Source organism: Poecilia latipinna, unplaced genomic scaffold, assembly GCF_001443285.1.
Source record: "Poecilia latipinna isolate Pla-1442-1.1 unplaced genomic scaffold, P_latipinna-1.0 Scaffold930, whole genome shotgun sequence".
Lineage (NCBI taxonomy): Eukaryota > Metazoa > Chordata > Actinopteri > Cyprinodontiformes > Poeciliidae > Poecilia > Poecilia latipinna.
In genome coordinates this window covers 164,221-236,309 of record NW_015113546.1, presented here as the reverse complement: position 1 = coordinate 236,309, position 72,089 = coordinate 164,221, and the positions used below count along the sequence as shown (strand labels likewise).

General features: G+C 40.3%; 2 protein-coding genes and 1 long non-coding RNA gene across 5 annotated transcripts; 1 reads left to right on the top strand and 2 right to left on the bottom strand.

Annotated features, from left to right (window-relative positions):
* Positions 1–15,780: 15,780 nt before the first annotated feature.
* On the bottom strand, positions 15,781–32,156 carry LOC106957732 (uncharacterized). 3 transcript variants are annotated; one of them, XR_001427012.1, is made up of 4 exons: positions 31,690–32,156; positions 31,367–31,456; positions 26,286–26,492; positions 15,781–16,192 (listed from the first exon to the last, which is right to left on the bottom strand). It is a non-coding gene; the product is annotated as an uncharacterized LOC106957732 (long non-coding RNA). The 3 variants fall into 3 exon arrangements; XR_001427011.1 differs by lacking the exon at positions 26,286–26,492 and having other exon boundaries at positions 31,690–31,817; positions 31,925–32,156; XR_001427010.1 differs by lacking the exon at positions 26,286–26,492.
* maml2 (mastermind like transcriptional coactivator 2) lies at positions 18,424–31,246 on the top strand. The gene is made up of 4 exons (XM_015049179.1): positions 18,424–19,907; positions 28,738–28,899; positions 29,471–29,579; positions 29,658–31,246. Exons 1-4 carry the CDS (start codon positions 18,735–18,737, stop codon positions 30,482–30,484), a joined length of 2,271 nt encoding a protein of 756 aa, XP_014904665.1. The 5' UTR covers positions 18,424–18,734; the 3' UTR covers positions 30,485–31,246.
* Positions 32,157–34,896: 2,740 nt separating the features above from the next.
* Positions 34,897–71,292, bottom strand: yap1 (Yes1 associated transcriptional regulator). Its single transcript, XM_015049177.1, has 8 exons — positions 70,485–71,292; positions 68,560–68,795; positions 56,426–56,544; positions 55,789–55,902; positions 41,166–41,320; positions 38,168–38,295; positions 36,681–36,793; positions 34,897–35,674 (listed from the first exon to the last, which is right to left on the bottom strand). Exons 1-8 carry the CDS (start codon positions 70,683–70,685, stop codon positions 35,439–35,441), a joined length of 1,302 nt encoding a protein of 433 aa, XP_014904663.1. The 5' UTR covers positions 70,686–71,292; the 3' UTR covers positions 34,897–35,438.
* Between the last annotated feature and the right edge of the window lie 797 nt (positions 71,293–72,089).

The window sequence follows — 72,089 nt, the reverse complement described above, 5'->3', positions numbered from 1 at the left end:
CATTGCTACTCGCTGCCACCCCACCCCCAGTTTCCTTCCTGTGCTTTTTTTAGAGTCTATTGGATGTTTTTCCCACATCCGGCAACAAAGCCAGCCTTTTCATGCAATAATCTAACAGTGTGGTGTTCTGTGGTTCAGCTGTACACAGCCATGGTCAACTGTGATAAATATGTTGACAGTAAATTAACCAGTATTTTTACTGTGTAATTTTACCAGTATTTTTTCTTGTGTGCTCACCCTATTTGAATCTAGGGCTGTTTGAAAAAGGAAAAAAAAAAAAAGATTCAACTTATCTGAAAGATACTTGGAAAAATTGTGTTTTGTCATTTTCATGCTCACGTTTATCAATCACTTTTTGATTTTTTTAAAATAAGTATTTGGAAATAAGAATTATTAAGTATGCGTTGTAGGATTTTTATTGTTAAAATTGCAAAATTGCTTTTATATCTTGAATGTGCCCGCTTTAATTAGGCCAAATTGTAACGGAGTTATGAATAATTCAGGCTGCATATGAGATATTCTCATACTTTAGTAAAATTATATCAATCACAGGGAAATTCAGTGTTTTATATTAATTGGTCTTATTTTTCCAACTAGAAACATTTACTGACTGATTGTAATTTCAAGGGTAGTTAATTTAGTTTAGGTCGGGGTCATGTGCAGTAGTTATGAGAAGTCAGTAGCTGGTTGCTAAGTTGCAGATAGAGCAACTTAATTGAGGAGAATCAGGGATAAACAATCATGCTAGACAAGATCAAGCTATTCCAAGTCCAAATGATGCCATCAATTGTTACACCTATTCCCTACCTCTGGCTTTCCACCTACCTTACTTGGCACCCAATCTCAACTTCTTTCCCTCTGAAGCGGTGGGCACACAGTGAACTTCCCACTGATTGGACATGCAATAAAAAACATGTTTGGGACAGAACTAACAGGTGTAAAAAGATTTTTCTTTATTTGTGTGCTAATGTCGCCCCTTTACATTTTGCGCCCAAGGTTGGAAGCCATGTCATCCATAATGAAAACTACCAATTATTGCACATCAGTTAAATCCGCCAACATAAACCTGCTTATTTAACAGTTTACATTTTAAGTGTCTGTACTATTAAACATATGACCCAAAAATCATTGAATCAGTGTATTTTGAAATAAATAATTGCTTTCAGGATTTTTCTTACAGTTTGATGCTGTCTGTGAAAGAAAAAACATTTCTTTGATAACATGCAGGTCATTAATGTCTGAGATGCTATTTGTAACTGTGGAGGATTAGAGTGTTTACTTGCAGTGGCGCCCCTAAAAGGGGGCCAGAGGAGTTTTGTACGAGGGGAGGGGCCTCATGGCCGCCCCTGGAAAAAATGATAAAGAGTCATGTCCAGTTCATGCAAAACCACATGCAGTCATGTTCTCCGTGTAAAACATCTTAAATGTTTCATCTTAAAACTTTTACTGGCCCTATGAAAATTTCTGGTGGCACCACTGTTTACTTTCCTGAATAAATTCTGTTGCTTTTAAAAAAAAATGCTTAACTTGCATAAAATAGATTTTTGTGCTTAGTTACTAAAAAGTAATTCAATTGTTTCACAAAAACATTTGACCTTCATTATGCAGAAATTTTAAATTCTACTCTGCTTTTGGATTGGTGGTGGAATATACTTTTCAAAGCACCGATTAAAGTACTGACATTGTTTCAGTGCTTGTACCCGCTGTCATTCCCAGTGAATTAATTCTCTGAGTAAAGAGGGGAATTTTCCTCTCCATTATGCTGCCTTGGCTGGGTTTGAATCACCAGGCTCATCTGTTTTGCCTGAAGTAGTCAAAGCGAGAGGGGGAGAAAAACAGCTGTCTAGTCAGTGAAGGGACGCCTTGCCAGTTGAGCTGTGAAATTCACACAAGTAAGCAGGATAATCTCTTCCACCCAGGCCGAATATTAGATCCTGCAGTGGAAATGGCAGTTTCACGTGTACGGCCTTGATATATCTTAACTGCAGCAAAAGTAGAGATCACCAGTCTCATCCCATTTTCATTCTTGCCTTTATTTGATCAGATTATTTGGCGTTAAAAGGCAACATTGTCGAAGGTTTTTGATGACCTTTACAGCTGGTGAAGCTGTTTTCTCTTTAAGAGGTATTTAGGTTTATCAGGGAAACTGGGACACCTGCTGCACTAAATCTGCTTTATTAGTAACAAAAACAGTGCCATACCCTTTGTGCTTTTTCATATTTTGCTTTTTAAACACATGGACATGATCTTATTTAAACCATAAGATTGTGGCTCTGGCTGTATGTTTAGCATTTGTTGTTATCTCCTAGTCTTTGCTCTTTTGTTTATAATAACAGCCTTTTTTCCAGTATCCCCACAGCATGATGCTGTCACCATCAATATTTACACTGGAGATGATGCGTTCAGGGTCCTGTACAGTGTTAGTTTTCCTCCATACAAAGCATTTTGCATGTTATGCCAAAAAGTTAAATTTGGGTCTCATCTCTTTTTCACGGAAACAAACAAAAATCTGTAATTAAGGAAAGGGTTTAATTACAGATACAAGTTACAGTTACATCTACAAATTAGATGCTAGTTACTTACAGCTAGTAATTGAGTTAATGTTTTATACAGAACCAATATTTTATTTAATGTAGCTGCTTCCATCTTAGTTGTTTGAACAAATTAAACATTCAGTAAATTTGTTTCTCATGTCAAAACATCCAAACTGTATCTAAATAAGATTAAATGACTATTAAAGTTGGATTTGTACATTTGTTCTACTCTTTTTCAAAGTGGCCATAGTATTCCTAGAGTGTGTTTCGGCGACTCCACAGACCATCACATGATTTTCATTTATTGCTCTCTGCTTTCCTATGAATGGGAGCTTTGTAGTCGTGCGCCAATCAGCCTGCTTCTTTTTGATCAGAGTTGACTGTTGATAAATTTGTAAAAACCCCAAAAATCCAATTTTTTTTCTTGCCTTTTTATCCAGTCTCTGTCTGTCCTTGAGAACATCAACAAACCGCACCTTCTTTGATTCCGTTTCTTATTTTGAGTTTAGTAAACATACCAGAGTTTACACTCTTGTTCTTACGGGGATTTTCCACTGAAGAGTTTCAAGTAATCAGAGCTCCTGTAAGAGCCGCTGCTGTTAATGGGTTCTATAAATATATTAAATCTCTTTCACGGCTATTTCAATTTGGCAACTCTTTATAACAGACCAGAAAAATATGCAGAAACTTTTTCTCTTTTCAAGCTGAAAATTAATCCCATTGAAAAACGTTTTCAAGTCGGGCTCGATTATCTCATTTTAATCGAGTTTTTCTTTTTTTTTTTACATCAATAGACATTTTTATGTGGACATGTCTTCACCTTTCACTCTTACACCACAATTTCCTGTTTAGTCTTTTTGTCTGTGTCAATCCCATGAAAATTCGCTGAGTGGTTAAAATATTTCTTGCAGTAAATGTTTCATACTGTTCTACATTTCTGTAGGGACACTGCACAGGAAACAGTTTAACCACACAAGCTACGCGCTCACCTCAGTCTCTCTGCAAATAGACATGTCCTGGAATCTTTAACCTAATTTGGTTAACATTATTTTATCAAGCCTATAATCCTTATATAATAAGTGCTATACATTTCAGTCAGTGTTTGCAAACGTTCCTTTAAAGCCCAACTGTCTGCTTTTTGACTGGATTTTACCAGCAAATAAAGCAAAACCAACTCAGGACCCCTGTTCAGTTCGCCTTAATCGAACTCTAGTTCATTTGCGTAGAAAATCCGGTTTGTTTGGGGAGGCGTGAACGAACTTTGATCCGGACCAAAACAGTAAACTCTGATCCGCCTAAAAACCCACATCTCTGTTTGTTTGAGGTGAACTCTGAAGGGGGTTGAATGCATATGTGAATGCCTAGAGGATTGGAGATCACTGCAAAAACAGGAAGCGGACTACAGCACAGGGCATTCTGGGTAAATGCAACCAAAACAAACACGTGAGTTTTGTGCTAGCAGGAGAAGCGGCTCATGGAAGATAAATTCCACAGCAGCTCCATTTTTATTGGCATCATGTGAAGGTGGAAGTTGCGCTCTGTGTCTTCTTCAGAGGTTTTCATGGCATTTCCTTCAGTGGTTTTTGGTGCAGCGCCAGCACAGGAGAAGGGGTTGGGTTTGTTTAACGCAGTACGGTGTGAAAGTGAACCGCACCAGCTGAAAATGTAACCGTAACGTTGCAGTCTGCCAGGCTATCAGGTGTGAAATCATCCTAAAGAAAATAGGAAATCAGTATCGGCCCATAAAGGCCTGTTTGGGCTTTCCTTTGGGATCCTTGGAAGAGATCACATCAGTCAGGGTCAAAATGACGTGGCTTGAACAAACTTTTGTTTTTCTGATTATATTGATTCCCTTTTCACCTATGAATGAGTGAAGATTAGTGATTTCATGCAGCAAAATTGCTCAAACACTAGCAAGCAAAGATAAAATCACTATAACAAGTATTTCCTGTCATAAACTCTCCGTTTGTGTTTAGATTTAGTTTAGTTTTCCAACGTTATCTGAACAAAGAACTCAGCTTTAAAATTCAGACTATCTAATGTCTAGTTTCACTTTTTACTTCTTAGACATTATGTTGTGTATAAAATGATGGCTTTGTGGGAATGATTTTCCCACATAACTGACTTTATCAGTGTAAATCTGCTTAATCATCCTAACTCTAACAGCTGCTGCTTTGACCCTCCCTGACTTTGGATGAAACTCAGTCATCACATCATGGGAAAATTGTTTTTTTCCACTTGAACAACTTACCTGAGAGCATACTCTGTGTGTCTCTCTCTCACCAGCTGCAACATGTAAAAAAGACCTCAAGCATGGTTTTACAAGGCCCCGTAGACACACAAGAGCGGCTTGCATGCAGAAACTTGCAAAGAGATATTAGCTGCGCTGCAGCTTTAAACCCTGAAACTTTGATCGTTCCATCACCAGGACGTGCCAGACATGGCACCTGAACGGTTACCTGGGAAGGAAAGTTTTGCAGCGCCCACAAAAAATTTGTAGGTACCCTCAAATAGTGCCTGGTTGTGTGTATTTTTCTCTATGAGGGCAGTGAATTTAATATTTGTATGTGTTGTTAGAGGCTTTTCTGAGTTTCCTTGTGTCTGTCTGCCAACTCATTAATTTTGGAATTTGTAATGCACTTCACTATCAGAAATGGTCAGATTTTTGTGGCGTAAAAGGTCGACTTCCCACTTTAAATCTGTGTGAAGCTCATAAATTTCAAAATAAGTGATTTTAAAAAAAAAAAGAAAAATACCTTACATGATTTATAACTGAGGCATAATGTTACGTAATGAGAGGCTTTTGATGAACTCATGAATAGCAGTGCTGCTTACAGAATGCAATATTTAAATAAATTATACTGCCAAAAAAAATAAATAAAAATCTTGCAAAGTATTTTTGGTCTAATTTCTAGTGCAAATATCTTAGTACGCTTCAACTCAGACAAAACTAACTTATAAGTAACTTTTCAGCAAGATAGTTTTATCTTACTAGAAACTAGACTAAAATGACTTTGTAAAATGTTTTGATTTTGCAGTGTATGTATTAATCATGTGGCGTCCAGTTTCATTACAATAAACTCCATATTGTTCTTGGGAGCACAGTGACTGAGGCGCATATATATGGTGGTGATTCCAATACTAAAGTGCCAGTCCTATTTATCACATACGTTTGATCAGGAATCAGTTTGAATGTATGAAAACACTTGAAGAGGTCAAGTTGCCTTATGCTGATCAAGAAGTGCCCTTGAAACGTGTTTTTGCTCCTCAGTAATCCCAAACACACCAGTAAGAGAGCAGCATCTTTGTTCCAGACCAACAGGATTATTATTATTATGAAGAGCCAATCCTCAGGCCTGATGGAACAGAAAACCGGTAGAAGAGAATCAAACTGTTTGTTTCTGGGGAATGCAGTCCAGTTGTCCTGGGCTGGAAGACCTGATTACAAACGCCAGAAGTTGTTTGAATCCATGCAGTGCAGATGTGGAGCAGAAACTGATTTACAACTATTAGTTCACAGATTCACAATATATTAAAATCTTTCAGCATTTTGCAGTTTCTACAGTAAATGTTTGAGTTTGTAACAAGAAATCTTAATGTTGATGAATAACAAATTAACTTTAGAAGGATGTGTGATTAACAATATGTGGATGAAGCTTCTTTTGTTTTCTTTTTGTTTTTTTTTTTGCTGATGCTCTAAATCAAATCAACCAGCTTTTTTTTATTATTATGTCTAACTACCGTCTGAGCTGTGCCAGTTTCCTATGATATTTTGTTGTTGTCTTTCTGGGAAATGTCAGACTGATGATAAATTTGTATTAGAGGTCACATATTTTCTGCACGATGATCCCCCTGCCGTTCCAGCCTCCTACTCCTCCTTGCTTGGAGTCTGTAGCTCTGCAGTGCTTCGTGGGTCCGTTTCGACCAGCACCAAACACTCAGACCTTATTTGGAATGTCAGAACTGATAGGAGCGAGAGTTTAAAGCCTCCCACTCATTTATTTATTTTTTCTCTTTACCGTCTAACCGCAGCAGTCCCTTTTCAAACCCAACCAGGAGGAGAATGGTTTCAGAGTGCAGATTAGTTCAACTGCTCACTTTTGCATTTTGTGTGAAGTGAAAGCTGAGAGGGATGGCAAAACTCAACAAGTGTACTCTTTTTTTTTTTTACAACTGGTACAGTTTTCAAAGCTGTCTCCACTGAAGCGGTTTAAAACACTAAATGTGTTTTCTGCTCTCTAAAAGCGCAGGGCTCACGAAGACCTGGCTGAGTGAAGCAGCATTAGCACAGCATTAACCACTCAGCCCAGGTTTCCCACGGGATATAAAATGGATCCTTGTTTTGTGAGGAAATTGCCACAGCAATGCCGCTGAAGAGCACTTTGCTGGGGCCACATCAGATATTGACAAATATTGTTTCCTGTTTAGGAGCTGCAGTCGCTGCACTTCAAATCGAGCATCAAGGAATTTATAATCCAAATAGTGGGCTAAAAAGGACGTAAACAACACAGAGTACGACCAAATGTGGGACAAATTATCTAATCAGAATATTTTTATTTTTTTCCCCTGGAATCGGAATAATTCCAGCATGCCTTGCATTAGCTATTGTAGCGCCATGATAGGTTTTCTTTGTTGTGGCCAAAGTAATGACTGGAATGGCGCAGAACTGTGTTGCTCAACTCAGTAGTGGAGCTGTTGGCGTTCGCTGGGCTGCAGCTGCATGCTGAAGAGCAGCCAGATGTTGGAGATGGTGAAGCGAGGCTAGTGAGCAGGAAACTGTTCTGCATGCCATAGGATTCTTCTTTGAAAACAGGAAGGCAACTTGTTCCCTACTTATGTGCCTTTTCCTGTGGCATGACCGGAGGCAGGCCTTGTGCTTGACAGTTGCTGGGAAAGCGCTACTTGTGGCTGTAACAATAGGCTTCGGAGGGTGCAAACGTCCCAAAAGTTTTTCTTTTAATCAAAAATTACAACATTCTAAAAACTATATAGACATGTAGTTTCAACTAGAAGTAAAAACTCTTGAGAAACTTTTATTTTTACTATTTATGTAATTTGCTTTTGTAGATATTGGCTTGCAAAAGTGTTCATTCCCCTTCAATTTGTACAGTTTTTGTTTGTTACAGCCTGAAACTGTACTTGTCTTTAGAAGTATTGAGACACTGTATTGGATTATTGTGATGTAAAAGGAAAAAATACATTATTTCACAAATATTTTACTTTCTTCCAGGTGCAAATATAATTTGAATTGAAGTTGGTTCTCTAACATTAGCCTCTGCTAAATATTGTGTTGGTTTAGCTTTAGCAGATCTAATGTTTATGATTTGTGCTTTTGAGTTAGCATAGCTAACTTTTTAGCTATGCTAACTCATAGCTAACCGACGAGATGGTTACTCTAAATTGCATTTTTGTTTTTATAGGTGCCTTATGAAAAGCAATTGGTCGTACTACATTTTATTAAGAAGTAGCAGAGTAAAGCCAGTTGATTACATAAGCATATGTTACATTTTTAAGATGCATTTATTAAAGAAAAATGGATCATGTTCCTTCTATTTTACAAGACTGCACTTGTAAAATAGAAGGAACATCACATAAAATCCAAATAAAAAAAGACCAATGAAGTTTGTGGCGGTCGGATGATGAAACACTCAAAAGTTCAAAGTGTTTTCTTGGAGTTTTCTGCGCCATACTGTTACTCATTATACAAATGCAGCAAAGGGGTTGATGTTGCTCTGGATTGTGGGAGTTCCTTTTGAACCCAAGTGGAAAATAAATGAGTTGATGGTGACTTAAACCTGGGCAGTTAGGAATCCTCTAATATTTAGATTTATGGTTGCCATCTAACACCTTCCAGCAGTTTCCCAGAATGAAAACTGTTCCCTAACCCCTAAGTCAGACAGACTGCTATATACCAGCTAAAAGAAACATGACACTGTGATAGATACTTTATGCTCTTTCATTTTTGGTGCACAGCATGGAGCCTTTAAAATGTGGCTTAAGGGTGTCTCTGGCACTCACAGAGCATTGAACCATATAACAGTTTAAGCTGCTAGCACCATCACATTAAACGCTTTGATCTTAAATAGCTCTTTTGCCAATAAAAAAAAAAACAACAAGTTGACAGACGGTTGGTTTTCAGGGGACAAAAACGAGATTATAAGCAATTTTAAACTTGCTTTTCCTTTCATGCAAAGAAAAAGAAAACAAGTTAAAACGTGTGATCAAGACGCAACAGCTCAAATTCTTTTTTTAATGCTAAGGTTTAGCTGAACACCCTCCACAGTTTCTGGCTTTGCATAATTTATTGAAGGGAATCCTTTTGCTCTTAACTACAGTGGTTGTTTCTTTCTCTTTTTTTTTCCCCCTGTCCCTGAATCCAGGGAAGCCCTCAGACCTCCTCTGCAAATGTCTTTGTGGTTAAGAATGACATGTGGATGAGAGGCGACAGCGGTGTCAGGAGCTCTGTGAGCCGCATGGCCATGGGTGATGTGATGTGACAGGCTGTCACTGCGATGTTGGTGACCTGTGGTATGTCTGCAGTGCTGAGGCCTGGCTGGTGCTGCCTTAATGCCCCGGCAGAGAAACAACCCGTAGACTCTAATCATTGTATCTGTCAGGAGAAGATGCGTGATGAATATAATCTGCAGCTGGCCATTAAAACCGCCTTGTTGAAACAAGAATATTCAGATTATTCTCACTTAATTAAAAGGCAAGGCAAGTTTATAGAAACCGCATCGCTCATTCGCGGTTGAATTCAAGGTGCTTTCAAGGTGCTTCATAGGAACGGAGCAGAAGAGCAACAACAAAAACTACAGTAAAAGCAAGAAATACATTAAACTTGTAATAGTTTCTTATGGGAACAACGGGAAAGAGAAGAAATGCTAAAATGCTAATATGAAAAAAAAATAGCTAAGACAAACCAATGAAGTCATCTTTGACCTTTATGGGAAAGTAAACAATGTCTTCATTCCCGATTTAAAGACACAGAAACAGTTTCTGAGCATTTCAGGTTTTCTATTCCAGAGCTGAAGAGCTCGACTGAACACTGCCCCTCCTTGTTCAGTTCAGGTCCTGGCAACGCCCAACAAACAGGCCACTAATGATCTGAGGGGTTCATGTTTAATCCCTGACTAGCAACTTTAGGATCAAAACCATTCACTGTCTTGTAGACCAGCAACAATATTTTGAAATCCATCCTTTTACAATCAGGAAACCGGTTCAGTGATTTAAAGCCTGATAAACTGTGGCAGCTGCAGATCCATCCACTAACTGACATTATGATCACAGGGACTTAGTAACAGAAATGTACTGTGGTCATTTATTGATACAGGAAGATAAAGTTGTCCGTCATCAGCGTACAAATGATAAAAGGGAGAATATGTAGGTATTAAATGAAGGCAGTCTGTAAAGTAAGCCAGGTGGAACCCCTTGTATGATCTTTGTTCACATAAGAATTGGGAAAACCACCAAATATTCATGGTCTGTTAAATGAGATCTGAATCGTTCTAGCACACAATATTATCCACTTTTCCAGTTTATCAACAAGTAATCAAAGGCAGCGCTGCTGCCCAACTCATAGTATTCCCTAAGGGATTCATGTAGTTTCTTATCTGAAGAAATATCACAAGTAACAAAGGTCATGGCACAGAAAGCAGATTGAATTGTTGCTCAGTGTTTATGTTTGGATCCCAGAGTGCTCCTACAGCTAAAAAAATAAAAGCTTAATTTTTTTTTTTTTAAGAGTACAACCTCTAACTATTTTATAAAAATAGTTACGGTTGGAGTAGTGAAATCTTAAACAATGGTGGATTTGTCTTCAAAAGAGCTTTTATGATCTCTTACAAACTCCCAGAGGCAGCCATAAAGCGGCTTTCTTTCTTTCTTTCTTTTTTTTTTGTTGCTGTTCATCTTTTTCTCCTGCCTTCTCTCTGGAGGGAAGCCTCAATCTAATACAACTGTGTCAGGAAGTGTGGGGATGCAAAGTGCTGATGAGCCAAAAGTAGCCCACCTCTGCAGTGTGCTGCGCTGTCCCAGTACGCACAAAGCCTTATTAGCGAAGCATGCCATGAACCGCTATTCACATCCCTATGCAGCCTAATGGCACAGGCCCCACAGAAACTGATGATGATGGCGTGTGTGTGTGTGTGTTGGGGGTGTGATGGGGGAATTAAGTTGTGTGTCAGGAAGTAGAAATTGAATAGATTTGAAGCTCAAGCTAGTTGCTTAATGCAGCTTATCGTAGCCTTTCATGTTGTGTTGGCAACACTCTTCAGTGTGGAGGGTGTTTCTGAGTGAAGTAGACTCGGACGCTGATTATGTTTTAAATGTGAAAAGTTGGAAGAAGCAGAGAGATGTTTTAAAGGAAACTGTATTTTTCAATGAGTGAAAATAGAACTGTGGTTTATTCAGGCTGTGGGAGAGAGCAAAACTTACAGCATAGCATAGGAAGGATGTTTTGGTCATTCTAGCTGCACTAAATAAGGATGTGAAACTCCATAATTATTTTAGTCCATTAATAATAGTTAAACCCCACTTCACTCCAATTGGTCTGTTATTGACCACTCGCAAAAGAAAGGCTAGGAAAAAATAGTTTGACTGCTTTTCTATGTTGTGGTTTTTAAGAGAAATTGGAATCAGTTGTAACCGACACGTCAAAGCTGCACAAACACTGGAAATCGGAGGTCAACTTCAAAATTCTGGTTGGCGCATCATTTCTGTTATAAAATAATCAAACTGAATGGAAAAAAAAACACTTTAAGTGCTGCAGATAATGCAGGAATGACCAGTAACCCTTTTTTATGTGGAGCTTAAGAAAGTATTGTGTGTTTTTATTGGTCTTTTATCCGTAGCTTCATCTGTAAAGCACCTAGAATTATCGTGTGTATGAATGGCGCTTTACAAATAAACATTCTTTGCCTAATGACGATACAGTCAAGGTTAAAGACGTACTCTGTTTTAGTTAGTAGCAAAAATGGTTTCAGGTGATGGAATATGGCAAGCTCAGTGGTCATAGAGTAGCACAAACTATGGCAAGCTGTGTATTTGCTCGATATCAGGCGTAGCTTTTTCCTGCTAATCTGAAGCTGAACACACCCACAAAACTTTATAGAATTTAGCCAATATAATAAAATACTGGTGGTGATGCAAGAGTACATCTGGATCACAGGTGCAACTAGATATGATGGTGAGATTTTAGGAATTTTTTGGGGGAAAACACCTAACACATACGTGAGACATATTCTAGTCCAGATGGGACTTGTGCGTGCATTGTGCCATGCTTGTTTCATTCAAAGTTTTTGCACAAAAATAATGTCACAAAAAGGACAGAGATGTGTTTTAAATAAGTTCTGTTCAGTGTGAAACTTTCCAGCTTGATTTTGACCAGACAAAAATGTGATATTGCACCACTGGAAGCTGTGAGGTTAACTTTCGTGTTGCGAACAGCTTGCAGTTAGCCAGACTTGGTTTTCTGACACTGATTACAAATCACTTTTATCTGGCCGGTCACTCTGACTTTATTTCGTTTCTCTTGCGATGACCCTAAGTGCTGCCAAAGAAGCAATTCAAAAGATATAAAACCCAAAAGAATGAGCCAGCTCTATCAGCAGAACAGGGTAACTCATGAATTACTCCAGTTCTTACTTTAAAACAAGAAGAGTATCAAGCATACATCAGGCTTAAAGCGCTCACCTTCATATCTGGGCCTCGTGTCTCAAACTTCTCCAGATGAAGGCAAATCCTGAAAGCAACAGGACGGTGCTTATAGACAGACTTTACTCAGAAATTTTGTTGCGTTTCCAGATCTCTTGGCATCCCTAATTGAGAGAAGTTATTCAGATTTGTTGGAAATGTTCTTGATCTTAAATGAATTTAAGCTCTGTTTTAGCAGAATGCATTAGAAATACATCAAAAGATGCTAATATTGCAATTCCTTTTTGAAATAAGAAAACAAACATTTTGCTGCTTAAAATGCTGTAAGATAGCATCACTTTAGCGTACGCTTGATCAGTTGTAGCAAAGTATGCATGTGCAGCTCAAAAAATACTTCTAACTGTGAAATCCTCAGCGACTTGACTTAACAGTACAGTGTAGGCCGTCTAGTTTTTGGATTAACCGGTTGATTTGATGGCAAAAGCTGCTTAACAAAAGATTTTATTCCAGAATTTCAACCAGGTGTCAGTAGAACTGTGACACTGGAGGAGTTCTGGGTAAAACATAGAGATTGGTTTAAATGCAAAATGTATTTTTTTGTGCAAATTTGACTTAATATGTTGTTCTTTCAGCAAACTGATTTTTGTTGAGTCTCTATACTCCAGTTAGCAATTAATCAATTACTAAATTAGTTATTTCAATAATCGATCAAATTAATTGTTTCAGTCCTAAAATTTTCTGTAGCTGTTAACTGTCTTTGGTTTTGGGGCTTTTTTTCAGGCAACAAACGAGCCAAAAATGTCTCCACATAAAAAAATAAAAAAAAGAACAACCTGCTTTGCCCGCACACATATCATGTTTCCTTAGGAACCCAACAGTTATATTTATTTTTTTGTTGTTTTGAGACATTCATCCATATTAAAACGCTCAATGGGAGATCTCTAACTCTCCCAGGAGAGCGTTGCAGCATCTTTCAGGGCTTCGGTGAAAAGATTAAAGGCTGGTGTGCTCAGTCTTTTGAGCATGCTTGTCTCTGAAGGCTGTGCCACTGGACTGACAGATGGTACCAAGAGGTCTGGTGTTGCGTTGCCGTGACGGCTCACCCGGAGCTCCATCCACAGCGCTCAGCATCACGACACTGCTTAGCTTGACACTCTCGCGCCCAGCCTCCCAGCTCCCATGAATAGTTTGTCTCCTTTGACACGCTGAAGGTCATGTGCCTCGCTGCCATGGCGTAATGCAAAAATAAGCCCCGCTGAAAAGATTGTTCAAAATGGAACCCCTTATTGTTCCGTGCGAAACCAGAAAGTGTAAAAACGATCCTACTCCTTGTTACATCTTTAAAACATATTTTAACTGCACATTGTTTTCGTGTGCATTAGAATGGACTCGGAGAGGGAAATTAAAGATGATCGGTATATCCTGTGTTTAAGCCTCTCGTGTTGCAGGAGTCGCTTTCAAAGTGATTCAGAGCATCTGAGCTCATTAAATGTTAATCAAAAAATCTATTTTCAGATCACTTTGAGATCAGTCGTGAGGATTTCAGGCCAGTTACAGCAGGAGGCCACTGCTTCTGAGAGCTGAGTGAACTGGACTGGTCTTTTCCAATGGAAATGCTGAAAACCGGATTTCAGTTTGCTTTTTCTCTCCAGCGAAGATGGTTTTGATAAAGCTCAAACTCTAACCTCAAAGTTTGATCTTGAGGTCCATTTTTCTTTAAACACATTTAAATGGCACAAAGCAGGAGGAGAGCAACCCCTTTATCACAACAGCTTTTGCAACACATGCACCCTCCTTTCCATTATTCATGATGTGTTTCCACAGCCTTGAACCATGAGCCACTCTCTTGTCTCTCTTCTTCAAAACAAGAATGAACCTGAACTGCCTGCACCAGAGGGGCTCTTTATGTCTGCTTCTGGAAACATTAAAATGTCCAGTTATGCCTAAGAGTTGAGATCATAAGGAAAAAAAAAAGTTAATTGAGTGCACATTTACAATTTAAATGAAACTGTACACCTCTCTATGACCCTTATAATAATTTAACATCAAACAGGTGTAGTAGCAGAGAAGAACTTTATCCTCTTTTGGGAACTTCAATATCAGAATTTTAAATTTTGAAAATATTTGTACTTAAAAAAATAAAAAAATAGCTGTGACCTAGAATCCATTCATCCATTGTCTGTACCCGCTTGTCCATGCGGGTATAGACCTGGTGCTCTGTCCAGATCAAGAGGTGGAGTTCACCCCGGAGAGGTTGCCAGTTCATCACAGGCCACACACACACACACACACACACACACACACACACACACACACACCTTAGAGCAATTTAAAGTAACCAATTAAACTTGCAATTGTACCTTTGGACTGTGGAGGAAGCCAGAGTACCCAGATTCGAATGCTGCAATTCCATTGACCATAAAGTTCTGAAAATAAATTTACTTTATGGAAAAACACCAATTTCAGAAAAAAGAAAATTAGCTACGTTTTTACAGTAGGATGAGAATATGCCGAAATTGAATTATTTTGCAAAAATGCAATGGAAACACTTTTTCGCATCACGCCAGTTTGCATACAGCAGTAAGACGCTTACTTGTAGGCACTGGCCTCCATGGACCATGCCCAGCTGGTTGCACTTGAGGCCTTACGGTTCATCAAAAGCTGAGTTTGTCCTTCACTTGTGTTTAATCTATAGCTCCTCTGTAAAATCGTTGGCTACTTTTTCCCAAAATTGTTGCATTCGTAGCCGGGCTTGTTGCTCCAACTGAATAAAACTTAATTTAGAAAATGAATTATAATCAGGAAACTACATTTTATTTCTTTTTCTGATATTAAAATTTGCTTGATAATCTGAAACGTCTATGTTGACAAAAAAAAAGGACAAAAAACTTTAAGCTCGCAAGGTGTGTGTCCTGTTGCATGCAGCGTAAAAGTAACACTGCAATACAGAAAAAGAACATCAGACCTAAAGCCAAACATGGTGGAAGTATGACGGTCCAGGGCGCCACCAGTTATTAGGCTTAATGTGTAAAATGTGTAATGTGTAAAATCAGCATTTGAAAACTGAAGTTTGTATTTACTTAGATCATCTTTGATTTTAAAAATTGGAGTTTTGATTCTATCAAGTTTGACAAAAAAAAGAGCAAAAACAGAAGGTCTGTGAGTAGGCGCATACTTTGTTTTGCTCTATAGCAAAAATAAAACGGTGTACTTTTCTGCTTTTAGTATTAAGTTAAAACTATTCTAATTCTGTATTGCATTCAGGCCGTGGGTGTTTTCAAGGGTGTAAACACGCGCTAAGGCTTTACAGTTTCTGAAAGTGCTGGTGGAGCATTACTAATGCATTTTTTTCATGTTGTGGAGAAACAAAAGCATGATTTGATGTTGGAGGCGGCTGAGAACAAACAAGTGGAGGTTTAATAATTTCACTGCGAATCACTTATTTCCAAGTGGCCTAGTAAAATAGACGTTTCAAATTAAGATAAATGGATATATATATATCCATTATTATTATGGAGATTATCCTTCAATAATCTCTGAAGAGAAAAGTCACAGAATCCATGAACTCAAAAAACAGAAGGGAAGACAATCCAAATAATGTAATTATTACCTTTTTTAATGCGACGTAAATGAAATATGGCTTTATTTTTACACATTCACTATTTTTTTCTTATCACATAGCAAGCTTGGACAATTTTTGGTCACAAAGTACAGTGAGTAATCTGGTGTGCTTCTGCATACACTGATCAGTGATTTGATTTTACAGAGGTTAGGCAAGCTAAGCAATTTCAAGGCCTCAGATCAGTACATCAGCTAATCAAGCTGCTCTCTTGGCTGCAAATTACATTGTTCAAGCCTCCTACAGATGCCTACTTGATTCCTCTTAAAGCTGCTTTTAACCAACTTTCAATTTTTCACGTATCATCTGAATTTATCACTGTTAATATTGTCACCAATGCGGTTCTCTTCAGTGGTCACTTGCTCCCTTGGGAATTGTTTGGCTTCACCTGCAAGAGCAAAGATATGGACATATTTAATTTTTACATGTTTTTCCATAAAGATTTTTTGCCAATTTTTCCAATTTATAGTTTGTTCAAACAGGAGTGCAGGGCTGCCCTATGTGTATTAACACCTGACTCTACAGCTAAAGCCCTCAGTAAATTTGAGTTACAGCAATTTGCTGCTTAGCTAACATGCTAAGCTGGCATTAGCATGTTAGCGCTTGAGAGTAACTTGTTTAAATACAGCTTCAGTTAACTATGTGCAGTCAAAACTTAAAGCAAAATTCATTCTTCTGGTTTATAATTAGCAGCCATTACAATCTCTCTTTAACTGTGGATATCATTGTAAAATGGGAACATGCATCGCCGCTTGGGTTGTGGGAGGTAATGCCAAGAAATCCAAGACCAGTCATCAGTCAATACAAAATAAAAACAGATGCTGTTCAGGAATGTAAAAAAGCAACAACAACAAAAAAAAACCTAAGAAAACCTATTAAATCCAGATAGTTAGGAGCGGTTTACTGAAGTAGTTGGCCAACAATAGTTTAGTTTCCGTTTTGAAATGACCTGTTGGTACTTTGGCTCTTCTAAACAGTGCTAGTTAATAGTGTGTGCAATAAACCTGCACCTTGAACAATTAAACATTTAATGAGCTGATGACATCACACAGGCAGTATGTTGTAAATGGTGAAAAGTAGTAGTAATTACTAAGGAAAACTCTGGTTTGTTAAAACAACAAAATAATGTGCTTGACTTAAAATACAGCTTTGTTAGCCTTGCAGAGCCAATACTATGGACACTCCCTGTTAACACAATGTTTACTGATCACATTATGTTAAGCACTCTGATGGACTTGTTTGCATATTTTAGCGTTTTGTAAAAGAATGATAGACCCATAACACACAGCAGAGTCGAGCTTAGTAGCTCTAAACACCAAAATAGTATAAGTTCTCATAAAAAAAGCTTTGTCAGATGCAGACCTTAAACCTGAACAGTAATTATATTATATTCTGTGGATAAGATAAAACTTTATTGTCCACAGAGGTGGACATTTTCCTGCAGCTCAACAAACAAAGTAAAACAGATTCATGCAATCACAATTTCATAAAATTTTTTAAATGCAAACACAGTTGTTGTAGTAGCAGCAGAGGTAATGCAGGCTTGGCGTGTAATGAAGTGCAGAATTTGCTCTAACCCTCTGGCGGTGAATCATCTTAATGCAATGTTTGCCAGCAGGTGGAAATGAATCAAATTTGTTCCTACAGTGAAACCGACAACAAACAGTGATACTGCTCTCCTGTATGCAGGTTGGACAACAATCAGAGCCATTTTGTTTCCATGCAGCTGCCACATTAAAACATGGCAGGACAAGTTTGTGCTTGTGTGCATAAACAACAGTCAGTGATTAACAGTAAGCTGTTTGTTTCTAACGGATTGTTGTCAATAACTCATTATCTTCAGATGAGGATTAAGATTTATTGTTTTGCGAACAAGTTTATAAAAATAATTGGTTCAGTGTGTTGCTCCGCTAATGGAGAATAGTTTTGTGGAGTACAGTAGAGTGACTGGAGCTGTGAGTCATGACTACGTTCATGCGTAAATGAAGACATGAGCATGGCACAAAAGGAAATCAGATATCTGCACCAGCATGTTAAGCAGAATCTCAGCCACAAAGGAAACTCTGCTATCTAACCAGGCACAATGGTGGAAAATATAATGTATGCAAATGAGGGAAACAGACAAAGAAGCTATTCTTCCCTTCCACAGTCTGTATCAGATTCCTAACCATCTTCTCATCCCATCCACTGCCTCGAACTATATAATCAAACGTGTCTTTATTGCCTCATTTCTGTACTCCAAATGTTTAAATATGCTTCTTATTTGAAATGATCTATTCATTTTATGCGATTGGGACATTTACAGTTAGGCAAATAAATTGATTTTTATTGTCTAGTTGCTTTTACTTCAAATGAACAGCAATAAATTCGATGTTAAAAAGAATTATAGCATAAACACCTGTTAAATTTGGTTATCAGAACCTCAGTAAGCAGATGTACCTTTTTACTGTGCGGGGAATTTATAATGTTAAAAAGTCATCCCTTGTAGATTACTACTAATACACCTTAAACCACCACATATCTTATTCTTTTAGCAAATAACTTTAAAAAAAATCTTTATACTCCAGTTAATGATTAAGCTAAAATTATGGATGTTTATTACAATAATTGATTCATCATAATTAATGATTTCAGCCCTACTTAAAATTGTAGGAACTTTCTTGTAGTTTTGAATTTATAACCTTTTTATATCTTGATCTTAGTAACCACTCCGTGCGTAATATTACATGCTACAAAACTGTATTGGTAAAACATGCCTATCTTTATTGTACCGGTAAACAAAGGTCTTCTGTTAAGAAAAGCCTCTTCCTGAATTTCTTCTAAAAGCAATGCCTCAACTGCAAAACTGAATGGAAAATGGATTGGCTGTTTGAATTACTAATACATTACTGTTTTGTGTGTTGTAGCTTCAAGGATCTCTGCGAAGGAAAATGGAAGGAAACACAACAGGACTGAAGCAGAACGGCCTCTCTTGTGGATTCTCAGGATCCGACTTTAAGCGTGTCCGTTTGGACGCAGGTGGCCTGGGTCACGGTTCCTGCAACCACAACTTAACCCACCCTCTGCAAGGGTCCTCAACCGCTGGCTTGCAGAGGAAGAACTACATGATGCCCCATGGAATAGGGTCAGACATGTTCAACATGACTCTGAAAGAAATGAAAAAGGAGCCCCAAGAGATTCAGTCTTGTGGCCACTCAAACTCTGAGATGATTTTCGACTTCAAAGATGAGGGTAGCGGGCAAATTGACCCGGAACTCCAGGAGCTGTTTGATGAACTGACAAAGTCGGTGCCTCCTCTGAATGATCTTGAATTTGAGAAGATCCTAAAGCAGGACGATACCTTTGGTTTGGACCTAGGTCGGCCAAATTCAGCAGGAGCAGCAGCCACTCTGTGTTCCCCGGTGGACAAGGTGATAAAGACGGAGCACTCGCAAGATTTCGGACAGGGCCACAATGGATCACCGCAGCTTCGACCGGCCTCAGCGGGTCCTTCATTCACACTGAACAGCACCGCTTCTACCAACACGTCGCAGAAAGGCAATGCCCAGAGCGGACACAGCAGAGCCATGCCCTGCTGGCCGGAAATATCCCACGCACAGCAGCTCAAGCAGATGGCAGCAAACCAGCAGCAACCAGGTGCTCTTCTGCATCACCAGCACCAGACCCAGCATGTAGGAATGACCGGCTGGCCTGCAACCATGAGCCCTCAACCCACCACCAGCAGCTTCGCCAAAGCAAAAGTCTCTAACCAGGCCACACTCAACCAGCAGAAGATGGGCTCCCATAATAAAGGCATCAGCAACTGCCTGTTTAAGTCAAATGGGCACAATGGCTCCCATCAGTTAGACATGAAAGGTCTCAGTTCCAAGCCCACGTTGCACTTCAGCCCCAAAGTTTCTCATTCCACCAGTCAGTCCATGTCTATCATGACAAACTCGATGACCAAGACGGAGCAGCATCAGCAGTCGCCGTCACCGAGCCAGAACCAGGCACATTCAGCTCTCCATTTCCAGAACCAACAGATCTCGACGTCGGGTGGCGTCTGTTTACAACCCAAGTCGGTTTCTGCTGGGCTGCCATTCAGAATGTCTCAGCAGCAACAGGTAAGACCTCTAGTCGGGTATTATTTCCTTTTCGAGATTATAAAATGTAGATTTAAGCTTGAAAACCTGAATGGAAAACAATAAAATTCATTTAATTCTACACATGAAATACTTTTCACAAATAGAACAGAGCTGATTGTCCTCATCAAGAACAATTGGATTAAGTCAAGTGTGTTTGCATATTAGCACATTTCAGCAGCAAGGCAGTTCAAAGTGCTTTACACCATAAAAACACAATAGTGTTTAATTATGAAACAGCAAAAAACATTAGATTTTGTCAAATGCCACCATGAAAATAATCAAGCAAATATACATCAAATATATTAAGAATCAAAGACAACTCTAAGCAAATGGGGTTTTAGCCTTGATTTAAAGGAACTCAGTGTTTCGGCTGTTTTACAGTTTCCTAAAAGTTTGTTCCATAAAAATGCAAAACAGTTTTTAATTACATGACTGTTTATAGAAGCTTTAATTTGCAAATGTCGTATTATGCAACACCCTGGATGTCTTTGACATTTGGTACAGCACTTTTCTGATCACTCAAAGTGCTAGAGTCACTTTCACCCGGTAGCACTTTTATCCATCGATATGCAGCCTGGGGTTTAGAGCCTCGTCCGGGGGCCACACTTGCATGTGGTAAGAAAACTGGAATTGATCCCAGAAACCTCTGACCACAAAATCTCTACTCTTCCCACTGAGCCACAGTGGCCGCTGTCATCAAATACCCATGGACTGGTATTTTACAAATACCAGTGGAGTGTACACTGCTAATCCCTAATGTGATGCTGAGGACAATTTAAAATGTCGACTCTGTAATGTAATTTTTTTACCATTAGAAAAAAAAATGTAACACTCACTGGAAAATTTTTTAAAAAAGCAAAGAAGATTGACTGCAAATACAGATGTATTGTTCTTTTATCCTTGCTTTGTCATGAAGTTTAAACATTTACACCTGTGTTGCTGTATGTTGAGTGCTTGAAAATTAAGTCAAATTCCTTTTTTTTTTGCACAATCTTGGCCAACAAAGCTATTCGGATTACCTTGTTACCTTTGCTCCTACTAAGAAGAATTAATGGTGGCAGGAAAACTGGGAAGAAAATTACTCATGTTTTTATACGTTCTCATTTCAGTTTTTAAAGAGAAGTTACAGTCAGTCAGTATTGACAGGTCAATATTAATACATTTTATATTTTTGAAAGCACCTTTCCCGGCACTCAAGGACACCGTACGAAATACACAAAATCAATTAAAAATAATAAATTAATAAAATCACTTGAATAGATTCATTTTTGTGCCCTAGCCACAGATTAGTAATTAGATGTTTCCTAAACATTGATCATTGTAAAATGAGAAGGAAAAATTACAAAATGTTTCAGTTACATTTATTTGCACCACCAGCATTGTTGTTGGCAACACTGATTTCTTAATTTTAAAACTAAAAACTTAGAAGTTAGATTTTTTAAAATCTATTTTTCAGTTTTTAATGCATTGAAAAGTAGATGAATTACAGTATTTATCCATTTTTACAAATCTCACAGAGAAGCTAGCAAGTGTGTCGTGCACGGAATGTAACGCCAAATATTGAAAACTTAAGATAATTGTTTACAATTACATCCATAATCTGTAGTGTTGCTATGAAACTCATGTAAATACCATTTGAAAGCAAAATTACTTTTAGGCACAGTAAAAGTAACACACTGCTTAGCCAGACTTCATATTTGGAGTCGTCTTCAGTCAGTTTCCCCCGGTTTGCAGCCGCCCCGCTGCCTCAAACGGCTCTAATGTGGTTCTGTTTGTTTTGGGACCTGCTCTTCCTAACGTCTGCGCCTTGGCTGCTGCGAGTCCCTTCGAAACGTCTGTCCCCTGCAAGTGTTTTGACGTTGACACAGATTGCCAGAGCATGGCGAATTAACATGCAGGACTTCTAATTTCTTTGCTTGTCGCGGTGGCTCCCTGTCAGGGCGCAGATATGCGCAGCGGGATTTGCTAATTGGAGGTTGTTAGCTACAAGGGACAAGTGGTGGAAAATGACAGTAATCTTCTTAGCCTGGTGCCGGAGGTTGAATCGCTGATTTGTTATGATTGGAGGAGATTTAGACTGTCCCTTCTTTCATTTTATGCGCCAACACTATCTGTGACTGCCTTTGTGTGAAATGATAATGTGAGCCACACAGAAAGCTCTTGTAAAAAGTGTGCAGATCAAGGGAAGAGCCTGAGCGACCAGGGGAGGATGGGTGGGATAAGGAGGAGAAAAGGAAGGGAGTTATAGACATCAAAGTAAACAAGAGTAAATGGCAAATCATACTTTTACTCTCTTCATCTACTATCTAGATGTTCTTCAGTCAATCTTGCATCTTTCATGCAACTTTCTGCAACATAAGATGTATTAAAAACAGACCTCCATCCAAGCTATACAAAAAACAATTTAAAAAACTGATCAAATTATTAAAATCACACAAGACGTGAAAGAGGCAAGACGGACAATAACAAGATTGCTTACAATTTGTAAAAAAATATATAAAATTATAAAATAAATACATTTCTTAAAAACCACACACATTTGTAAACCACAAATACAAAAAAAAAAAAAAAGAGGAAACAAATATACATTATTCATCAGGATAGCAGTGCATTTATTCGGTGTCAGAATAATAGAAGTATAAGAATAAGTTGTTAACTTCATATTCAGACATTGACCAACACAATGATTGCTACGCTTTTAAAAGTTTTCTGTAAAAGTCAACATGATGATGTCACAACTTTGGAAGCTTCTGATCTCACAACATTTTAGGTAGTTGAGGTAAATATACATTATATGTAATGTGTGCCTCCAAACATACTGCATCTGGTTTATCTTTATGTATGATTTCCAGATGCCTGGCAGCGCCACAATTATCCGATTAAACCTTTACATTAAATCATAAAGCTTATAGGAATCATACAGAAATAGAGGTGAAAATGCACCAAGAGTCATTTCAGCCTGCCGTGTAGACTAAACATGATTAGGATAAGAAACTAGAAATACAGCTAAAACTAATAAACGAAACTTTGGGAAACATAATACAAAAGTGTAAGTTAACGAAACGCATGCAAGTTTTACTAAAGTTTTATGTGCAAACATAAAAATGTGTATTTTTTCCACTAATTTCAGAAAGTGAAACTCATAAAATAGATCCATTGCATTAAATATTAAATGAAATATTTCAAGTCTCTGTTGTAACTTTGATGATTATGACTTACAGATAACGAAGGCTCAAAAGACTTTGTCTCAAAAATGTACAATATTATTCAAGATCAAATAGAAAATTATGTTTTAAATAGAAATACAAGGTTTCTGAAAAGTATGCTCATTTCGATACACTCAGTATGTGGTCGGGGATCATTTATCGTGAGTTACCGCATTAATGCTCTGTGGCAAGGAGGAGATTGTCTCACCTTTGTGGGCGCCTTTTCCTTCCGCACTTTTTCCTTCCACTCAACTTTTATACAACACCCAAAATTTAGGAGACACTGAATTTTGGATCATTATCTGCAAGTCATAATCATCAAAATTATAAGAAAGAAAGGGTTGAAATATATGTGCAATGATCAATTTATTTTCACAATATTTATATATTTTTATCGGTACTTCTATATTGATAAGCACATATTTAAAAACGTATAGAATCGTTATTACAAAAAATATATATGTTGCAGTGTCTCTGCCCATTCCATTAAATTTAATTTCAGCTCATATGAAATTAAACTTGGTGTTATTTTGGCAAAATGACATTGCAGATGTCTGAATGGGCTTCTGAATTTACAGCAAACTGGAGGCAGAAGCTGGAAACCGTTATCCAAACACGCTGTGGGATTCCAGCGATACAGCCATAGCGAGTCGTTTTACCAGCATGTCAGAGCCGCCAGAGGCAGGATATTCAGTTTGACCTGATTTTTAAATGCAGCAGCCTTGTGTGCGACGAGAGCTAAAAGAGAGAGGTACAGAGAAGCTCTTTCTATTTTATGACATTTCCATCCCACCGACAGCAACAGCCGTTGCTCGTTCCTCGTGCTGACACGGCTCGAATGCTTAGCTGGGACAATAGGAGGAGACCTGTCAACGCGGACGTCATCCGCAACAATCCTGACGATCGTCAAAGTGATGTCTGGGCTATCTGGGATTTTGGTTATGTTCTGTCAGTTTTCATTGAACAATACTGATTTCTACTGATGCCATTAACAAAACTATGAGCAGCCATTTCACTACATACTCTCTTATTAATGTGCCTAATTTTTCAGTGACACAGAAAGGAAGTTTTTAAACAGTATATTTAAACATCTGGTTTTAACTGAAATATTCAGCTTGTTGGAAAGGGAAGATTATATTGAGGCTAATGGGATTTCCAATATATTGGTTGAAATAAATTCACATTTTCTCTCTTGTCAGTGTTTTATATTTTTGGCACCATTCTCTGTGTCACGCAGACCTAGACGACAAAGACATAGAACTGTATTATTTTAATGTTTACAAGCTGAAATGATTTCAGAACACAAAAACTAACGCATCATTAAAAAAAGCCTTAAAAATGTACTATAATAAATTAGAAAAAAAAAAAAAAGAAACAGACTCTTCCAAAGCCCTTTGAATAACCTCAAGACTTAAGATATTGATGTTATGAGACTGCAGTTAAGTTCAAAGGGGGTAAAGTTTCTGGGACATCTTCCCCTATGATCTTGTATTTTCCATGAGCTTTTTTGTTTTGAACAAATTATGCAAACACAGCGCTCATATTGAAGTTGAAAAAGTAACAGGAAAAAAAACAAAAAAACAAGAGCCGCATTGTAATTTTAGAACGTCTGTTCAAAAATGCAGATAATAGTGTTTGTCTGCCGCAGTCAGCTGGGACAGGGTTAAAAATCCAGCTAATGAGGAAAAGGAGAAAAAAAAAAAAGAGCAAAATCTTTTCTGAGCTGAATTAATAATGCCAGAGAAATAAAAGTCCTGAAAGAACAGCTTGATCCGTCTGTGTAACAGCAGTGACCAGCAGTGGGCTTCCTTGCGCTGAACAAATCTGTGAGCCTTCATTTGAACCGACACAGATTGGTGTTTATTTAAGACTTTTAATAGTTTTATTTCTAATATTCACTTTCTGAATTATGTTTTGTGATTGTAGCGTTGCTGTGCCTATTGATATATTTTCGTTTACATGAAGGCGGGAGTGATCAATAACTGTTTGGGGCCCCATGCAGAATTTAAATTGGGGGCTCTCTTCCAGTTGAAACCTTAAATTAATCATTCACAACTGTCTCTTTCCTGTCATACAAAAATGCATGTGCTTGTACGAGGTATTCAAAATAAGAGACAAGAAAACATCTCATTCAAGTGAGGCAGATGGTTGTTAGTCTTTATACTAAGTTAGAAAGTGACTACAGGAAATGAGCTTCTTTAACCAGCAAATCAGGAACTCAAATGTTTTTTTTAGCTTTTTCCAATCCGTGAATGCACCACAATAAGCACTTCCAGGTCATGTCGACACTTAAAACTGTTCGGTGTGAAATCTATTACTGAGCGAAATACAGAAGAAGCTCTGAGATATAAGAATCAATGTAAAGAAAATTGTTTCTGCACTGACATGATCAGAGTTCATTCAGAGCATTTCCACACCCTCACTGGTGAGAGTCCGGCAGACTCGGTTCATTTGTTGTGTCTTCTGATGATGTAGTTCTCTTTCACGCTGCACTGTGTCACACTTTGACCTAAACCCTTTGAAAACCCTGTCTGCCTGCGGTGGACACAAAAACCTCTGAAAAAGTCATGAGCACAAGTTCATTCTTAACAAAATGCAAACAAAAATGGAGTAGGATTTTTCTTTTGTTTTTGGCAAAAGACAATGAGCCATTTCTCCTGCTATCGCTAGACTCTTGTTTGTTTAGGTTGTATTTTACCCAGAATACCCGGTTCACTTCCTGCTTTTGGAGCGGTCTCCAGTCTGATTGGCGTTCAGATTAATACCACACCAAAGTTCACTCCAGCTGATCTGAGATCTAGGTTTTTTGTCCACATCAGTGTTCAACTGCACTTTTACGCCTCTGTTAATAAACCAGACTTTCTAGACAAAAACTAGAATTTGATTAAAACAGACAAAACTGGACTGCTGTAAATGCACCTTGAGACTTTCAGCAGTGAGACATATTACCGAATAGCGACCTGTGTTGTAGTTCTTAAAGAGACACAGGAAGTAACTTCTTGCTTATGTAATAAAAAAAAAATCTGACTAGAAACAGGGTAATTGCTCTTACCCATTGTCAAAATGGGAAGGTCAAAAGAACAGAACGAGGCATTCAAGTAATGTGTGTTGATCTTTACAAGTCAGGAAATGGCTACAAGAAAGAGCTAACCTGCCAAAACTTGTCCATATGTCCGAAACATTTTGCTGATGATCTTGTGGCACCACATCCTTCAGTAAGACTTAGAGCAGGGCCCAGTGGGTTGAGCCTGCAGGTCACTCTGGCAGCGCTGTGAAGGGACTACTTGTTTCCTGGGAAAGGGAGCAGCGGCCAAGTCCAGATGCCGAGGCCCTCCCCAGGGACAGCATCCTGAGAAGACTGGAGGAAGTGCAGTGTGAGAGCAGGCGAGGCCCGCGCAGCCGCAGGATGAGGGGCTAAATCACTCGGCTCCCTCGCTCTCGAGCCTGAGCCACATGTGGTATTCATTTAAAACAAGCTTGGGAAGAATAAAAACGGGAAAGGGGGGCAGAGGGGGGCACGGAAAACAGCTTTATGACACATCAGGATTAAAGGATAACCGAGTCGAGCTAAAAACACCCCTTCTTTGGATATTTACGTACAACAAGGGTGAGGTGGAGTGAGCCCTTTACAGTTTTTCAGTGATGGTCACCAGTTCTTCCACAATCGCTAATTGGAGAGAGTGAATCAGAACCTCAGAGCGGAAAGGAGAGATCCGTTTTGATGTTTCACTCAACGTCATTACCAGCCTTGATTTACTGTGTGGGTAAAAGTAAGTCAGAGAGGCAGAAAATGTTCAATTCTCTGGAAGTCATGATGAGCTTTACCCCCGTCATTCTCTAATCCGAGTTGTTACTTCTCACAATGTCAGACCATTCATTTAGATTCGCTCAAAAGCACTCATGCGGTGAAAATACATAAACACTTTCTTTTTTTTACTCCTTTTGAGGGATCACAAAATCACCGCCCTGTGGTTATTCATTTTCTGCTAAAAATGTCTTCTAATAGCTTTTTCCAAATGCGCTGTTGGATTTCTAATCCATTTCACCCTGGGAAACATTTTAAGTCAACACAATGACTGACACTGTACACACAATGTGTTGACTTGGATTTAGTGCACATTAACCTCCTTCGTGAGCAATGTGAGGGTGTCCTCACATTGCAAGCCCAACGCGTGGTTCTCTTGGTGCGTCCTGAACGGCCCGCGCTGATGCCTAGAAAATATAAGATCTCAAACAGCAGCGAGGCTGAGAGCTTATCTGCAAAAACATACGAGGAGGAGTTTTTGGATGTCTCAATTAAATCCGAGTGTGGCAGGCTACAACATTTTAATCAGCGTCACGAGCCAAATGGATTTGCAGAGGATGGGATGTCTCCCTGCCAAAAGCACGCAGTGATCAGTAAAGGAGAGCTTATTAAATGGAGGTGGTCACGGCGCTGGCGCTTAACTTCCCATCGGCACACATTTCCTGCTGTCTCAGGGATTCTTTCCACTCTCTTTAGACACAATTATCAAGGGAGAGGCAGGCCTTGAGGAGGACGCGCTCCCTCTCTCTTTTGCTCATCCCCTTTCCAAAAAAAGCCTCTCTCTCTCTCTCTCTCTCTGAGTCTCCCTTTCTCATCTGCAGAGGGAGTAGCCTTGACCACATTCTGGAGTCTTAAGCATCTTTCACACAGACATTTAATAGCTTGTAGGATTTCGCCCTCTAGTGGTAGATATGCGTTTTTGCATTGATGCAGATTTTCCTTCTTGTGGCTCATTTCAAGACTCTTGGCAGGAAGTGAATATTTTATACACTCATCTGCACTTTTCACAAATACCATGACAAATTTTTATACATTTATCCATTTAGGCAATTTGATTCAAAAACCAGGAATTTACTCTACAGATTCACAACACAGAATGAGTATTAATTGATGTAAACTCTGATATAGCTAATTAGTCATAAAATATAGTTTATTTGAAAAATTAGAGAACCAATTAGAGACTGTGTATTCAGGCATTTTACTGAAAGGTTTGGTGGAAGGAAAAATGTCATAGAAAAAGGTGCACAAATCTATTCTAAGACTTAAGGCTTGAATTGTTGAATTGTAGCTGGAGTCAGAACTTCAAGAGTCACCACCTATAGGCGCATCTATGATATAGACTAGAACTCTTCCGCATCTTGAGCTGGGTCACTACTGAACCAGAGAAATATATATTAAATATTATCAAATGGAGGATGAGAGACATGCATCCGATGCATTAATCCTCAGCAGATTCACAGGCTTTTCTCCTCCACACTATGCTGCAATTATGCAATAATTTATTGACTGTAAAGTACATGGATAGGTTTTTAGTAGATAGACATTTCTGTATTAAAAATGTTTCTATTCGTCTTTAACATTTTAAATTATGAGCAAGTGAATTTAGGCTTTTTTTTTAGCTATAAGCTGTTGTCATCAAAAATAAACACACATCATCACACACATCACTCAGTGTGATGAATTTATAGAATGATTTTCACTTTTTAAAAATAATTTACTGAAATAAATGAGCTTTCACATGATATTCAACTCCATTAAGATTCTTCACTAAATAATCTTTTATTTTTCCTCTATAAAGGCTGTTCCTGCTGGCCCCAGGATGCCCACCAGTGGAAGCTTAGGAGTCCTGTCAGCCCAATCACAGCCACAGCCGTCAGCGCCTAGCAACCAGCAGAAAGGCCCGGCCAGAGGCCCACCCATGCAGAGACAGGTTAACCTGCAGCATCCCATCAGCAACACAGTAAGCTGCATTTAGAGCTGAGAGAACTGTTCGGCATTGGTCAAGCATCGGCTGCAACTAACAATTATTTTAGTAATCAGTTTTTCTATCAGTTATTTTTCTCGATTAATCTGATTTTTAAAAATGGACACAGTCTTCAGATTTTTTTATAAACCACTTAAACTGTTTTTATTCAGTGTTAGGAATGCATTAGAAGTGACAAAAAGCGAACAAGTCATTGCATAAAATGCAATGCCATGGCATTCCTTCAGTGTACACTGATCACTTGTCGCGAAAAAAACAAAACTTCTGTGGAGATAATCTGGTGAATGTTATCTGGATTAACTGATTAATAATTTGATAGCAAAAGGTGATTAATAGGAGACTTTTGTACAGAATTGGAAGCAGATGAAGCTAAAACTGCCAAGTGAGTAGTTTTGGATAGAACAAATTGATTTATTTATTATCGATTAATAAATTAGTTGACGATTATTTCCGTAATTGATACTTCAAGATTAATCCTATTAATCATTTCAGTCATACATCTGTTAAGCAGCCATTGTACATGTCTAATTTTTTCTCTGCTTTTCAGGATAAAGATAACACACATGACCAGTTCAGTCGACATCTCACAAGACCACCTCCGGATTACAAGCAGTCGAGAAGCTTGGTGGGGATTCAGCAAGCAAATATCTTTCCAGGTACTTCTAAACATTTCATGCAAATTAGCATCAGCGTAAATCCTGGCTGGTAATCCTGAAACTTCTATGTCTCTTTAGGTCAGAACCCTGCACAGTCTCCCAACAATGGTCCTGACAATAACCTGCAGTCCATATCTTGCCAACTCTCAAGCGGGCCTACTTCAAAGATGAGCCCTTTGCCATCGGATCGCAGATTCGGTATCAGGCCAGACTGCCATCCAAGTTCCTGTATCAGCCAGTTCCAGCAGCAAAACAGTCACGGTCGTATAGGACTGAGTCAAAGTAAACCGAGATTCCTGGCACCAGGCACACAGGGGAAATCCTTTGGGATGAACAATGTAACAGGTGTGCAACATCAGAGGGCAACAGCTGACTTGCATTCCTCCAGGGTGCCAGTACAGAATCTAGGAGGCTCGATGACAAATGTCAGTCTGGGCTGGGGGTCAGCCAACAAGCAAGTGGCAGCTGGACTTCGGCGTCTGCCCAACCCACTGCAGTTGCAGGGTGTGCAAGACCTGCCGAACCACCCATACCAGCAGAGGCACGTCGGACCCCCCAACCAGGTAGCACCAGACGCCGGGATGCCGACCCTGGGAGACGCAGGCCAAGCCAGACCGAGTCAGGCCATGATGGGCTGTCCATCCCCTCTGGGAAACCTGAGCCAGGCCTCTCCTGAACAAAGGGTGCCGGCAGCCAGCTTTCCAGATGCCAGTCCCGGTTCAAGCAGCTACCAGAACAACAGATCCAACCGTCTGACCTTCGACTTCCTCCCGGAAGGGGACAACACAGTCCCTGGAATCAATGCGGACTCAGACTTCATTGACTCCCTGCTTAAATCGGGCTCTGGGAATGACGACTGGATGAAAGATATAAACCTGGACGAGATTCTGGGAAGTCACTCATAAGTTTAGATTACAGGCTGCAGAAAAATGCACCTGCAGCTCAAATCTTAGAGTTTATATCTGTAATGTAGAACGGTTACAATTTGTAAGTATTGTTCAAAAAAATTTTATAAATCCAAATTAATTGTTATTCATGTAAACAGATTTTCTTGGTTTTGTATTTACTGTGAAATAAATGTATGTTTGTGTTCGCAGTACATATTTGTCTCCGGTATATTCCCAAGAAACTGCTTCCCTGTTTTTGTTTTTGTGGACTGTATTTCATGCATTAGTGCTGTTATAACATCAAAAAAAAAAAAATAATACACACTGTGAAAAGGAAGTTACTTCTCTAAGTTTCTTACCCCACATTTAGCATGTTCTAGTATTTACCACACTGAATTTTCCAAAACAAACGTTTCCTCTTATTGTTCGGTCATTTTCATCTGTGGTAGTTTAAAATGCTGTTTTAAATAATGTAACCCTTATTTTTCTTATGTGATATTTAATACTCGGAATAGTAATTAGGGAATATAACACATGTAATTAATAAAAATTTATTTGAATAAAATAGAAGTTTATTTCTTTTTCTTTAACAAGACTTAACATTAAGATGGGTCTCACACACTACACCCTCACTGTAGTGTAGGTTGATTTGTAGAATAAAAAAAAAATCACTTGGATGGAACTGGTCTGACAATGTGAAGTAGGCACAGATCTCAGTCTAATGAAATTAAAGAACAAATTAGATAAACACAATGAGTAACATTATCTACAAATGGAGAATAAAAGTACAGTGTTAAAACTTCAGGAATGACCCACCATTCAAATTTTCTCCAACAGCGTGAAAATCATCCAGGAAGTCACAGAAACACACAAAGCAGCATCTAAGGCTGCAGGCCTTACCTTACTATCCCCAGCTGACGAAAACCTCTGGTGACAGAACACAAAGATTCAGCTCACGTTTGCCAGAACATCTCCAATACCCCCCAAGATCTTTGTGTTAAATATTCCAAACAAAAGTAGAACTTGATGGAAAGTGTGACTCCTGTTACATCATATCCAACATCAAACACGGAATTTGAGCTGCATTTTTAACATATGTCCTGTATAGCAGACTTATGGAGAAAAAAAAATAATAGCTCCTCTGCAGAAACAACCAATCAGAGCCGGGGGTCTTAGCGTGTCGTGGAGGACTGGTTTACTGTAGATGTGCTAAAACAACTTACCGTTACAGTGTTTATCCGCCTTCATCGGTGGCCATGGTTACTAGCCTGCGCTCCACAGCAGGCTCCGCCGTGGGGAAGGAGCTGTAGCTTAGCAGGAGGTCAGAGCTTGAAAACACAACAGCTGTCTGCTAAAGGCTCATGAAAACGAACAAACAAAAAAAGAAGGTTCTTCTTAAACCTTATGAGATGCTGTGGCATGGCCGTAAACAGGACGCTAATACTCAACAACCCTTACAGTGTGTCCGAATTAAAGCAAAGCGAAGTGGACCAAAATCCCTCCACAGAGACGTTAAAAGATTTAGACCGAGGCCTGGAGGCCGAGAGCTACCAGCTTTTAGATGCATTTCTTCTCTAACACACCTGGAGCAAATGAACGGCTGGTGATGAGGCTTCTGGAGAGCCGAGTTACTGCTGGTGACTCATTTCTGCAATTCTGTAACCAACCATAAGGGGGAGATGATCAGTATTTTTAAGCAGTAATTTTCACAGTTCATCTAACGGGTCTTATATTTTGTTTTTTGAGAGAAAAGTCCCTTTTTGAATATTAAATTATACTTGGAATGTTTCCATTTGTATAGCTGAAGATTCGTTCACTGAACTTTTGAACCTTATCAGTGTAAAATCACATGAAAAAGTGTCTTTTCAAGCCTTTCAGTATGGTTCAATGTGGGGGGGAAAAAAAAGTTTTTGCAAATTAAAATGAGAAAACCCAAGAAATCACCTTCATCTAATTAATCACATCTTTATCGATCCACATTTGGCAGCAATTCCAGCCTCGAGCCTTTGATGCCACCAGCTTACCTCACCTGACTTTTGGCAGTTTTATCCTTTCTTCTTTGAAGTTCTTTTCCAGCTCCATCAGGTTGGACGCAGGAGTCTGTTCAGCCATTTTCAGATTGCTCTTTTTTCTGTTTTTAATAAACTTGCAAAATACTCTAAAAATACATTGAAATAATAGGGCATTTGTGAATAAAATTAATTTAATACAACTACAAATAAGGCTGTAAGATAGCAAAATGTGAAAAAAGTTAATACTTTCCAGATGTACTGCATTACAACAGAAGTTTCATAAAACTTGATGAAGCTTTGCAGAGGTGAGGAAAGAGCAGAAAGTGTGTATAATTATATATAAATGAATAAAAACACTTTGAACAACACAAATGAAATTTAAAACAACGTATATACTTTATTTAAGGCCAATTTCAAAGTATCATATAAAGAAATGTATAATGTAACAGAATTTATTGTTCCAAAACACATGCACATATCAAAAATGAACATTCATTACCGAATATAAATTCATTTCATGTGCATTTAGAAAACTCTAAATACTAAAACAAATTAACTTGTGATTAGTTCTACCGCTAAGATGAGTCAACAGCTAATTTTCTTACAATTTACACTCTTCTAGGTAAGAATAAAAATCAGTTGTGTGACAAAAAAAAAAACAAAAAAAAAAAAAAGCGTCGTTGCATTAAATGAAAACTAGCCGTGTTATGGAAGCATTGTGGGGTACCACTTATTTTAGTTGCATTGTTCTCTCCAAACACTGTTTTAAAACATAGTCTCATGATCAGTAAAAATCAGTACTACAATGAAGTTCTCACACAAAATAACAAATTAAAAAAATATAATAAAAAAAAAAGTTAATGTCCTCTAATCTAAGATACATGTTTAAGCATGTTTTCCATCAAGTTAATGCTATATCAATTCACTGTTGGGCTGGCAACAGAATCAGCGTGCCATCCAGCAAGGCCTCCATCAAGATTATCCAAAAGGTTACTGCAGTTAATACGCAGATGTTGCCACCATGTAAACGTCGCCGTGATCACGAGAGAAGCTGTCAGTGTGTCGCCTGCACAGCGGCCGGAGCATTTTTGTAAAATTATGTAAACATGCGCTCGCTGTTCGAAAATCACTTTCTCCTTTGTTCAGAAACCTCAGAACCTCTCCGCCAGAACTAGTCAGATGCGTCCGATAACACTTAAAACATACAGAAAACTTCCCATTAGCTTATAAGGTTTTGTTCACACGGAGGCCGATTGACATTTCTCGATCCCGACGATGGAAGTGAAAAATAAGGGTAGTGTTCATTAGAATCAAAACACAAAAATAACAAAAAAAATAATTCAAAATAGACAAAAAAAAACAAACAAAAAAAAAACATCTTTGGAATCGTGACTGAAATATATGATTGTTTGTGAATCATCCCATTAAACATCAAACAAAACACACACACAAACGCTGTGTAACTTACAGCAATAAGCCAAACCCTTTTCCTTCTTGGTTACGTTTAAACATGACTCTAAAACTTGCTTTAACTTGTCCAAGCCCAGCCGATCCAAACCGTTGCTTCTTTTTAGACGCACAACGCAACATCGCGCGGAGCGGGGCTGCGAGGAGGGCGCTCAGTTTCAAACACTGTAAATTCACATATCCGGTCACATGCTTGAACTGATTCGAGCTATAATATCTGTGGAGTCTACAGATCTTCCTGTTTTTTTTTTTTTTTTTGGTTAATATTTAGCAGAGAAAGGATAAAAATTCAGCTTGCGATGAATAAAAACACGATAACACTAATAGGCGAATATATATTGCAAAGCAAAAGAAGAGAGAATCAGAAGATAGATAAAACAAAACGAGTCCAAACAATCTAGCTTGTGTCTTGGCAGAGGGAATCTGGTGCTCTGATAACAGCTGACCCTGTGAAGTTATTAAAGGAAGAAAAACGAGTGAACCCCCCTCAACCCTCCCACCAAAAAAAAAAAAAAACGTCTTTTTTTAATCTAAACTATTATACATGTGTAACAAGCTACAAATAAAACACACTTTTTAGGTTAGGCTTGAATAAGAATGAGAGAAAAAGAAGCTACGGGTAAGAAAAAGATCCCCGACAAATCACCTTGTGTTTATAAAACATAATACAGTTTGATTATTAAAACAATTAAAATGCGGCTTATATATGCATGAATACAGCCCGACGCCTATCATTGCATTATACATACTGGGTAAATTGTTCGAGTTGCTCGCGTCTTTAAAAAATACATCCGAAGGCACTTGATCTATTAAAGGTTTAACTTAGACTTGCTGGCACAGCCAAGCAGCGATGTAGTCGGTCCCCAGTTTCAAACCCCACCCCAACGAAAAGCAAAGCCACCAACTCCAAATCGCGCCTCAAATTACCTTCACTCCAAATCAGTATTGTTCTTTATGCTTCGAATACATCATTTTTGGTTTTTCAGGCTCGTTGAAAGGAGAGAAAAAAAAAAGGTTTGAGGCAAACATAAAGCTATTTAACTAAATTCAATAGTCCCAAACACAGATGCTTGGTGATGTACTGCAAAAACAAGAGAGGCTCCAGAGGCTCCAGGTGGGAGGCAACATGGGCAGTCCTTGCAGAAGAACACGTGCACTTGGTCACTTCAGCTACCATCTGGGTAAATAAGCTGACAGACCTGTGAAAATTTTTGGGGCCCTTGCATAAATGTCTGTTCATAGGCCAGCCTTGAAGACACAGACAAATTCAAAAAGATAAAAACACAAGTGAAAAGATCAGAATACTGCCTGAAAAGAGGTTAGGCCTTACATGCTGAGAGGCACAGAAGTTCAGAGAGGCTCGCTGAAATGTCTGGTAAAAGCATCTATGAATCCTTCAGAGATCAGAGCAGGCGACGGTTCAGAGCGCAGCGGGGGAACAGGTGGTACGGAGCGCCCCGCCCGGCCCCACCCCTCCGCTCCGCTCGGGTCCTCTATAACCATGTCAGGAAGTTCTCCTTGTCGATCTTGGTAGCCGCCAGAACAGACTCCATGTCGCTGAGGATGTCGGAGCTCAGCGGCTCCTGCAGACTAGCCATCAGCTCCTCGCTTTCCACCGCCATGCTCTCGCCCTCCAGGGTGCCCAGGTCCACGTCGGTTCCGGGGATGCCGTCCAGGTAGTCGGGGAATCGGCTGGGCTGCGACGCCATGGAGGCTGGGAGAGAGTCTCCTGATGGACAGAAGATGACATTTTTTTTGACATCTTGTCAAGCTACAAATTTTACTTTGATATTTTGTAAAGTGCTTCAAGACTACATTTGTTGTTAACATATAAATACAGCTGAACTGCACCAGAAACATCAATGCATTTTGTCTTGATTTTATGTGATGAACAAATAGATGGTTGAGCGTTGCATTATTATAATGCGGAACAAAACGCGTCCCTCTGACTCCATGATGCCGTTTGTTCTGTGTTCACAGAACAGCACAACGGAGGACTCCACTCACAAATCAGCGGAAGTCTGACACCCAACAAATGGCTGCAGTTTTCAGGTGAAAAGGGGACAGAATTCAAATCTTTCATATTTTCAATTTAAAAAAACATTTTGAAAACTGCATTTTTCACTTCGTTTTTCTGCACTCCTTTGTATGGACATGCAACATAAAACCAGAATGAGATACACTGATGTGTGTGGTGGTAACGTGACACAATGTGGGAAAGTTACAGAGGTGTTTACCCTGACTTTACCCACAAGTTTGCTGCCAAAACTTTGGCTCGTTATCAGCAGGCAGTGCAAAAGGTGGCGCTGCTGACGGTATGCGGCTGTACCAACGGCTCGGATGACTTCCACATGGCTGAAACTTTGGGTTTTGTCCAAGAATTTGAGGGAAACGTAAACTACGATCAAGGGGAGATATTTTCCATATGAATTTGTTTGTAATTTTTGTGTGAAATTAATGCACTGTATGACTTCGAAAGTCTTGCTTCAGAGAGGTTCTGTGATCGCCTAACTGGTCAGCCTGCAGTCCAGATCTGTCTTCCATTAGAAAAGAATCGGAAATATTCCACAAATGCTGACTGGCTAAGGTGCTGGGTTCAGAAAGCCTCACGGCATCAGAATGGTCTGCAAAGCTAAGAGTAGTTTGTCCTTTGTCAGGTAGGCATGCCAAATATAACATGTCTTGTCCGTTTGGTTGCCATCACGGTGCAGGGGATGCACCGGCGCGTCACTCACCTGTATCCATTTCATCCACGCTGTTCAGGAAGTCATCTGGAGTGCGAGGAACGCTGTAGCTGCTCATGCTCAGCCCGCTGTCAGTGCTCTCATCCCTGGAGTGGTAGGTCCCGCTGGAAACCCACAAACATCAAAACATCAATTAGAAACTGCCTGCGGTTCTAGAGAATCCACAATGGATCCTAGTAAACTGGCTAAAAATAGTGCAGAACCAACTTTTTTTCAATCATACATTTGCTAAATCACAAATGTATGATTTAGCAGTTTTTTTCTCCAATATTCTCCATGAAATTAATCCCACATTTGATTTTGACAATAAAATGAAGCAACTATCATTTGTCATTATTGCCTCTGAAACAAAGTTGTTTTTTTTTACCGTCATAATTTTTCTCACACATCAACATCCTGTAGAAGAAAATGAATCGGTCCTCTTTTTGTAGTCAGCGTTCTATGTTTCTGTTCTTATTTTAAAACAAATAATAATAAAAAAAAAACAGAAATAATATTAGGATTCTTGAAAAATTAACAGATTTAGAATAATAGATATTTATTAACATTTTTAAGTTGTCTTTTCAGGAGAGTTTTATTTAACTGGGCTGAGGGTAAAAACAGCTCTTTGGTTTGTGAAGGCTGGAGAACCCTAAATGGCCTAAAACCAATTAAAATCAAGGTGAAACTTGAAAAGTTTTTCTCGAATTGATCGAACTTTCCTTTGCCATCAAATGGAACTAGAACCTTCTGCATTTGATCTGTTAAATTCTCACACACCTACTTCACTTTTTCACCCAAAAAACAGGAAAAGAAGCAACAATGAAAGGCACAAAAAGGCAAAAGGAGCAAAGATGATATCTGACAAGTCTATACTAATTAGCAGAAAAATATGTAGGCAGAGTATGGCAGAGGCAAGATGAATGAAGCCTTTGTGAGAGCAGGGGGAGCGGAGGGAACGAGGGGGGGTGGGATTAGTTTGGCCTGTCTACTGACTGGACCACATGCTCTCATAGCCTGCTTGCTATTCAGCTCTTTCCACACTTTGTCAGCTTGAACCGCTCGGATTTACACTCCGCTGTGACGCTCTGCTCCGTTTACGTGCGGAGAACTCTGCCGTCTGTCCGAAGCGGCAGCTGTTTCCGATCTAATAAAGGCCCGACAAAGTGCTTTTCATAACACGCACCACCATTTTAGCTCTGATGTGACCTGTAACGCTGCCGCTGTACACCAGGGGCCGTTGCCGTGCGGAAAACTTCCGTCTGGTCTGCGTGAGTCATTAACATGTGAGGAGGGTTAAAGCCCAGAGACAGCTTGCGTAATGCGGCCTCAAGCGGCCCAGAGCACCGATCCCCCTCACACAGGAGCCAGTAAGCATGACAAGCCGAACCAGAACTGGAAGTTTTTTTGGCAGGCGGCCTCTTGCAAGTCAGGGATTCTGCTGTGACAGAGGAAGACTTCCTCCATTTTCTTTACAGAGCTCTCTGTGTGAGACTGACCTGTTAAGGAATGGGTCAGAGCTGTTGACAGTCATGGTCCGAGCATCTTGGGCCAAAGGAGAGGAGATGGGGTTTGTGCTGCCATCTTGATCCATACTGGTGGGCAGCTGGTTTCTCAAAGCAAGCTCCTGTGGGCGATGAAAGAAACTGATCATAAAAATATGTCTGAACTATCCAATACCATGGTACCAGAGTCGGTCGTGGATATTATGGCATTCAGTATTTGCGTGACATCAAACAACTAGGCCTGTCATGATAACAAATTTTGATGATGATAAAATGTCCCAAAAATTACATTTTATGTAATTTGAAGAATTAACGGCATTCTTTGCAGTGATAGTAAAGGTTTGCAAGGTCTCTTTTCAATGTCTGTGAGCACTCTTTTTTTTTTTTTTTTGCTAAATTTGAGTGCATGCAATATGTTCTATGAATGCCTAATTTTCTGATGAGGTTCTGATTGGAAAAACTTAAATTTTCCCAAAAGGAATTCCAACTTGTGGAGTAATTTCTACAAATTATATAAGCTCCAGATGTGGAAATTTCACCTTTTGGTTAAAAATCAAACCACTTCTACATTTTTGTTTTTATGACATAACCCAACACGTCTCTTAAAAACAGTGATACTTGTTATAAAAATTGTGAACCACTGGACTTACTCCTCTGTTGCAGTAACACATTGCTCCATACAACCCCCTCCTGTTCCCCTCATAAAGCATCATGTTACACAAGAGGCCAGCCGCCACAGTCCAAGACAATTGTTTTCTACACATGCTGCTATAGATAAGGTTGAGGATATGATGTCACGTTGTTCTGTTTCAACTCCTTCAACGGGAAGGTGAAATGACTTGACCACTGTCACTATTTTGAGAATCAGCTTTTACAGGAAAAAAAAACCCCAAAAGGAAGGCCGGCTCTGTGTGGGGAGTGACGCTTCTACATAAAAAGTCACTGCCCAACAAGCGTGGGGACATTTTTTTCTTGTCGTTTGGGTTATGACTTATTCTGACAGTTTTGCAAAACAGGTCCTGCTTAAACACAAGTCACAGATTTCCATGTGGCACTTTGTGTCAAACTAGAAGTGACTGGCGTGTCAGCGCAGCAGCTCTTCTGTTCTGGAAGGCATAACCATTACGCCACCCTGGATTTCTTGCTCTAGTGCAGTGGTTCCCAAACTTTTTCTTCTGCGCTCCCCCAGTGGTTTCCAAACATTTTCTGCGCCCCCCCCCCTATGGATTACAAATGGCCGTCTGGTTGAAACGACATGTGTGACGGGGGGGGAACCTCTGCTCTAGTGAGACTGGAAAGGCATACTTTCCATCCAACACCAAAAGTCCCATTTCCTGTTCGATGAGGAAGGCAAGACCAGTATCAGCCTCTGGCTAACTTGATGGACAAGTCGGCTCGTTTCACAGCGTTATCTGTGAAGTCACCCGTTAAGACCAGAAAAAGAAGGGCACTTTCAATAGCAGGCGGCAGAGTAAAGCAGATCCACTCACAAACATCTGATTAGCTGATGTGTGGCTGCACAAAAATAGTACACAACTAGGCAGTGTCACTACAGATGGGCCAAGGTTGCACAACAAAATGTTAAGTTACAGGTACCATCATTTTTGTCCATGTCTGTTTTATTAGGTTTTTTTGGTTGTTGTTGTTATTCTGTTGAACCCCACTTCAAAAGCAACATCTAATTTTCATTGGTTAATTATCAATAAGTTTTTATTCATTGTTACTTTTGTCAGTTTCAAGTAATTTTAGTGACCACTGTTGGCTTTTTGTTCATTACCTCAGAGGTACCAACTAGAGATGCACCATTAAATCGGTCCCGATTTCTTTGATTTTGGGAGATTGGCGCTTGCACGTGAAGCGGATCTCATCCACGATCACATTTTAAATCGATCGTAAAGATCTGAAAAATCAGCCCTTTGGCTCTGCTGTCAGAGAGGTGGCTGACAGTCCTGCCCATCAGGTTATGTCTGCAAGTGTGAGGCTAACAATACTCACCCTGTTGTTGCTAACTTAGCAATATTTCAAAGACAAAAAATGGTATCAGCCAAAATTGATATTGGCAGGGTAGGCTTTTTAAAGACCAGTGATCGGGCAAAAAACTGCAATCGGTGCATCCAACAGATGGATCTCTTGGTACTTTGGCACTTCCTCATTAATCTTTAAAGTACAGGACCAGTAAGACAAAAAAAATATTTTAAAACTAATTTTTAAAATTTCTGTTAAGTTTAACTGCTGAAACAGTAGTATCTTCCTGGAAAATACTAAACTTTTATCATGTTTTGTGCACATCAAATTGCAGGAGCTATTAAAGCCACAAGACAAAAGATTCCAGCAAAAACAATAAAAAAAAAAAAAAAAATCTGCCAAGAATTTTAAATCAGCCAGGAAACAGAGCTACTGCAGCAGAGACCTTTCTGTGAAAACAAAATTAATTTTGCAGAGCCTGATAAGGACTCAACAACAACATGACCGCTGAAACCTGCAGCACATGATCTCCGTGGCCCCTCAGGAAGGTCAGATGGCTGTATTCTCCTCACAGTCTGCTGCGTGTACATACATGGGTCACTTCCTACACCAGGAACTTTAAACAACCCAAGCAAACGGCAGGGTAAACAAAATCTCCAGCACTCTCATTCATAACCATAAAGCTCAGTCTCCAGCTTATGACACAGTCCTGAGTAAATCAGGGGACGCTGCGGCACCACCCTGCGTGGGCGGAACGGTAAGGAAGTGATAAATTTACCACATATGACTCACAGGGCAGGATAGTTGAACAATAAAACCTGATCAAAGAGGCTTAAGATCCACCACTATACTTAATTCATGACTTACCAAGAGGAGGCATTACAACTCCATAACAAAATAAAGCTGTTGCCTGTGAGTCACTGAGGGTCCGTGTAATGTCCATGACTCATAGGACACAGAAAGGAAATGTGCCCCTTCCGTCCCCCCCCTCCGAAATGAAGGCACCGAGACCAAACTGATGGCTGACCTGTGGTCTGTGCTGCTGCAGTCGGAGTCTGTCCTTCTCGATCTGCTGAAGTCTCAGCTGGTTGTTTCCTGCCATCACTCCACCGTGGGTGCTGGGAGGCAGCTGTCCCGACTGTTTCCCCGGAGCGCTCTGTGTCATCCGCTGTTGGTTCAGCGCTGCAAAAATGAAACAAAAAAACTTAAAACATAAGACTGCAGTATATAAAACAGCAAACATAAAAAACATACAGTACAGTTGATTAAATCTCAATACATACCATAAAATAAAAAATAAAAACCACTGCTTTCGTATTTTTCCTGCAAAAGTTTGTACTTGGAAATTTGAGTTTCTGAGTCAGAAGTCAATAACTTATCTTCAGGTTGTGACTGTTGCAGAAGAATACTGCTTATTTCTAGTTATATCACATTAAGCCAATAGCACACACAGAGATGTGCAATTTCTTTTGTGAATATGTTTCCTAAAGTGTGAATGCATAAGAAAAAAGGAGAGAAACAAGTTGTTGTGAGAACAACTAGCAAATCCCACAGGTTTTCCCCCAATGTGCCACTACAACTAGATCTACTCGGGTGCCAACGTCATGTCTTGATCCGAGCTCCGACTTGTGAGACAAAATGAATGCGGGAACAACATCTCCAGGATTCTGGTCTTTGATTGGTATTTACCAGCAGCACTGTAAACAGGAGGTACACAAAAGATTATAAGGCAGATTTGTTCACATCCCGTGTGGAAATTAAAAAGTTCAAAAGAGTTTCAAACTCTCTCAGAAGTCAGTGTGCTTAGTTGCTCCTCAATAATAACCATCCATTAGTCTGCGTTTAGTTGCCATAGTAACGGATACCGGCTAACCTGTATTTCCCTCGTCACTTCAGGTTTGAATGTAGATATTCAGACCGAGTGGTTTGCCATCTGAGTGGCCTGCTAGGACACCTAACTGGTTTCAAACGTGTTGCTACGGAGATGGGCAGAAATAAAAATGCAGTAGTGTTTTATGGGTGTTGCGTGTACATTTCGTGCTGTAAATGATGCACTTGAAACACAGGAACCACAAAATGACAGCAAATGTTTTCCGCCACTCGGTGTGGGATACAACAGAAGCAACAACAGTTGAACAGTTTTCAACTTTCCTGCGTCGCGTCGCTAGCCCGCTCGTCTACGTTTGCAAGCTTGATATCTCATATACTCCCAATTGTGCTGGTTGCTTGGCTAGTGGAAGGCAACATTGCCTCCTGTGTTTAGAGCCCATAATTCATCCTCTATTCGAAGGGATAAATGTATTGAGAAAAAGCTGTGGACAGATCTTTCCTACGGGTTATCTCTAAACCATCCTAGTTATCTTGCCTGCTCTGCGCCTCGTATTCAACGAGTCGCCAACCAATCCATCACTGAAGTGGCCTTCTGTGATGACACACCATTTTTGAAGCAGGCAACAACCCGTTTCTCTGGTAGCAGAAAGAGGTGCCTGTGTGTTCAGTCTCCATGGTAGCCAACTGTCGTAGCGGCCAATGGGGTCCTGGTAGTTTCCACAAATCATTCCATTTGGTTTTCAGTAAGATATTAATTATTTCCTTTTTAAAAATAAAAACAAAACTAAACTGAGTCACCAACTGTTTGTTGGCCACCTCTCCAGCAGATAGAAACAGTTCTTCCTCTTGCCCAGCAAAAAAAAGATGCACCTTAGTCAGAGGATTTTCTGGTTGTGACAAAGAACCAGTTCTAAGCAACCATGAGAACTAGTTTGCCACTTAAACAGGTTAGGTGAAATAAAATAAAATACACACTACATGACAGATACACCGCAATCAGATCGGCAGCCGAGAAACTTCCGTTTTGTTCAACACTTGGCTACATTTAAGACGTGCTGGACATGATTGACAAGTTGCACATTTGTCAACAAGCTAAGCGTGCGGAAGAGGCGATCCAGTGCAGCCGGTTGCGTTGGACAAGAAGTCCCAGCAGAAGGTTTTCTATCGACAATCTGAAACCACCATTCCTGTAAGACCTGATCCTCTCCCACTCACTGACTAACACAGGCTTTGTACATTGCATCAGGCATGACTTATCCTTTCATTATGCCTTTTGTTTCGACTTGAACAAGTCGCAGATCATCCCTGAACACTGACCGCCTCCTCCTCCCGGCCCGACAGGTCCTCGTCAGCTGATCTAATAAATCTGATAGTCCTCGGAGACGAAGCGCTACATCGGCTTGTATAAACACAAAACCACCCTTAACACAAGTTTCTTTCACACAACAATTGTAGTGCCTTGTGCTTCAGCAAGCGAACTACGTGTTTACAATATCAAATGTGTTTGTGATGAAAACACAGCTGTTCCCCTGGTGAAATCTTTGTTATTCTTAGCTGTGGTGGGGGTGGACCTAATAAACATAAGGCAGCAAAGCAATGCCCCAATCTATGCATGCGAAGTAGGTCACGAGCTTTATCATTGTAGTAGGGAGAGGGGAGTTCCAGTAATGGAACCAATGAGGAGCGGCGTTTGCTCATGGGATCCAAGTGACAACCAAAACAAAAGCGTGATAGTGGCACAGTTTTCATGCGGGGCCGCGTCTCTGTGCTCCACTGTCCTGCCCTCCTCGGCACCTTTCTCATCACCATTCAATCACTGTCTGTTTACACTCCTGCAGGAGCTGAATGAACTGTAGCTCAGGGCTCTCCCTGGGAAGCTCCGAAGGCCCCACACCGTCTCACATCTCGCCCCTCCACCCCTCCATGCTCTGTGTCCACACAGTCCCCCGCTCGCCACCCCACCCGCATGCACATAAACAAACACACTAGTCACGGAGCTGCCTCCCCCGCTCCCACACACACACGCGCACACACATTATCTGCATGCACCCTTAGGAGAGTGTGTTACTTCTCTCCTGCTTCTTATCTCGTGCAGATACCGAGGCCTTTGGAGGCTGGATCTTTCCGGCACCACGGCACCCTCAACTGTTCTCATGATGGCGTTCCTGTGCATGAGTCATGTCAACAGCACCGCATCCGTCAAGACTCGAGCTTTGATGAGGAGATATATTTAAGTGGTAGGCAAAAACTCCGACAATCTGGAAAACTTTTCAATTTGGATTCACAGACTCAGAGAAACAGAACGCAGCGCCTCGCAAAACTTTTTGCGCCACTTTGCAGTCGTTTAATTACAAGTTTTGCATGTTTCGAAACCAATTTGTGTCATCTTTACTCACCATCTCAAGCTTCTGAGAACAGCAACTTATGTTTACTGCCACAGATTCTCAATTGGATTGAATTTTTTTTTGTCATTTTGATATTGATCCGATATGTAAAACTAAGCCGATACTGCCAAAAGACGTGCATTTCCATTTTCGTTGCGGTTTGTGTTTCAGGAAAGGGAGTGAAGGGGTTTGACTAAGAGGTGTTTGGGTATGTGATAGTGATGCAGTGCAGGATTGTGGCATTTATAACTGAAGGAGAGAAGCAACGCCAGTGGTGTGGTCATTTTTTCATACTTTTAAAGACGTATGTCAATAGATATAACACATACAATATTGGTAAATATTGGTTATTGCCCATAACAGTGATGAGAATAATATTGGACATTGGTCAAAATTTTCAGATCAGTGCATCCCTAAATATTGCTTTTAAACTTCTCTACAGCTTCCTCCCTGACTTGTTATTCATGTTCTTGTTTGTCCACCATTTTTCTCCAACAAACCTCTGAGGCCTTTTATCCAACAGCTACATTTATTACAAGATTACTAATTAGGTTACCTCTAATTGGGTGAACTGGATATTACTAAGGATATAAGAGTCGAGGTGTCTGTATGTGAAGCTGAAAATCCAGGTATTGTTGAACTTCCACTTCAGTCACGCTCTGCTGCACAATATTATGGTTTGTTTGTGGGAAATGTGAAAGAATTCATGGAGTATGAAAACTTTTCAAAGGCAGTGTATGGTCTACCACTGACCTGCAAAGATTCAGTAGCTCTGTGTGTGTGTGTTTAGTTTTTTCACCATAATACCAGGGTTGCGTAATCAGTCTAATCAGGGCAAATCTGTTGTTTTTTTAACCAAGCAGCGCGACTAAGCCCAGATTTAAATATAAATGGAATTTTCCTTCAGGGCTCCTCAGTCAAGGATTCCCCCCAAAGACAAAACATTAAGTCGAAAGTATTCACAAACACTGATGACAAAGTTAAATCATAGGTGGAAAGGGGCCAGAGCGACAGCTCAGAACAAGCAGCACGGTTGAACTTTCAGGACGTGACCGTGTGCGTGGTGTAAATCAGCAGCGCATACAGGTGGCGATTGCAGGTGAGCCGTGCCGATAAGAGACTAGTTAATGCAGTCTGCCTTTTGTCTTCTTCATGCACTCCCGCAGCACAAAGATCCAGCAACTCGAGGCCTTATCAGCCGATCGCTCTGGCAGGCAAACGCAGCACGGGATCACCTGGGGCAGGTAAAGCCGAGGGTGTGCCAGCTGTGGGAAGTTCTCAGCACGACCAGGGCACAGAACCTTTGAAGGTTGAGTAAATATTTGCCTTCTCCCGACTTAACAAGTTTAAGAGAAGGCCACTTGTGTTTCTCGTGTCGAGATAAGCCGGTGGAGAGAGAGTCTGGCTGTGATTGAAACACACCTTTGTTGTGTACTACACTGAGGTAAAAGCATTCACACCCTCAGACCTTTTCAGATTGTGTGGGCTTTATTGTAGATGCAGTTTTGCGGGATACACCAATACAAACTGCTGTAGAATTGTTTACGAGAAGGAGAGACGTTTGTTTGTTGGAGAGACGGCGATCACGTGGAAGATCTGGTCGAGTAAGCCCTACTGCTTCTAAAACTAACACACCATCCTTGCATTAAAACATGGTGAGGGCAGCATAATGCTACGGGAAAGTTTGTCGTCGTAAACTTCAAGCAAAGTTCAAGGTGGGCATTTTGTCAAACGATGCATCAGGGACGTAGGGTAGAATATTTAAAAATTAAAGAAAAATTAAAAAGTCAACTTTCTGTGTTTTTATTGTGTATTTTATAGTAGCAAAGCTATCAAAGTGAAAACTTTTCTGATTATGCAAGAGAAAACTTCACTTTTTATCTACGAGAGCTTTAAAAATCAAGCTTCCACTACGGAGAATCTACGCTTCAGCACTGGAAGCATAAAAGAAATAAAATGCCCACGTCACTCACCCCCTTTTAAATCCAGTCACTGTACACTTAATACTTGTATTTGCTGCTTGTCACCTCTTTGGGACCTTGAAGAGGAGGCATACTTATCCCATCGGCCTTTTCCCTTTGCTCCTTCCCCCTCCTTTGCCTCGCCTCTTCCAGTCTCCCCCACCCCTGTGAAAAGGTCTGGAACAGATTAAGAGTTGGACCGCAGAATAAAGAGGCCTGGCAGAGTTTCAAGTCTGTCTGGGGCTTGAGCAAAATGGGGCCGTGCCTGCACTGGGCCTCACACGGGGGAAAGCCAGCCGGCAACAATCCTCAGTTAAAGGCGCTCGGCCGCTTTTCTTCCCAAAGCTCAAATTAGCCTCCATTATCACAGGACCTAGCTTATAATTGGAAAACCTACAAAACCAGAGGAATTAATTTCCATGCAAAAATATAAAATAAGACACTCAGAAGTATGGCTGCTAGAAATAATCCGGTTTTCCTTCTAGGGGAAAACAAAAATGCCTAGAAAAGCAACTAACAAGGAGGTATAAATTGAAGAAAACAACTTTTTTAGTAGCCAAAACTTTGACACAATGCAGAAAAAATGTTTGCGGCACCTCAGGAGTTAACAGTCATCCTTACTCTCCCCCAGCTTTCAGGGGCCCAGCCGCCTTGTGTGTTCAAGACTTCAAAATCTTCAAAGAGCTCTGCCGATCGCAGCCGCCATCTCCCTCCCCAGCTGCCCTGCTCCCCTTACAACTCTGTTTTGAACTTTCCAGTCCGCCCTCTGTGCACGGCACGACCGCTTACATAAAACCAGAGCTTCGAGCGCCCGGCCTTAACTAAAAAAAAAAAACACACAAAAAGAAAAAACGCTAAAATTAAAGAGGATAACACACCGCACGCCGACCCACACATGTTGCCTTTGTGAACCTGAGGGCGAGCTTCCCTGGGGAAACACGGCTGCAGTGAAAGGATGGCACCTGAAGCAGAAATGAGTCAGAGGGACACATGCAGGAGCCTCGATCTCTGGAAGCCTTCCCAACACCCTGGGGGATTAGCTCTTTCCCATGGCTGCAGAGACGTTCCAGCACATGTACCTAGGACCTGTCACTAATTCACCGACGCTGGCACCCACACGCCGAAAGCCAACTGTCAAACTTCAGCTCGGCCTGAAGGATTAATGGCCAACTCAGCTGTTGGGCCAACAATAAAATGGCCGACAAAAGGTTAGGTGGGAATTTTGATGGGAGGCAGGGAATGGTGGGGGGGGGGAGGTTTGGAGAAATCTGCTTTGAAAACAACAGCGGTTGATTAAAAGCCCCCCCAACAATAGAGGCTGATCAAATGAACCATGACTCATGAAGGGATGAATCACTTCTTCTTAGGAAGCATGTTTTCAAAGTAAGTTATGATGCAAAATACATCCTGAAATAAACTGGAGCTGAACTGAGATCTTGTAGTTTTACTCTACAACTTGTATCCCCGATTTGGTACCGAGTTACCCAACTATTGCATATCAACTTCTTTCTCTTGGTAATCAAATGCTTTGATTAACACTCAATCTAAATAATCATTGAAATGTTTCAATCATACATATATTTGAACATAAAATGTCTCCCCTCATTTTCTGGCTTTAGGAAACTCACCGTAGCGTGGCTCAAGTCGAGGGTCCAGCCAGGATGTGGTCCTCTTCTCATGGTTGATGTAGTAAATTTCTCCCTCTGATGTTATGGCTTGTTCCCAGTGTTCAGGAAGGGGTCCTGGGGGGATTACAAACCAAAACACTGACAAGATTTGCATATGTTGCAATAAGTGACTCTGTATTGTAGCGACCTAAACATTTATAAACTTAAGCAAAGATGAGCTTCAAATTTATTTTTAAGTAGCTCCAGAATATACGCCACAACAACTAAAAAGTTCCCAACATTTGAAGGTTTTATCACTTGCCAATGACTAAACAGGCTGAAATGAATCCACAGGACACAAAGAAGCAACTTTATTTTCTAGAAATCTAATCTGAGAGTCAGAGCTTCAAAACAACACAGAGGACGTGTAACGTTCTGCCCGAGCCTTCCCTCACCTGGGGCAAATTCCAGCTGCATGGTCAGAACCGAGAGCAGAGACAAGCAAGAACGAGACCAGACCCGTATTCTACACCGTGCTGCGCAAATGTAGCTGTCCATATATACGTTACAATCATTTTGAGTTCAAAATAAAAAAATGAAAAATAAATTAATTAATTACCTAAAAAAAAATAAATAAATAGTATGATTTAGTACACACCATTGGCTGGGTTCATTAGGTTCTGCGGCTGGACTGGAACAGAACTGGGGGGAGCCGGCTGACTCGTCTGGAGGAGGGCCTTGCGAGGATCCTGCCAGGTGGTACTTTTATCATTGTGGCTGCAAGAGGAAAAGACAAGAAAATAAATTAATTTCCTTCTAATGACTAATTTACCACACCAAAAAATGAAAATAAAATAAAAATAACAAATAAAATAAAATAGGGACTGCAATTAATTTCAGCAAACGGCCTTGTTTTTAGTCTGTTTTCCACTTAATGATTAAACTCATTACTAAATTAGCTGATGATCATTTCGATAATTGATTCATCACGATTAAACGTTTCAGTCCTAAAATATATTGTTTCACAAATAAAGTTATGCATCATCAGCATACACATGCTAAGAAATGTTGCAGAGTCTCAGCTTGGAGGATCTTACAGAGTGGCCCTAGATTGGGGCCCTGAGGAACCCCACACGCCAACAGGCATAATGTAGTCCTGGTCCATTAAGTACAACCTGAGCCAATTTATTATGAACTCAAATTATCTTGGTGTAAAAATGTTCACATCCCCTAAGAAAACATGATCTTCAGATAAATATGGCGCAAAAAAAAAAAATAATAATAATAAAAAAAAAGAAACATAAGATGAGCAGAAAATGTCTTGAAAGCTTCCAAGAGGCTGTAATTGGTTTCGAAATAGCTATTCTAACGTCAGACAATGTTGCTTCATCTATTTTCTGACCATCTTTGCCGGGACGGGACAGGACAGGGGCGGGTGGAGTGGGGTGCGCATTGTGTGCAACTCTGTGAAGGCATTGATAATTAGTGCTTTGTTGGCACTTGTTGCTTGATTAAGATGGAAAGCTAATACAGGAAGCCCTCCTCTCCCAGGCAGGACCCTCTCTATTGAGGGAGGGTCAGTCCCAGGGCTCAACGCAGGGGGTCCCTTTTTCCTGGAAGCGGCTCGGACACCGCGGAGTGTCAGGGGCTTTAACAATCTGGCGCCACATTTACAAAGCTTTCACCTGCTTGACAAAGGCGCAGACTGAGCTACGACCTAAAACCTAACTATTCACTTGTTTTGTTTTTGAAGCATCCTATTTAGAGGGCCCTGCCACCACCACCACCACCCTCCGTCCTCCTCCCGTTCCCTCATTCGAAACAAAAAAAAGGCACCAAACTCCAGTAGCGCGTTTGTCCAGTTCAACAATATTGCTTTATTGTTGTACTAGTGAACGAATAATCTTAGCAGGCCGGGACAAAAACAAGATTACATCTGTGATGCCAATTAATACTACTATTAAACTTCAATAACAGCACATTACAGACATGTTTGGCTGCCTGGAGTTCATTTGATCCCAAAGTGCCATTTAGAGCAGATTCTGGAACAGCTGGGCGCAGTCGGATTCAGAAAGTTTCTCTTGGTCAGTCCAGTAATCCTAGCCTGCCTGGCCACTCTCTATCCCAGACCAGAGAGCGAGTGGGCCTGACTCAGCAACTCCTCCCCCTGACACAATGAAACCCATTTTGAAGCCCCCCTCTTGTTTATGCTTTATTGATCAAAGGAGCTGCCAAATCCCTTACTGACCCCTCCCCCAGCCCTCTTTCTCTCCCTCTCTCACACACAATCACAAACTACACACAGTGAGCTGCAGCTACTCCAACTGAAGGTGGCCCTTAAGAAAGTCAGGTCACATGGAAAAGAGTTGAAACAACGAGAAGGAAAAATGAGTTTCCAATTTCACATAACGAATGTAACGTTGTTACATGTGCAATCCCTAGAAAACAAATCCCATTTATACAAAAGTCACCTTTCTGTCTTGATAAAAATTTGTCACAACCTTTTTGACTCTAGAGAGAGTCAAAATAACTGAGCAGCAGATAACATATTATTGAAAAAGACAATCCTAGCAATGTGACTGATTATGAAGTCATATTTTCTGGTGGAAAAAACTAGAAATAAAGTGTTTACTCTTTAAGCACTGCATTTCAATCATTTAAAAAAAATCCTACCAATGCTGGAAAACCGAAGCAGAAAATTTACAAGCATTTACAAATACATTTACCTGAAATACTTCATTTAAATACATCAGACTTACAGTTATTGCTCTTTAAATTGTCTCCACTTGTTAAATTTGTTTTTTTTGAAAGTTGTTTTGATAATCTGCATGTAAAAAATATTAACCATGTGATTAGAACTCATTTNACACTACATGACAGATACACCGCAATCAGATCGGCAGCCGAGAAACTTCCGTTTTGTTCAACACTTGGCTACATTTAAGACGTGCTGGACATGATTGACAAGTTGCACATTTGTCAACAAGCTAAGCGTGCGGAAGAGGCGATCCAGTGCAGCCGGTTGCGTTGGACAAGAAGTCCCAGCAGAAGGTTTTCTATCGACAATCTGAAACCACCATTCCTGTAAGACCTGATCCTCTCCCACTCACTGACTAACACAGGCTTTGTACATTGCATCAGGCATGACTTATCCTTTCATTATGCCTTTTGTTTCGACTTGAACAAGTCGCAGATCATCCCTGAACACTGACCGCCTCCTCCTCCCGGCCCGACAGGTCCTCGTCAGCTGATCTAATAAATCTGATAGTCCTCGGAGACGAAGCGCTACATCGGCTTGTATAAACACAAAACCACCCTTAACACAAGTTTCTTTCACACAACAATTGTAGTGCCTTGTGCTTCAGCAAGCGAACTACGTGTTTACAATATCAAATGTGTTTGTGATGAAAACACAGCTGTTCCCCTGGTGAAATCTTTGTTATTCTTAGCTGTGGTGGGGGTGGACCTAATAAACATAAGGCAGCAAAGCAATGCCCCAATCTATGCATGCGAAGTAGGTCACGAGCTTTATCATTGTAGTAGGGAGAGGGGAGTTCCAGTAATGGAACCAATGAGGAGCGGCGTTTGCTCATGGGATCCAAGTGACAACCAAAACAAAAGCGTGATAGTGGCACAGTTTTCATGCGGGGCCGCGTCTCTGTGCTCCACTGTCCTGCCCTCCTCGGCACCTTTCTCATCACCATTCAATCACTGTCTGTTTACACTCCTGCAGGAGCTGAATGAACTGTAGCTCAGGGCTCTCCCTGGGAAGCTCCGAAGGCCCCACACCGTCTCACATCTCGCCCCTCCACCCCTCCATGCTCTGTGTCCACACAGTCCCCCGCTCGCCACCCCACCCGCATGCACATAAACAAACACACTAGTCACGGAGCTGCCTCCCCCGCTCCCACACACACACGCGCACACACATTATCTGCATGCACCCTTAGGAGAGTGTGTTACTTCTCTCCTGCTTCTTATCTCGTGCAGATACCGAGGCCTTTGGAGGCTGGATCTTTCCGGCACCACGGCACCCTCAACTGTTCTCATGATGGCGTTCCTGTGCATGAGTCATGTCAACAGCACCGCATCCGTCAAGACTCGAGCTTTGATGAGGAGATATATTTAAGTGGTAGGCAAAAACTCCGACAATCTGGAAAACTTTTCAATTTGGATTCACAGACTCAGAGAAACAGAACGCAGCGCCTCGCAAAACTTTTTGCGCCACTTTGCAGTCGTTTAATTACAAGTTTTGCATGTTTCGAAACCAATTTGTGTCATCTTTACTCACCATCTCAAGCTTCTGAGAACAGCAACTTATGTTTACTGCCACAGATTCTCAATTGGATTGAATTTTTTTTTGTCATTTTGATATTGATCCGATATGTAAAACTAAGCCGATACTGCCAAAAGACGTGCATTTCCATTTTCGTTGCGGTTTGTGTTTCAGGAAAGGGAGTGAAGGGGTTTGACTAAGAGGTGTTTGGGTATGTGATAGTGATGCAGTGCAGGATTGTGGCATTTATAACTGAAGGAGAGAAGCAACGCCAGTGGTGTGGTCATTTTTTCATACTTTTAAAGACGTATGTCAATAGATATAACACATACAATATTGGTAAATATTGGTTATTGCCCATAACAGTGATGAGAATAATATTGGACATTGGTCAAAATTTTCAGATCAGTGCATCCCTAAATATTGCTTTTAAACTTCTCTACAGCTTCCTCCCTGACTTGTTATTCATGTTCTTGTTTGTCCACCATTTTTCTCCAACAAACCTCTGAGGCCTTTTATCCAACAGCTACATTTATTACAAGATTACTAATTAGGTTACCTCTAATTGGGTGAACTGGATATTACTAAGGATATAAGAGTCGAGGTGTCTGTATGTGAAGCTGAAAATCCAGGTATTGTTGAACTTCCACTTCAGTCACGCTCTGCTGCACAATATTATGGTTTGTTTGTGGGAAATGTGAAAGAATTCATGGAGTATGAAAACTTTTCAAAGGCAGTGTATGGTCTACCACTGACCTGCAAAGATTCAGTAGCTCTGTGTGTGTGTGTTTAGTTTTTTCACCATAATACCAGGGTTGCGTAATCAGTCTAATCAGGGCAAATCTGTTGTTTTTTTAACCAAGCAGCGCGACTAAGCCCAGATTTAAATATAAATGGAATTTTCCTTCAGGGCTCCTCAGTCAAGGATTCCCCCCAAAGACAAAACATTAAGTCGAAAGTATTCACAAACACTGATGACAAAGTTAAATCATAGGTGGAAAGGGGCCAGAGCGACAGCTCAGAACAAGCAGCACGGTTGAACTTTCAGGACGTGACCGTGTGCGTGGTGTAAATCAGCAGCGCATACAGGTGGCGATTGCAGGTGAGCCGTGCCGATAAGAGACTAGTTAATGCAGTCTGCCTTTTGTCTTCTTCATGCACTCCCGCAGCACAAAGATCCAGCAACTCGAGGCCTTATCAGCCGATCGCTCTGGCAGGCAAACGCAGCACGGGATCACCTGGGGCAGGTAAAGCCGAGGGTGTGCCAGCTGTGGGAAGTTCTCAGCACGACCAGGGCACAGAACCTTTGAAGGTTGAGTAAATATTTGCCTTCTCCCGACTTAACAAGTTTAAGAGAAGGCCACTTGTGTTTCTCGTGTCGAGATAAGCCGGTGGAGAGAGAGTCTGGCTGTGATTGAAACACACCTTTGTTGTGTACTACACTGAGGTAAAAGCATTCACACCCTCAGACCTTTTCAGATTGTGTGGGCTTTATTGTAGATGCAGTTTTGCGGGATACACCAATACAAACTGCTGTAGAATTGTTTACGAGAAGGAGAGACGTTTGTTTGTTGGAGAGACGGCGATCACGTGGAAGATCTGGTCGAGTAAGCCCTACTGCTTCTAAAACTAACACACCATCCTTGCATTAAAACATGGTGAGGGCAGCATAATGCTACGGGAAAGTTTGTCGTCGTAAACTTCAAGCAAAGTTCAAGGTGGGCATTTTGTCAAACGATGCATCAGGGACGTAGGGTAGAATATTTAAAAATTAAAGAAAAATTAAAAAGTCAACTTTCTGTGTTTTTATTGTGTATTTTATAGTAGCAAAGCTATCAAAGTGAAAACTTTTCTGATTATGCAAGAGAAAACTTCACTTTTTATCTACGAGAGCTTTAAAAATCAAGCTTCCACTACGGAGAATCTACGCTTCAGCACTGGAAGCATAAAAGAAATAAAATGCCCACGTCACTCACCCCCTTTTAAATCCAGTCACTGTACACTTAATACTTGTATTTGCTGCTTGTCACCTCTTTGGGACCTTGAAGAGGAGGCATACTTATCCCATCGGCCTTTTCCCTTTGCTCCTTCCCCCTCCTTTGCCTCGCCTCTTCCAGTCTCCCCCACCCCTGTGAAAAGGTCTGGAACAGATTAAGAGTTGGACCGCAGAATAAAGAGGCCTGGCAGAGTTTCAAGTCTGTCTGGGGCTTGAGCAAAATGGGGCCGTGCCTGCACTGGGCCTCACACGGGGGAAAGCCAGCCGGCAACAATCCTCAGTTAAAGGCGCTCGGCCGCTTTTCTTCCCAAAGCTCAAATTAGCCTCCATTATCACAGGACCTAGCTTATAATTGGAAAACCTACAAAACCAGAGGAATTAATTTCCATGCAAAAATATAAAATAAGACACTCAGAAGTATGGCTGCTAGAAATAATCCGGTTTTCCTTCTAGGGGAAAACAAAAATGCCTAGAAAAGCAACTAACAAGGAGGTATAAATTGAAGAAAACAACTTTTTTAGTAGCCAAAACTTTGACACAATGCAGAAAAAATGTTTGCGGCACCTCAGGAGTTAACAGTCATCCTTACTCTCCCCCAGCTTTCAGGGGCCCAGCCGCCTTGTGTGTTCAAGACTTCAAAATCTTCAAAGAGCTCTGCCGATCGCAGCCGCCATCTCCCTCCCCAGCTGCCCTGCTCCCCTTACAACTCTGTTTTGAACTTTCCAGTCCGCCCTCTGTGCACGGCACGACCGCTTACATAAAACCAGAGCTTCGAGCGCCCGGCCTTAACTAAAAAAAAAAAACACACAAAAAGAAAAAACGCTAAAATTAAAGAGGATAACACACCGCACGCCGACCCACACATGTTGCCTTTGTGAACCTGAGGGCGAGCTTCCCTGGGGAAACACGGCTGCAGTGAAAGGATGGCACCTGAAGCAGAAATGAGTCAGAGGGACACATGCAGGAGCCTCGATCTCTGGAAGCCTTCCCAACACCCTGGGGGATTAGCTCTTTCCCATGGCTGCAGAGACGTTCCAGCACATGTACCTAGGACCTGTCACTAATTCACCGACGCTGGCACCCACACGCCGAAAGCCAACTGTCAAACTTCAGCTCGGCCTGAAGGATTAATGGCCAACTCAGCTGTTGGGCCAACAATAAAATGGCCGACAAAAGGTTAGGTGGGAATTTTGATGGGAGGCAGGGAATGGTGGGGGGGGGGAGGTTTGGAGAAATCTGCTTTGAAAACAACAGCGGTTGATTAAAAGCCCCCCCAACAATAGAGGCTGATCAAATGAACCATGACTCATGAAGGGATGAATCACTTCTTCTTAGGAAGCATGTTTTCAAAGTAAGTTATGATGCAAAATACATCCTGAAATAAACTGGAGCTGAACTGAGATCTTGTAGTTTTACTCTACAACTTGTATCCCCGATTTGGTACCGAGTTACCCAACTATTGCATATCAACTTCTTTCTCTTGGTAATCAAATGCTTTGATTAACACTCAATCTAAATAATCATTGAAATGTTTCAATCATACATATATTTGAACATAAAATGTCTCCCCTCATTTTCTGGCTTTAGGAAACTCACCGTAGCGTGGCTCAAGTCGAGGGTCCAGCCAGGATGTGGTCCTCTTCTCATGGTTGATGTAGTAAATTTCTCCCTCTGATGTTATGGCTTGTTCCCAGTGTTCAGGAAGGGGTCCTGGGGGGATTACAAACCAAAACACTGACAAGATTTGCATATGTTGCAATAAGTGACTCTGTATTGTAGCGACCTAAACATTTATAAACTTAAGCAAAGATGAGCTTCAAATTTATTTTTAAGTAGCTCCAGAATATACGCCACAACAACTAAAAAGTTCCCAACATTTGAAGGTTTTATCACTTGCCAATGACTAAACAGGCTGAAATGAATCCACAGGACACAAAGAAGCAACTTTATTTTCTAGAAATCTAATCTGAGAGTCAGAGCTTCAAAACAACACAGAGGACGTGTAACGTTCTGCCCGAGCCTTCCCTCACCTGGGGCAAATTCCAGCTGCATGGTCAGAACCGAGAGCAGAGACAAGCAAGAACGAGACCAGACCCGTATTCTACACCGTGCTGCGCAAATGTAGCTGTCCATATATACGTTACAATCATTTTGAGTTCAAAATAAAAAAATGAAAAATAAATTAATTAATTACCTAAAAAAAAATAAATAAATAGTATGATTTAGTACACACCATTGGCTGGGTTCATTAGGTTCTGCGGCTGGACTGGAACAGAACTGGGGGGAGCCGGCTGACTCGTCTGGAGGAGGGCCTTGCGAGGATCCTGCCAGGTGGTACTTTTATCATTGTGGCTGCAAGAGGAAAAGACAAGAAAATAAATTAATTTCCTTCTAATGACTAATTTACCACACCAAAAAATGAAAATAAAATAAAAATAACAAATAAAATAAAATAGGGACTGCAATTAATTTCAGCAAACGGCCTTGTTTTTAGTCTGTTTTCCACTTAATGATTAAACTCATTACTAAATTAGCTGATGATCATTTCGATAATTGATTCATCACGATTAAACGTTTCAGTCCTAAAATATATTGTTTCACAAATAAAGTTATGCATCATCAGCATACACATGCTAAGAAATGTTGCAGAGTCTCAGCTTGGAGGATCTTACAGAGTGGCCCTAGATTGGGGCCCTGAGGAACCCCACACGCCAACAGGCATAATGTAGTCCTGGTCCATTAAGTACAACCTGAGCCAATTTATTATGAACTCAAATTATCTTGGTGTAAAAATGTTCACATCCCCTAAGAAAACATGATCTTCAGATAAATATGGCGCAAAAAAAAAAAAATAATAATAATAAAAAAAAAGAAACATAAGATGAGCAGAAAATGTCTTGAAAGCTTCCAAGAGGCTGTAATTGGTTTCGAAATAGCTATTCTAACGTCAGACAATGTTGCTTCATCTATTTTCTGACCATCTTTGCCGGGACGGGACAGGACAGGGGCGGGTGGAGTGGGGTGCGCATTGTGTGCAACTCTGTGAAGGCATTGATAATTAGTGCTTTGTTGGCACTTGTTGCTTGATTAAGATGGAAAGCTAATACAGGAAGCCCTCCTCTCCCAGGCAGGACCCTCTCTATTGAGGGAGGGTCAGTCCCAGGGCTCAACGCAGGGGGTCCCTTTTTCCTGGAAGCGGCTCGGACACCGCGGAGTGTCAGGGGCTTTAACAATCTGGCGCCACATTTACAAAGCTTTCACCTGCTTGACAAAGGCGCAGACTGAGCTACGACCTAAAACCTAACTATTCACTTGTTTTGTTTTTGAAGCATCCTATTTAGAGGGCCCTGCCACCACCACCACCACCCTCCGTCCTCCTCCCGTTCCCTCATTCGAAACAAAAAAAAGGCACCAAACTCCAGTAGCGCGTTTGTCCAGTTCAACAATATTGCTTTATTGTTGTACTAGTGAACGAATAATCTTAGCAGGCCGGGACAAAAACAAGATTACATCTGTGATGCCAATTAATACTACTATTAAACTTCAATAACAGCACATTACAGACATGTTTGGCTGCCTGGAGTTCATTTGATCCCAAAGTGCCATTTAGAGCAGATTCTGGAACAGCTGGGCGCAGTCGGATTCAGAAAGTTTCTCTTGGTCAGTCCAGTAATCCTAGCCTGCCTGGCCACTCTCTATCCCAGACCAGAGAGCGAGTGGGCCTGACTCAGCAACTCCTCCCCCTGACACAATGAAACCCATTTTGAAGCCCCCCTCTTGTTTATGCTTTATTGATCAAAGGAGCTGCCAAATCCCTTACTGACCCCTCCCCCAGCCCTCTTTCTCTCCCTCTCTCACACACAATCACAAACTACACACAGTGAGCTGCAGCTACTCCAACTGAAGGTGGCCCTTAAGAAAGTCAGGTCACATGGAAAAGAGTTGAAACAACGAGAAGGAAAAATGAGTTTCCAATTTCACATAACGAATGTAACGTTGTTACATGTGCAATCCCTAGAAAACAAATCCCATTTATACAAAAGTCACCTTTCTGTCTTGATAAAAATTTGTCACAACCTTTTTGACTCTAGAGAGAGTCAAAATAACTGAGCAGCAGATAACATATTATTGAAAAAGACAATCCTAGCAATGTGACTGATTATGAAGTCATATTTTCTGGTGGAAAAAACTAGAAATAAAGTGTTTACTCTTTAAGCACTGCATTTCAATCATTTAAAAAAAATCCTACCAATGCTGGAAAACCGAAGCAGAAAATTTACAAGCATTTACAAATACATTTACCTGAAATACTTCATTTAAATACATCAGACTTACAGTTATTGCTCTTTAAATTGTCTCCACTTGTTAAATTTGTTTTTTTTGAAAGTTGTTTTGATAATCTGCATGTAAAAAATATTAACCATGTGATTAGAACTCATTTCGTTCTAATCTGCCATCCTGTTGGTCGTCTTGTGAATTGGTGAGAATTGCACAAAAGTGCATAAAAGGCTCGTACACAAAATCTATTTGAAATTTTACAGGCCTTGTTTTTGTAGTTTTGCCACAGTTACGGTGTTTATCCTGCTTTTCCTCCATTTAAAGACAAATTACAGAAAGGGCAGAGAACAGAGACTATGGGAGCAGACTAGTGGCCAAGCAGTGGGATATGGGAGGAAGGGCTTATTGTAAATAAGAGGTCTTAACATTTTGGCAAACAAACGCAAAAACAAAAAGGAAGAAAAGGAAATGAACAACCTTTCCAAAACATGTGATTTTTTTTCCCCAAACTTGTGCAAAGATCTTAGAGCAAATATTTAAAATAAAAATACTTTCCTAGATACTACATTTTGTCTGGATACCAACTTTTTGTATCTCAGTCTGTGGAAACAGTTATAAACAAAGCCCTCAGTTCAAAACGAGGGCAGTGATAATCTAAAGTCTGATGAAATCCAGACATTATTAGTGCTTCCAACTCAATACTGCACTGTATTCAAAGAGCCTAGATGTGGGGGAAAAAAAACCGGGTTAATTAGTTACTAGGAATCAGTAATTCATCACCAGCTTTTAAAACTAAAAGATAACCCATTCAATCATAGCTGCCCGGAACCGCTCCGTATATGGCCAGCCATACAGCACGTCCCATGGGTGAAACATAAAACAAAACAATGTCATGGCAACTGGTGGGCCGGCTGGAGGCCACCAGTTGCTGTCAGGAATTGCTGATGAACATTGAGTGCAAGAGTCACAACTGCTCCCTGCTGCCTTCACATGTCTCTGACAGCGTCAGAAGCTTTCCAAGACTGCCACTGCGCCCGTCCTAAAAATCTACCAGGCAGTGGATATAAAGGATAATGATTTTGAAAGTAAATGGAGGTTTTCTTTCTTAAAAAGATATGAAAAACAATTTTGTGGCCAATTTCAAAAAGGATTTTGTAAAGTTATAACCTGCTGGTAATGATTTTAGTCCATAGGAACTGTATTTTTTTCCTAACTTTCCTCCTGAAAGATGTCATTTATTATTACTTATATTAGGAGAGAAGGTGACATCATGCCATCTGTGTAAGAGAAGAATCACAGTAAAAAAAAATGGTTTGTTTTTGCAATAAACAAGGAGAATATTAAAGTTGACATTTTACCTGCTGATGTCTTGCTCTCTCTCACTCTTCTGCAGCCTATAAGAACAGCAAACTTGTCGCAATGTAACTTATGTTGAGAATAACAGTATTTTCTGCTCAGAAACAACTTCCACATCACATAACTTTGCTGATAAAACACAAAGGTTGTTTGGAAAACTGTATTCTCTTATCGGTCAAAGGTCAAATTTTTTAAATAATTTTGAGTCATTTACCAATGCGCCTTGGTGGATCTCTAAGATGCCAAAGCTTTTTTTCTTTTAATCGGTTTTAACAGTTGTCCTTGAAACTGACAATTCAAAACATTAAGTAGGAATTAATAAAGTGAGGCTTTTCATAAAAGAATACAGAAAGAGCCTGTTGCCTCTTTCATAAAACAGTTTGTTTCTACTGAAGGAAGAGTCGTCCTGTACACAGCTGTCGGTATCTACAACAACTCTGAAGAATCCTGTATTATACGAGAAACTTTGGAATTAAGCATTTTTAAATTGTGAACTGAATTAGAGTGAAGGCCATGCAGTCAAACCTCTCTGTCCAGTGCCTCACTGAAACACCATCATTTCAAATTAAGGTTAAAGGTCTTGGCCACACCCAGCTTTAATACTAGTGGTGTGCAGAAAATAAATCATCTTCAGGGTTTAAAGCAGTTTGAAACCAGATTGAATGTTTGCTCCACTGATGGATCTAAACGTTAAGAAGGCAGATGTTTATATCGATGTTTCTCTGGTGGAGAACAGGGGAGTGAGGACGTAGGAGTGCAGCAATGATGAAACACTCCCATAGCCGAGTTGTCAAAATGTTAAAAATGGACTCCTCAGGCCACAGGGGCTCCACCCTGGGAGAGCAGGCTTGGAAGGTGGTTGAGGCGGCTGAGTGCAGAGTTCACTGAGGGGAGGCCAGATGTGATCAGTTCTGGGAGATGAGGACGGCCACATCCTCTCTGGTTGGCTGGGGATGCCTGGCTGCCTCTCTATCAGCAGGACATCATCAAGGGAGATTATTTAGGCGACCTCTGTGACCCCGCCGTGGCTTTAAGTTTCTCTTTGAAGGACGGCTTGTTTCATTAAACGCAGTAATGAGGAAACTAATCAACAAAGTACCAGGACTGAGCCGTCTATTGTTCAGGAGTTCAAAAGATGGGAAACCACAGAAAGCTTTGTTTTAAGGTTATACTTGTCAATCAAATACGTTATCATGAAAGACATGAGGTAAAGAACATTTTCTTTTTTTTTTTTTTTTAAACAGATAAAGACAACAATTTAAATGTTCTCATCCTGTTGCACATATGTGAGGGTGAGTACTTCTAGGAATGGTAAGCCCAACCTTGCAGAATCTATTTCTCAGATACTGCATCTCTGTGGAGATGCCCTTGGCGACAGTGGAGGCACTGATGTCTGAATCAGAGGTGTTACATCAAGACTTCGGTAAACACTAGCCTGACTTTCTCACAGTCCCGTTTGTGTACCGAGCTGACAGGCCACAGTTGAACAGGAAGGTTCTTGTCTGTGTGTGGTCAATAAACCAAAAGTTTGTCAAACACAAATCTGCCCCCAAATGAGGCCTTCACACAGGCTTCTAGGCCAGTCTTCCCACCGCCATTTGTGACCGACCACTTGGCCTTTGCTTCAAAAACAGTTAAATGTGGAATCCAACTTGTGGATTGGGTACAGTTATGGTTGCCACAAGACCCTCTCTAAAATCTGTTTTAGATTATCCAAGGTCAAATAAAATAAAATCAAAAACACTTTTGATAACTTGAACAAGGAAAAAAATAATAAATTCTATGGAAAAATGTTGCCATTTTATAGGCCATATCTAAAACATTCTGAGGAAAATGATGCAGTTGAAATACTTGGATGCAATGCCACTTGACATTCACTTAGCATGCATTTGCAAAGTCACCAATTTATGAACGGCATTCATTTTCCTTGCATCAGATTGGCTGTACCTCCAAGAGCGGCAGAAAGGATGACTGTAGATGTTAGCTGTGTCGGGGTGCATCTATAAAACAGGCTGGCTGAGAAACCAGCTCTGATTCAGTTCATGAAACTGAGGTCATGAACCTTCGCAAAGGTCTGAGAATCAGCTACTTTCCCCTTTATGCTTAATCATTTTGATCATTTTCACATAGGAAATAACACTCAATAGTCTTTCATTTATAACATCATAAGTGGTGTAAAACAATTATTAGTAAATTATCTCTATGAAAGTTTACAGGTAGACGTTCACTGAGTAATTAGCCGCTTTTCAGCTTCGTCGAATCCCAAATTATTTTTTCTCCCCAAAGGTAAACCGTTTCTCCACCAAGGTGTGAAAAACTCCATAAAAAAAAAAAACTGAGGTGAAAGAATGCATTCATCAAACCACACTACAGTAATTTATTTGATCAGTCTTTGTCACTGTTTAAACAAATAGAAAAGACGATAAGTCCCCCCACAACCCCCCAATTGTGGGAAACCAGGCCCATAAAAACATTTAGAAATCCGAGTGTGAAAAGACAAAAGTGTCCATCAACACAGAGCTCTACCTGCCCCTGAGGGCACACAATAGCCTCTCCCTCAAAGCTTTCCTCTGCTTAGGGCCGACTTCCCACGGACTAAAAGGCCCTTTCAAAGCTGCATTTAATAAGCCCCGGAAACGGTGATTACCCCGCTAAGTTCACCGGTGTGTCTAAATTAGAAACCTTCATTAGTTTATGACCCGGCCCTGAAGAGTGGGGCTCCCCAGCCCCACCCCCCCCCGCCTCGCTGTCCCAGCACCGAGCAAGGTGACCCAACCTCGGTGCCCCCGCAGCCACAAATCAAAGGCCGGAGTAAACTGCTGGAAGAAAGGTCAACAGACTTTGTTGACAGTCTTCCAGTCTTTGTTTTTATTTAACAGACGAGACAAAGAAAATGTTTTAGTAGATTAGCTCATGCTTAAATCCTTTTTTTCCATGAAGACTGTGGCTACCTTTTCCTGGCAATGACGTTGTGATTTTGACTATTTTTCTTGATGAAGTTTTTTTCCAATCAGCTGATGAAGCGGATCGGAAACGTTCAGGTATAGAGAACATGGTGAAACATCTTACAGCTGCTGCTCTTCCTCCGCCATCTTTAAGCTGCATGTCAGCCATTTGTCTATTTCGGGAAGGCTCACATGAGTCTCAACAGGCCTGTGGTCTGAATAAAGATCACTGTTACACTGCTGGGACAAAGACAGGGCCAGAGTTTCTCCTGGACCGTCGTCTAGTCATCGCCACATGGCTGCCATTTAACTCCGCCGACACAAAGGAGGCATCACAGCAGAGCCACGGCTCCATTCACCCCAAAACTGAGGCGGACTTTTAAAAGGGAAGAGGGACGGAGGAATCTCCGTGGGGCTGTGGAGACTCTCGGGAAGGAAATCAGTACCCGCAGTGTGCCAATAAACAGCCGAGAAAGAAAGAGACGCCGCGTCTTTAAAAAAAAAAAAAAAAAAAACTTTCACCCATAGTTGATTTATCTCGTTGGACAACAGCAGTCAGAGGAGTGAAATGTGAGCCCGCTGCTCGGCTCTCCTAGATGCTCCAACTCCCCACCCCCACCAGTTCATCCATCCTTGGCCCACCCACACAAACACTCCTGATTCACTCCCTGTGCAATGCGTCTTAGTCAGGCACAGGCTGTTTATAAATAGGAGAGTGTCTTTTCCAGCAGCTCCGCCGAGGCCAGGCCACCTTTACTTCAGATCGAGTATCTGCTCTTTGATGTGTGCTGTTTGGAGGACGTCTTCTGGCGTTTTCTGCGCTCAAACACAAATCTTCAGTGGAACAATCACTGCGGTTGCATAACACGCCAGCTGAAACAAGAGATCTCAACTCAGCTTTTCTGAAATCCGGCAGTCCAGAAAACTTTCTGTGCAGTTAGAATAGTCGGGCCTCTTTTCTGACGAGGATAAATTCTTTATTAACACATGAGTGTAAATTTTCACAGTTTTCTAAAGCTCTGTCAACGCATGGGAAAATGCTGTACGGATTTTTTGGTTTTGTTTAATTGTTTTTCTCACTGTCCAGCAAGTACAATACCACGTCATCTCACACTATTGGCCGTACGGTCGTTCGATATAGTCTTCTGCTATGACGCAGTTTGTATCCACCATGTTAGAGAAGCCCAGAGAAATAAATCGTCGTCTGTAATAAGATGATTTTTAGCATGTCTGTCATTCAACAAGCTGGGTTTGAAAATGTTGGCAGTTAAGGTAAAGCGCTTCACGCAACACATGGAGACTGACGTTTTTGCGATGGGAGTTGTGTAAACATCACTAATTGTTGATATAAAATGATAAAAACAGTTTATAATCATTGCAAAACAAAGACAAAATGACTAGAGCTTATATTTTAATCAATCACTGCTTAGGGAAGTAAAATATTCAGAATGCTGTTCTTATTGCTGATACTTGAATCAGAAAAAATATATATATATTGGAAGGTCAAAACTTTACAATAAAACTTAACCGACAATCAGCCACAAAATTCAGATGAGTACATCTCTGTCAAAGATTCAATTTGTACTCACTTTAAATATTTCATATCTGCTTTGACAGATGATGATTTAGGGTAATTAGCTTTCACAACAGTCTGCTGTAAGAAAATTGGGTTATGCAATGGCAATAATTCATGCCTAACATCTGGAGGTACCTCAGTTATTATGGTGTGTTTAAAGGGTTCTAACCAATCATATTTTGGTATATTCCCTGTATGTTGAGTGTCTCAAATAAAGAAAGGAAATGTGGCAAGCTACAAAATTTTCCAAATGACTTCAATATGCCGAGACAGAATGCCAAGGCGTGTGTGAAGCAGAGGGAATGAATTGGGGAAGGGGTGAAATGATAATTTATCAGATTTTATTAAAGCAACAGATTTAACCATGCATCACCAGTCACCTCTAATATTGTTTTGGTGTCAAATTATAATGTAGAACCAATACTGTGACCTTTTATTTATTGGACAATGTGCATCACAATACGTTTAAATCCTGTCTTAGTAAGTGTTTTCATTTTCAGCCCTACAGTCCAGTGGCAAACACTGACTCACAGATTTGCTCTCTGACCCTCCTTAATGCATAACAATAATAATAATTTTAAAAAAAAAGACAATACAGTTTAGGACTATCCTTCCACATAATCCAGCAGCAGAGCTGACTGTCAACCGCCCAGTTCCAAAACAAAGGGTTAAGGTGCAGTCAGGCTGTCGAGTGAAAAAGAAAAAAAAAAAAAAAAAAAAAAGAATAGTAAACTGGATATGTACTGTGGAAAAAAATAAAAATGTTTTGTTGACCGATATCACAACGTATGATTTCGCAGCACTGTGTGCTGAACAGTTTTCTAGAATAGATGCAGGCAGCTAAAGGTCATCGGCGATGTGATCATAATTTGATTTTAGGGAAAGCCCAATCGTGATAACATTTCCAAATATTGCACTGATGATGTCAGTTCTTTTAAACCCCCATTTTGTCTCCGAGTTCACTTTTTCCATCATCTCAAAGTACACAGTCTGAACTTTACCACACTTTCACTGAAATCTGAATCAACTGTGGGCATCATAGAGAAGTACTCCAACTGGTCCAATGTTTTATATGAATGTCGCAGCTGCATAGGAGGGCCTACATCTAGAGATGGTATGAAAATATCCACAACCATGTTCCCTTACACATCTTTTTTCTATGAAAAAGATGGGGAACTGCTCAAGCCAAGTCTGTTTGAATGGAGAACATTTCTGAACATCAATTTCCCCAAGTCTTTCTACAGTTTCTCAATCTCCATATTTAGAGTCGTCGTCCAGCACCCTCTGTATTTTAGCTCCATTCATCTTCAGCTCTGACCAGTTCTCCTGTACCGGTGCAGATGCCTACAGCATGATGCTGCCACCACCATATTTCACAGTTTCGAATTGTGCACCAAGGATGGCATTGCGTAGTTTTCCACCACATATGCCATTTTGGTGGCAGGCCAAAATGTTGAGTGTTGATGTCACCAGGCCACAGCAACCACTTCCAATGACAGCGACTCTCTTTCACCACATTTGTAAAGAGCAGATCAATACTCAAGGCATGTATGAATGATTAGGTCAACTTGGGGAATTATTTGCACTTTACACACCGGTGCACCAAAACTTTATGCAGCAAAAATATATACATTTCTGTAAAACACGTGCAAAGCCTAATTAGTGAATCAAACATTGGTAAACTGCGTATATTATGCGTTTAAGGGCGATGCCTCCTTTCAGCTACTCTTGCTTTGTTCTTTCTCTTCTTTTTGTGATTTTACAGTTTTAGAAGAACGGCATTAAAAGAAATACCAGATGTTCGCCAGATGTATGACCTTAAAACATCTGGAAATGAACGATTTCTCCTGATCTGACTAAATTTGAAGCCGTCGTGTTTTCCTTTTCTTTTTTTTTTTCCACCAGACTCCTGTGTTGCTGGATAACATTTCTAAGAACCCATAACATTTTGCCTTTAAAAGGGGCAGGAATAATATCTACTGAGCTCAAATCGTCTCCAAACATAAGCTCCAGCGCTTACACAAAGGTCTGGAACATTTCACAAAGGCTGGTTTATATTAACATAAATTGTTGACATTACATCATTTCTTTATGAATAATTCAAATGATCCGTACACACAGCAAATCATTCAAACAACTTATAAATATGGAGAGTGCTAAAGGGAGAGAAAAAAAATGGCCCACTCCGTTTCTACATTTCAGCTTTGTGGCAAAATAAAATGTTCTTGTGGACTTGCTAGCTACCTACCAGCTTACTTTGCATGTGGAGAAGATCTGCGGGTTAGGAGACGAGCATAGCGGGACTGTCTGTACTTTTGCTGTCTGGGGCAACTACAGTGGTCCATTGTTTCTACTGAAACCTGAGACCAAGAAAAGGAACTCCACATACAGCAGGGTCCCTGAAGGCTTCTCTCGTACGCAGACGCCACCAAATTTAATAACCTACAATCTAACTTTTGCAATTGTCTCTGAGCACACTGGCCACTATTGTGCACTGTAGATAATTTGAATGTTATTGTCAGCACAATGCATGGAAGAGAACTGCAGTATGAGAAGGAGACCTTTACTGAGAGGTAAAAATGTTTAGACCTGTAACAAATGTGAGGAATTTAAATGCCCGGTTGTCATGACAAGTTTCTAACCTTAAAAAGCTACTGAGGTATTATGCTGAGCCTCAACTTTGTGTTTGTTTTTCCAGAAAAACAAAATAATCAAATTTTCTTCTAAGCGTTACGAAAATACCAAAGCTAGCTAACCGTTAGCTGCTATAGATGGAAAAGTTAGCATTAGCTTCAGAGCTCGTCATTGAGCTAATTTACAAGTCTGTTTTTATCCCATTGAATGAACTGGAACTATATAATCATATTTAGTTCAAAATCTATAATACTTCAGAGTGATAAAATCTTAACATTAAAAAAGATTTTAAAAATGAACAGTTCAAGATTTAGGAAATCTTCATCAGTCAAGAAAAGTGATGGGACTTGAGCGGTTTGGTCCTCCGCCTCCGTTTGCGCATGTGGCTTGTGCACCAGAATTGCAGCTGTACCAGAAACGTGAACAGAAAGGTTCCGGCTCAGGACTTTTGCATGTTACAAAACAGAAACGGGATTAATTGTGCTAAAATTTTCAACGTTAAAATCTATGTAATAATTGATCAACATTTGCGCATTAATGTCGCCAGCCTTAATGAAAACAAAAAGGAGAATGTTCAATGCTTTTTACGTTTCACAAATTAGACAAACCATAATACGTAAATGAGTGAAACCTGCTCTGAAATAGTCTACTACTAACATCTTATCTTTTCTTGTGAATCAAATATTGTGTACCTGACCTGAGCTGGATGCAATATAAAACTTACCAACATGGCATAACATCATCAAATTATTGCCAACTATTATGTTAGGATGTCCTGATCTGATCACTGCATTATTTAAATGACTGCTACGGTTTAAACAAGCTATGTTTTGTACAGCAAATTCTACACAATTACAAAATATTTGTTGCAAAAATACATTAAAATCCATGTATACCATTTTGTTCATCTAATAAATTTGTATTTTTACAATGTGCTATTCACCCTTTATAATAAAGTCTCCAGTTAAATAAAGAATACATTGGCTATCGCTGCGCTCTGGGCTTTGATAATAAGAAACAGCTTTTGGGCCCAATGCAGAAGCAGCTGAAACACTAATCAATAGATTTTATGACATTAAAAGCAAAGCAACTTTTTTTTTTCTTTATTGGCCAAAACCAGAGTCAGCAGGTCTGGTTTATCGCTGCATGTTAGTGCCATCGTTAGTCTAGACTGTAAGAAAACTGCTTTAAATTAAATAAATTGTTAACAGCACCATATGGAGTTTAAGACTACAGCTGCAAGTTGTGTCACATGAAATATATATTTAGAAACAAATGATACATTTATGTACATTTTGGATAATATGCTGGTGAAGCATTATTGTGTAGAAACCCCAGCTAAGATAAAACATTTGTCAGTGTCAAAAAAAAGGGAGGGTGAAACTGAACCTCCTTTTCTAAAATTTACTCTGGTCTTATTCCACTTTTAAACTATAGAGTTTTCAATAAGGATGTGCAAATCGAGCTACAAAATTGTCAATTCCTTCTTTTTTTTATTGTCTTTGAAGATTGCAAAAAAAAAAAAAAAAAAAAAAAAAAAACTGAAACAGAAAAGAAACTCGCTGCAAGTACACTTACTTAAGAAAGTATCTCTGTCCTGAGGTAGTCTTGGCCATCTCCCACCCTGCTGGCAGGGGCACGTCGTCGGGAATCTCATAAGAAGATTGACGGAGATGCTGAGGAGAGGCGCCCGCGGAGGCCATTCCAGAGAGCGAGCCACCAGAAACGGCTCCCAGCTGCAGGGAGGCCGGGGAAGAGTGTGCTCGGACGTGGTGGGGGGTGAGCACCCCGCCACTTCCAGCATCGGTGCTGGCCTGCGGAGAGGTTAGGAAAGTCGACAACCATTCAACAAGTCTGTCTTTTAACTTAGAATTTGTTTCAGGACGTTTTGTTTGCATGTACACAGCAATATGAAAATGAGACTTTAGACAGCGTTAAAAATCAGGAAGCTTATTAAGTGGGAATGCAATTTTCAAAAATGGTTGAGTTCTGACATTTACAGCCTTGGTTTGATCGTCTTACCAAAACGTTTCGATTGGAAAGTAACCGACGATGTTGGTTGAGTCATTCGTTGAATTAGGTGTCAAATGAGAACAGAAATTATACAGTCTTAATAAAATTTAGTTTCAATAGACTTTTGGTTGAAAATTTGTCTATTGGAGCTATAACCCCTCTCATCAACATGCCATGTTCTTCAAACAGGTTTTTAAGGCATTTTGGTCCAAATTTATGCTCCAACTAGTTAAGCAACAGCAGCAACTTGCTATCAAGTGGAGCATCTGAAGCCTGAGGCAGTTGTTGCCAATGAATGGCGCACCTTAGCTGTGGTTGTCAGCGTAAAGATTTACAGGCCACCTTGTTAGAATAGAATTAATCACAAACCAGTTCTTATGCATTGTTTCTTTTTAACTTAGAAGGACAAACCAGATGAGGAAAGTCACATTCACAATTAGTTACTAGTTAATGTCAAGAGTCCAGTGATGGTGTAAAAATATCCAATTAAGAGTGTTTTAAAAGATAAGGATGTGTTGGCTGCTGAATGTAGTATTTCTACTCAAATATTTTCTAGTTAAGATTTGCCATCTTATAAGTGAAACGATAAAATATTTTGCTTCTTTCTCAGTATGATATATACAAAGAGAAACTTCTATTTTTACACATGTGAACAAGCATCCAAGATTCTACAATTCTCAAAATTGTGCAGGGGGTGCCACTGGTGTAGTCCTCAGAGACAACACTGACATCAACACCCGTCCATGCTCAATGATCATCTGTGCAAGGTTGTGGTTGAGACTGAAGACTTATGAGCATATTTCCCCTTAAAATGAAACCTAAAATGTAAAGACAGTCTGCTACAACAGTAGCTGTCCGTTTGCAGTCCCAACGAGTAAGACTGTTTCTACTTTGATTTGCTTTTGTAAAATCCCACAACAGACCGATGAAGTCTATTCCACCTCTATTTGTCTGTCAGTGCGGTTCTGCTACTTAGAAAACTTAGCATTTACTCGATTGGAATTTGTTTTGAAGTTTCAGAACTACTGACCTGGAGAATGGAGTCAGGGACTGTGGCGCATGCGCACTAATTATAAAACTTAAGTTTCAAGGAGGGAGTTCGGCGGGGGGATGGGGGAAGAGATGGGAAGGAATTGGAGAAAAAAAAATCGCAAAAAAGTATAAATATTATTGATCTTCCGCAAACAGACGTCTAAGTTCACGCAATCTCTTATAATTCATTTATTTTTAAAAGGAAAACAACATCGTCCAACTTTAATTAGACCCGTGTCTTCAAATGCGCCGTTTGTTAGATGTACTAATATGTTTTCGTTTTGTTACACACGAACATTTAGATTTAAAAAAAAAATATGCACGCCTGAAAATGACAACAAAGTGTGAGAATAAGTAAGTTACATGAAATGAAGGGGATGAGTCACGTAATGAAGGCCCACGGGAAGGCCCCAGCTTTAATCGGGATTTCTAAGCAGAGAGAAGCAGGGAGGGCTTACTTGTCTGGAGTGGGACTTGGGCTCTGGGGGCTTGAAGAAGGAGTCCGGCAGATTCCTCATCCTCATAGGCAGTGAAGCGGGAACGTTGGAGCTTTTCGGGTTCATCACACTATTAAAAAGTAGCTCCAGGTCAGTCTGCGAGTCGCCCCGTACGTGGACGATCTGGTGTCCGGCTGGAGGGTTGTGCTGGTTCGGATCCATGTTCCCCCACCAAATAAATTTTTAAAAAAGGAAAAGAAAAAAGATGCAACTGTCGGAGAAACTTTCCCCCCCCCTCCCCCCAAGTGTCCCAAAAAGTTATAGCGCAGAAACTCGGCAAAGAGAAGCTTGAGCCAATCCCCAAATCTTTGACACGCAGCAGGAAATCTGGAAAATCTCGACGCGTCTCAGTAAAGCGTATCCAGCGTCATTCTAAAAGTTTACTTCAAACACACACACAAAAAGTTTGTCACTTTGCTACAAAGTGTGTTAGCTGTCAGAATCTGCAGTAAAAAGCAGCGTTTCTCTGTTGTTTCCTGCTGGCATTCTTGTTAATGTAACAAAGCGCATATCTACTCCACTCTGGAATCTCGTTGTCGCCCCCGCTCATGGAAGTTAAAAGTAAAAACCGCAGAGGCAAACCGCAAAACACCGAAAAAAAAAACAAACCAATATGAACTTTTGGCTGACAGGACCCCGCGGTTCTTCACACGGTTAAATCCGAACTATCTTCGGTTATCTTTCAGTAAAACCATAGTAATGTTGAGCAAATCACCGCTCCTCACTGGTTCGGGAGGGGGGAAAAAGTTTCATCCTGTTGAGTCTAAACTTTGGGCAGGATCAAACTTTATGGCCCATGGGGCGTCAGAGGCGGGGCCGACTTCCTAATGGGACAGGACGCTTTAAAGGTACAGTTTGACTGCAAGAAACCTGAAAAGTTAGTCCTTGTTGCAGTATTTATTTATTTATTTATTTATTTATTTATTTATTTATTTAAATAATATCCCAATATCTTAAGAATTGTTTTATTCCATAATATTTTAAAACACCAAGTGATGTGTACATTTTGGTATTTTAAAGAAAAGAACATTTAAACATGTACACAAATAAATAGCATATCTATAAAATACTAAGCAAAAAAAAAAATAATACTTGCAGAATGAAGTTTATACTGTATGTGTTTTAAAACAGGGTAAAGTACCGGCAGATGTATTTAGATGTACAGTTCCACAAATTTCCAAAGAAAAATTAAAAGCCCATGCAAAGTGAAGTATTGTGATATAATCTTTTTGTTTGTTTGTTTTATCAGGAGAATTTTTTTTAAGTCTGTTGACATTTTGATACATTTATTTCCATGTAAATAAGGTCTAAATATCTTTAAATGACTATTGCTCAATTGTGATTTGCATGCCTGAAAGAAACCTGTGTGGGTGGGGCACCAACTACCTCCCTCCCTGGGGCCCACCCCCATTTTAATCCAGCCCTGGCAGCATTGGCTACCGTCTGTATCTTGAACAACTTGTTTCTATTTTGCCCTGACTGCTTTTACATATATTTAGCTATTTTTAATTAGGTTTCAGGTACGTTTTGATTCTTGGGTGTTGATGGTGTATTTATGAACCCAAG

Coding starts and splice junctions, on each gene's coding strand:
- maml2 (XM_015049179.1), top strand. CDS start 18,735: ATGGAAGGAAACACAACAGGACTGAAGCAGAACGGCCTCTCTTGTGGA. Junction 19,908..28,737: donor GAATGTCTCAGCAGCAACAG/GTAAGACCTCTA, acceptor TCCTCTATAAAG/GCTGTTCCTGCTGGCCCCAG. Junction 29,580..29,657: donor GCAAGCAAATATCTTTCCAG/GTACTTCTAAAC, acceptor ATGTCTCTTTAG/GTCAGAACCCTGCACAGTCT.
- yap1 (XM_015049177.1), bottom strand. CDS start 70,685: ATGGATCCGAACCAGCACAACCCTCCAGCCGGACACCAGATCGTCCAC. Junction 36,794..38,167: donor TCTGACCCATTCCTTAACAG/GTCAGTCTCACA, acceptor GTGGGTTTCCAG/CGGGACCTACCACTCCAGGG. Junction 35,675..36,680: donor CGTGGATGAAATGGATACAG/GTGAGTGACGCG, acceptor TCTGTCCATCAG/GAGACTCTCTCCCAGCCTCC.